The sequence below is a fragment of the Ptychodera flava genome, chromosome 12 (assembly GCF_041260155.1).
Source record: "Ptychodera flava strain L36383 chromosome 12, AS_Pfla_20210202, whole genome shotgun sequence".
Classification (NCBI taxonomy): Eukaryota; Metazoa; Hemichordata; class Enteropneusta; family Ptychoderidae; genus Ptychodera; species Ptychodera flava.
In genome coordinates this window covers 23,408,002-23,480,090 of record NC_091939.1, presented here as the reverse complement: position 1 = coordinate 23,480,090, position 72,089 = coordinate 23,408,002, and the positions used below count along the sequence as shown (strand labels likewise).

The 72,089-nt window shown below is 38.8% G+C and overlaps 5 protein-coding genes across 6 annotated transcripts in view; 4 read left to right on the top strand and 1 right to left on the bottom strand.

The window, feature by feature from the left end:
- Nucleotides 1–14,134, top strand: part of LOC139145438 (NXPE family member 3-like) — a 14,685-nt gene extending 551 nt beyond the window's left edge. The window contains exons 2-5 of the mRNA XM_070716623.1: nucleotides 1–205; nucleotides 537–1,082; nucleotides 9,231–9,283; nucleotides 13,082–14,134. The exon at nucleotides 1–205 is cut by the window's left edge and continues 100 nt beyond it. Coding sequence (XP_070572724.1) covers nucleotides 1–205; nucleotides 537–1,082; nucleotides 9,231–9,283; nucleotides 13,082–13,815 — 1,538 coding nt within the window. The 3' untranslated portion in view covers nucleotides 13,816–14,134. The remainder of the gene's footprint in view (nucleotides 206–536; nucleotides 1,083–9,230; nucleotides 9,284–13,081) is intronic.
- Nucleotides 14,135–15,122: 988 nt separating this feature from the next.
- LOC139145437 (arenicin-1-like) lies at nucleotides 15,123–20,274 on the bottom strand. 2 transcript variants are annotated; one of them, XM_070716621.1, is made up of 5 exons: nucleotides 19,964–20,274; nucleotides 19,577–19,714; nucleotides 17,249–17,365; nucleotides 16,570–16,723; nucleotides 15,123–15,428 (listed from the first exon to the last, which is right to left on the bottom strand). In XM_070716621.1, exons 1-5 carry the CDS (start codon nucleotides 20,048–20,050, stop codon nucleotides 15,325–15,327), a joined length of 600 nt encoding a protein of 199 aa, XP_070572722.1. In that variant the 5' UTR covers nucleotides 20,051–20,274; the 3' UTR covers nucleotides 15,123–15,324. The 2 variants fall into 2 exon arrangements, with proteins under 2 accessions (XP_070572722.1, XP_070572723.1); XM_070716622.1 differs by having other exon boundaries at nucleotides 19,577–19,708; nucleotides 19,964–20,164.
- A 9,382-nt stretch (nucleotides 20,275–29,656) lies between these two features.
- On the top strand, nucleotides 29,657–39,293 carry LOC139145436 (zinc finger protein 154-like). The gene is made up of 3 exons (XM_070716620.1): nucleotides 29,657–29,927; nucleotides 33,315–33,437; nucleotides 34,543–39,293. The coding sequence occupies exons 1-3, from the start codon at nucleotides 29,795–29,797 to the stop codon at nucleotides 35,769–35,771; spliced, it is 1,485 nt and encodes a 494-aa protein (XP_070572721.1). The 5' UTR covers nucleotides 29,657–29,794; the 3' UTR covers nucleotides 35,772–39,293.
- LOC139146196 (zinc finger protein 776-like) lies at nucleotides 36,504–37,405 on the top strand. The gene is made up of 2 exons (XM_070717604.1): nucleotides 36,504–36,690; nucleotides 37,170–37,405. Exons 1-2 carry the CDS (start codon nucleotides 36,504–36,506, stop codon nucleotides 37,403–37,405), a joined length of 423 nt encoding a protein of 140 aa, XP_070573705.1.
- Nucleotides 39,294–47,382: 8,089 nt separating the features above from the next.
- Nucleotides 47,383–71,176, top strand: LOC139145444 (zinc finger protein 665-like). The gene is made up of 3 exons (XM_070716634.1): nucleotides 47,383–47,672; nucleotides 49,721–49,843; nucleotides 64,576–71,176. The coding sequence occupies exons 1-3, from the start codon at nucleotides 47,540–47,542 to the stop codon at nucleotides 66,378–66,380; spliced, it is 2,061 nt and encodes a 686-aa protein (XP_070572735.1). The 5' UTR covers nucleotides 47,383–47,539; the 3' UTR covers nucleotides 66,381–71,176.
- Nucleotides 71,177–72,089: the final 913 nt, after the last annotated feature.

Below are 72,089 nucleotides of genomic sequence, written 5' to 3'. Positions count from 1 at the left end.
ACTGCAAAGCTGATATACACCCTCAAGAAGTAAGCCCTGTACGCTTTCCGTACAATGAGTATACAAGATTCGGGCTTGAATGGACAGGCATTGTAGACGAATTAGAATGGTCAAGTAAATCGCTACATCCAATCGGAAACGACGACGCCCAGCCGTTTAGAATACGTGCCGGAAGCGCTGATCTTACATCAACAGAAAAGACCAGGTATGATATCATTTGCTACTTTGACAATGAAGAATGCAACAAACTTGAATACAATACTACCCCTTTACCAATTTGAATGAATTTCACCAATCTTATTAAAAAGTGACAGTGAAATTAATGTCTAACATGTAAAGTCCAAGTACTGGCCATAGCTGGCCGAATCAAACGGAATCTACATCTGAACACAAGAGGTAAAACGGGTTAAGTATCGTGTCATAAAACATAAGACCATTTCGAAAACTATCTTTGTGGATAGATATCGTGCCATCATTTAGTTAATAAAAGTTCATCGTGACCTAATCCTTCCACCCTTTCCTCTAAATAATTTCAGAGTGTTTCTTTATGAAGACAAAGCGAAATACAAGATCGGAGACTTCGTACACGTGGTCATCGAGGCCCACGACAAATATGGAGGGAAACGGAGTAAAGGTGGTGACTTCTTCGAGCCTGTTATGTTCAATGAGAAACTGCAAAAAAGCACGGCGGGAAGAGTGGTTGATTACGGTAACGGCACGTACAGCGTCTACTTTTACGCTGCCTGGCAAGGCGCTGCCTTCATCAACATCACACTTGCATTCACACGCGAGGCTATACTCTTCCTGGATAACGAAATCAGATACAAAGAGCCGCCTGGCTGGAAAGGCACCTTCGTCCAGGGTAACACGTCAGAATCTACCGAGTGCTACGTCATCAGCGATGGATCATGGGAAGACATGTGTGAATTTATCAACCACAATGCTCTTGGAGGCACAGCATTTGTGTGTGAGAAACCGCAAACATTACCATGTAACACCCTTGATTCCATTTTGCATTCTATTGATAAGGTGGTCAGCGTCACCGAAGAAGGAATCGCAGATATAAGGCCCTTATTCTCAAAGTAAGCAATAATTTGACTCGATTACGTAAATTATAGATTGCATTTTGGAACGTCGTGTCAACAGGTCAACCCATCCCTTTACAACAATGGGTCTAATAAAGCCATGGTAAGGAACTGGTCAGTTTCTTCGGCCTGGGGGGGGGGGGGGCGCGGTGGATTATTTTTTGCCGACGTCAAAAAGTGGCTGACCCCCTTATTCCAAATTTTGAAAACAGGGTGACCCCCCTATTCCAAATTTCGAAAACAGGGTGACACCCCCCCCTATTCCAAATTTCGAAAACAGGGTGAAACCCCCCCCCCGGGGCGCGCGACATAGGTAAAACAAAAGGTGGACATAAATTTTATATATATATATATATATATATATATATATATATATATATATATATATATATATATGTATATTATATTTTACATTTTACATATATTTATATTTTAAATAGTCATTCTATGTTTTAATGAAATTGTTGACATGTCAGTTGTAAGATAGGAATTTCAAAGTGTCAATCTTAAAGTTTGAATACAGTATATTTTGAATGCGCTGTATTTTGAATGAGCTGTGAATGTATTTCACACTTTCTATGCTTAAACCAGATGTCCTGAACTGTTGTACAGAAATGGATGTCAATCATTAATATCAAAGAGGAAAAAGCAGTGAATCAAAAACTTTGATGGGTGTTAAGACTTGCCAACCATCCAATAAATCTCCTGAGGAGCCATAGAGAGCTTTTTTAGCCAAATCTGATGTGTACAGTGTCTGAGAGGACCTTTTCTTGTAACATTGAAACCATAAAAGCACAGCTAATAATGACAAAAACTGCCTTTTTTAACTGTTATTTTGTTCATAAAAAAGCATCTTTCTACAGAAAACCTGTGACATAAAGGAAAATAATTGCATCGATGAGAAGGAAAGATATTTTGCCATTCTTCTATCTCTAAAATAAGTCACTGTATCAAATATATATTGTGAAATATTTGTGCATGTTGCTTTCTCATACTGAATTCTCATAGAGAGAACAGAAAAGTATCAGGGATTTGTCATCCTTTTCATATGAAATGCAGATTTCATAACCCCTCTCTCTAACACAGAATTTGACTGATCCCCTCCGAGTCACCTTGGAAAAGTTAAATATCAATACATGGATTTGTATAATTAACGGGTACTGTTCGGGTACAGCAATCGTAAAGACCTTTCAAATCCTGGTTTACCCTGCTAAATTATCATCAGTTGCCTCATGACTAGATTCACCTTGCCAGGGAATGTCCCCTTCTCTTTACAGAGTATATAGAGAGGAGACCCGTTCCCCAGCAATTTAAGGTGAAGCTGTTCTGTTTCATAGAAGTCTCACTATTGATCCATCAAACGTTTGTTTGTTTGTTTGTTTACTTGGTTTTTGTTTACTTATTTTGGCTTGTTTTTATTTACTTGTTGTTGTTCGTTTTATTTTGTTTACTTGTTTGTTTTTGTTTATTTTGTTTCTTTTTTGACCTTTTTTCTATTTTTTATTTTTATTTTTCTATTATTTATTCACTTGTTTACTGTTATTAAATCAGAGTTCCCTGTAGTTAATCTTCAAATTTCAAACTTCATACGGCCTGAAACCAAGATAAGTCGGCCTCATTCTAAACACAAATTATAAACTCTCACATTATTTGGTATCATCAATATATACTATGGTAAACGGAGGATGACTGGACTATCTTTAACTCTGTTTGACTTCCACCTCATGATGTACACCAGGGGCAGAATCCATGGTGTCATACTCGCTAACAACAAAAGGAGACATGATCCTTTCGTTGGCAGTCCTGTCTGAACCCTCTATACTCAGTCATAACCCTTTAGGGACTGTTCAGTTTCTTCAGCCTGGGGGGGGGCGGTGGATTCATGGGGGGGTCACCCTGTTTTTGACTTTGGTGATAGGGAGGGTCACCATGTTTTTGAAATGCCCAATAGGGGGGGGGTCAGTGTGTTTTTGAATTTTGACACAGGCTCACCATTGCCTAAAATGCAAGTGTCAGCCACAAATTTCATCATTCAGTTGTATTTTTCGGCGCGCCCTTCGGGCGCGTAACTTTAATAATCAGTCATATTTTTCAGCACGCCCAACTTTAACATATGAAGCATACATACATCAGAGATACCTGTATGTTCAATATTTTTCAGCGTGCTCTTCAAGCTCATTACTTTAATATATCAGACATTTTTAGCATGCCCTTCAGGTGCATGACTTTAATATACAAGGCATATATATCAGAGATATCAGGATGTTTCATATTTTCCGGCGCGCCCTTCGGGCGCCATACTTCAATAAATCAGAGATATCTTGATGTTTGCTAAGTGAAAGTGTACCATTACTCAAAGTCATCATGGTTGGCTAGGGATTACTCGAAATTTCGGAGTTTCTAATGTAATTCCTCCGACCCGCAGGCCGTAAATAATGACGGCCCCCTTAATCTATTCGGAATACAAGGCGAGACACCGGTGAATCTATAGTGCTTTGACTTTGGTCGTGTGTCCTTGGTCCCCGTGAAACGGTTTTATGGTTGTGATTCGTCCTAACAGTGTTTCAGGACCAACGTGCAGTCGCTTCATCAGTCGCCCTTCTTGAACGTATCCCCCTCCTGTTTGTTTGCTGATAGCCATCTTCCCTCTGAAAGGAGAAGCCAGATTCGGTATTGAGAGAGTAAATCATTGTTGACTGACTATATTGTCCGGTGTGTGGCGTCACAGTTGACCCATTATTGACCAGAGGTCTGGACGCTTTGCGTTTTCGAATTGGGGCATATTAAATCCGTGACATTTCGTGGCCAAACAATATATGTATTTCGAATAAACACATCGACTTATGGATGTTTTGTTGAAATGCCATTTTCTTTTCGATCAAGTAATAGACCCTCCAAAAACGTTTTTTGGAGGGTCTATGGTTAAGTACGCCAAAACGACACGCTTTTACAAACTTACAACATGCTATTCTTTTTTCGTCGTACACAATGCGGCCATTCAATTATTTCATTAATTCGGTTTGTATTTGACGATTACGAATGTCGTTTGGTCATAGGCATGTAATTTAACTGAAGTGATACTGTCTATTCGGTATTTCCGGCTTTTAGCCTAATAGATTTATATATTGCCCGAATGTCGTAATGGATTTTGGCGGGGATTTGTCAGAGGGGTGTTGAGGGCTAAATTCGTTGCTACGTGATTAGGTGACACTGTGGCAAAATTTAAAATACAAAAATTGTCAAAAAATGTCAAAGTTTAAAGAATTTATACAATCTTATGTTACTACAGAGCCTTGTTGGTGGTGGCATTCTGCATTCTTTTGGTCGTCACAATTTGCAGTTTCTTTATGGATTGTTTTACTTGAAGCTAAGTGTCGACCATATAAAAGTTAGTGTGGAAAGGGAAATATAGCGACGACTGTGATTATCATGGTGTAAATTAGCTCTCTCGAAGGATTAAATTTGATTGGTCATAAGATGAGCTCAGGGCTACTAAATTTTTGCCCGAGTGATACCGTGAATGCTGTGCGTCGGTTGCCCTTCTCCCCTTCCCCAACTCTGAGCGTACACAAGTCGAACTGTGGGCAAAAATTCTTTATTTCACTTCACTTGACCATCAAATTTTGATCTTAGATAGTTTTCTCAGCACCGTGTTTCTGAATTAAGGATGACACTTTCAGTGCGGTATCTCTATCGGCCAACCCTATTTTAAATCAATAAATGCAAATAGAATGGCGTAAAATGCTACATTGTAGTTGGTTTTCCCGAGTACGAATAACGATGTTGCTGATGAAACCTCTAGTTGTGCAATGTTGACAGCAAATCGAAATTCGAAATTTACACCATGTGATTCCAACCTAGGGAACATTCGTTTTTGAAGGGAGGGGGGTCTATGGATAGCTGGGGGTTTAGTTTTACAATACTGTTTGGGAGTTAGATATTAAAAAGTTTGGGGAGTTACATTTTACAAAACCTGCTTAACAAAATTGAACGCTGAGTAATAGATGACCATGAATCGAATGATGTAGATTGAAATGATAAGATATGAGTATAATTTTAACAGTTTACAATCTCTGTATTAGTACAACTGCCATGAATGTCCACTGCATTTGATGGTAACTGCTGCAGTTGTCTATATCAATACAACTGTGCCGGCTTACGAACATTCAACGAATAGAACAGTTTAAAACGAACAAGAACATTAAACTGCTATATGCACCATAGTTATGACACTTTTTGTCTTCGATTCAATCTTTTGATTCAGACGAGTTACACTGAGTATCAAGTTCACTGATGTCAACTCACTTTACGGGAGGTATGAACTTGACACTAAATTTGACCCCCTCAGAATCAAATGATAAATTTGACGCGGATTATGCTCGTTTCTAGTTATGACATTTTCCCTAAAATTAATTATTGGCTTCTGAGGGGTCACTTTTAGCGTCAAGTTTACTATACTATAGATGGAGTTGGCATCCATGAACTTGACATTCAAAGAAACTCGTCAGGATCAAACTATTAATTGTAGGCTAAAATGTCATATCCATAAGTGTATATACCGTTTAACTTTCGTTTTCGTTTCAAAATTGTAGTTCTATCGACAGAAAGTTCGTAAACTGCCACAGTTTTGCAGACAACTGTTGCAATTATATCCATGTGCTCATATCATATATTTTTAAACTACATGGGTTTTTTGACGTTTCGTTCAATTTTGTTATCATTGCCATAGTTCCACAAAAAAAAACTTAGGTAAAATACGCCCCCCAGTCTTTTGTTTATGTCTGACCCCCCGAACAGTGTTGTAAAACTAACCCCTGCTATCCACCGACCCCCGATCCCATCCTCGCCCGCCCAATAAAAAGTGAAAGTTCCCTAAGATGGAATCTCGAGGTGCAAATTCCTCATATCGATTTGCTGTCAACATTGCACAGTTAGAGGTTTCGTCAGTAACGTCGATACTCGTACTCGGGAAAACCAACTACAATTCAGCATTTAAACGCATCCGGAATTTCTATTTGGATTTATTGATAAAAATAAGGTTTGCTGATAAAGATACCATGCTGAACGTGTTATTCTTACTTCAGAAATACAGCGCTAGGAAAACACATCTAAGATCGAAATTTGGTCCAATTTTAATGTAAATGATCATGTATAGACAGTAGAGAAACGTCGCGGATATATTTCAAGCTTAAGTGGTGCTACGGCTCCATCATCGGAGCGTTGAGGTACAACCAGACACGGGCCCAACGAGTAAAGCCACGTGGGAGCAAATTAGCCGTATTGGGGTGTGTAACAAGATTGCCAGGGGACGATGGGAGAGTGAGTGCGTGTGTGTTATTTACATCGAAACGACTGTTTGTTAGTAGTGGCAATACAATTTGCTGTCTGTTGGATCTATTTCTTTCTACTTTTCATTTTATCTTCATTTCGCTATTTCATCATTTCGCCGAATAACATTCAGCCATTTCTCTATTTTTCAGGGGTTCTTTATTTCTTCATTTTGCTATTTAGCAGAATTACATTAGCCTGCGCGACTTATAGTACGGGCACGAGCGCTCGTTGGCTTAGTAGTCTGCTAGATCGATCGATCGATCGCGTACTCGTTGCTCTGCCGTGGAGGGAAGAGCAACAAGTACGCGATAGATAGGTCGAGCAGATGATCGATCAATCAAGCAGACTGCTCAGCCCACGAGCGCCTGTGAGTACAAGCTGCGCTATGAGAGTGCAACTGTGACTTGAATTATAGCCAAATCGGAGCAGGTTCATTGCTATTATCAACATTTGTGTTTATGGAGTTAAGTTTGATTTATAGTTTTTACAGCAAGGAAAGAAGAGAAAGCAAAATGAAATATCGATAGCTGTGGTGTGTCTCTCGCGCTCTGGTCAGGTCATCGCCCCATGTGTAGACCAGCTGCGAGCCAAACCATGGCCGTTCAAGTTCTCAGCTCGTTTATTACCACACCAAACGGTGTCGCGGATTTAGCTCGAAAAGTTATGAGATATATTTAGTCTTTGAATAAATCACCCCATACCAGCTTTATCACAGGCTTTTTACGTGTATTTCAAGCATTTTTCCATGAGCCGTCGACGGTTTCTGCTCGAATTTGGACTTTTGCCCCTAGCGTATTGCATCCATGGCCAGTAGTCAAGAATGCTGAAAGTTTTACATTATTACATTTGTTAATGCACGAAATACATTTTTTTACATTTAATACATTTTTTTTCCATTAAATGTCCGCACGAGATACATTTAACTATAAGGATTTCGTCGGGAGGGCCGATCGGACTTCGACGCGAGTTTGGGAGGGCCTATAATGTAATAAATGCAATACATGTAAAAATGTATTATTATGATGTATCTCGTATGCAATCCCATCTATACCGAAGCCAGCCCATCTCAAAATTTAATTTATGCAGACCTTTAATTATAAATGTAATACATGTGAATGTCTTAAATGAAAAGATGTAATTCGTGCAAGCCGATCTGGACTAACCCAAATCTTACAAACGTATTTCATGTAGACTGTAAAAAAATGTTTAAGAGGGCGACTACATTGGCCATAGCTCGCGTATTTAATACCTCACTCTAGGAGTGGGGGATTAGTCGTAGCAACAGACTAAATGTTTAAGGATTTTGTTGGGAGTAAAACAAGGAATTGGAGTTAACTACACAGAGCAAAATTCAGAAAATAACAAAAAAGGCACAGATAGTGTCCATGTGCAAAGTGACGTGGTTGTGCCGTTAAATTCCAGCGCCAAACCTAGATGACACATCATGGCTACATTATAATCTTTTTTTAATCTAATCAGATCAATTATGTTGACCAGGGGATCACATTTACCATTGATGAATTGATTGGAGGGAGGGGGTTACATTTTGCAATGACAATTTTAGAAGGTCAACTTTTACATTTCTTATGTTTCTTAAATTCCACCACTAGTACTGTCGCTGCCTCCCCGTAAATAATGAAGGCTCGCTTGCTACGGTCGGTGTGTACTTTCGTACAATCAGACGCACTTGCATGACTGAATACGCTCTAAAGTTTGAGCCTAAGTAGCTGCCTATTTTTACAACACTTTGGGAATTCATTATAGTTTCGAACGGAATACGTGGCATGCTATTTTATGCACTGAAAGTTGCGTGACAGATTGTAACTACATTTTTAAAACATGAATATGTGTTCTTATAACAAGCCACATACTCATTCCGTGTTGCGATTGGCCAGAATACGTCACGTGACGGGGAAAATAGATACATTCAGTCACCACAGAATCGACAAAAGTGACGCCAGAGGGTATTTTTGAAAGATATTTCCCTAAGATATTAGTTTTTGACCAAGTCTGGAAAAGTGCATGGTCACGTGACCATAGTGTCGCCTGCAGCTTTGAATAAATGGCGGGAAAGCCTAATGAGCGCCCATGAGCGACGAACCTCGCCCTCTAAAACAGCAAGCTTTAATTTCCATTCCAACAGGAACTTGAGCAGCTCATTAACGAAAAAGATTCAAGTGCAACCAAGGATTTTGCTAGGTATGCGTAGAATATTTTGAAAGAAAGTGGTACTACTGTTGCCGCAGTGAAGAGTGGAGAAACCGCCAAGTAAACTAGTGAACTTGTCACAATGGATTACTGCGGTGCATAATATCAAAACACAGTACAAACCATAACATAGTACAAAATGAGCGTGTAGCATGTTATAAAACACCCATAACCTGCTTTTTATTCGAGCTATAGCGCCCGTTTATTACCTATCCTGGCCGTGTGTTACCAGAAGCACATCGCTAAACCCCTCGGTCTACGGCCTCGGGGAATAGCGATGTGTTTCTGGTAACGCATGGCCCCTCCGGCTAATAAACGGGCACTCCGTGAAAATAATATAAATTTGTATAGATACACTTACATTTTCACTACACCATAGCGTGTTCTGGTACTCAGCAATGATGGCGCTATTCAAATAGCATAGAATTCGCACGTTTTCTTCATCGACAGGTCAGTACTGGGTTGGGGTGGACACACCATCGTGAAGAGCATAGAGACTCCGCGAGAAAAACTTGATGATATTCTGCGAAAGGAAATGCCGAATAAAACGGCACCAATGGGACTTTAATGGTAGTGAATTTACCTAACATCAAACTTGTCTTGCAGGGGTCATTACAGAGGCTTATTGGAAGAAACTCCACTGAAGGTACAAATATCCGGTAAGCATAGAGCATGTGGGATCTTTGGTTAAAGCTCCATAAGCTGTATCTTTTTGAGTGTTTTTTTTTCAGAACTGTTGTTTTGTTGTTTCCCTACACTAATTGCATTGAATCCCTAAACTGTTATTTAATGCCAAGTATTTAGCATATCAACACAACCTATATAAGTATAATCTCTAATGTTATTGTTGAAAATTGTTTTCAAGTCCGGACTAGAATTCATTTGTAAAGGATAAACAATGATCACTAAACACATACAAGCTATGTTGACAAAAACAATAAGCTTACTCAAAATTCAGCATGACAAACAGATTAGGGTCAGACATGGTAGTTAGTATACAGAAGCAGAATACTGAAAAAACTTGCCATAAGTTACAGCTTATGTCCCTTTAAGAGGCACACACAAATATTTACTCGCTACTTGGTCTACTGTCCGTCGTGAGCTCCGTGTTTAAGCTGTTCCAATACAAGGTTTACACTTTCCAAGGCTAGGGTCTTTGAATATTGATATCACAAGGTCACGTTCGTTTTTTTAGGGGTCGGTGGCACTTAAGCTACAATTGAAATGCGAAAAGCGACCCCTACAATTTTTTATCTACAGTATGACCCCCCCATTCATCAATTGTAAAATGTACCCGCCCCGACCCCCAATTATTTATATGATTACCCTTTGTGCTCCAAGGCCATGGGGTACGTGAAGTTGACATTTGGAAGTACCACCTGGCATGACGTCAGACTTCTGAAATAATCAAAAACTGTCTCAACAACTGTATATTTTAAGAGCCACCATAACATTCTTGTCCCAAAATATACATGTTATGGTCATGTAACCTCATTATATATTCCAATGGCCGCCAACATATATCAATTTGTGTTTTTCCACATATTTATTTTTATGGAGATCCTCATTTATTTATCATTTCCAGTACCTAACCAATTGTTTCTGCCAAAACAGCAAAGGCTGACATAAAATTCTTAAAAAAAATTGTGAAGATACACTGATATTTTTTTGTTTCGACTTAAGAAGTGTAGTGTAAACAAATGGCCTTGTCGTGGCAATGTACATAAGTATAAAAGTTGGTGTTCTTGAACACAACACTGTCAATATTGATGATATCCCTGTCTTTTCCTATTGTTTGGTATCCATGCCTTCCTTTTTCTATCTACCAACAGTTGAAGGTAATGAGTCACCTGTAATCTAAATATGCCCATATATGGTCAAAGGGGCGTTCCTTGGTATTCAAAATGCCACGTGAGGGCGCTGTTTTTAAAAAGCGGCCACCTGCTTAAAATCTGTGATTGGTTAGATATTCTCTTTCCATGGTAACTGTGGCAAAATTGGAACAGGTGACAGTATACCTTTAATCTGAGGAAAATAAAACAGAAATGCCTGCAGTATATTGTGTTTTCAAAGTATTTTATATAAAACCTAATTAATCTTCTTATTTGTTTTCCCGATTAAAATCATACACAATAAAGCTAATTCTGCATGCCCTTTGCATTTGTTGCTATCAAAAAAGTTACACTGAAGAAAACAAAAGAACCAGGTATGCAGTATATTGTTTCAAAGTATTTTGTATAAAGCCCTTTTTAGCTCACGTGCTCACACACGTGAGCTAGTGTCGCAGCGGTCTGTCTGTCTGTCTGTCTGTCTGTCTGTCTGTCTGTTTGTGGGGCCCGATATTCCGAAAATGACTCTTCAGATTAGAATAAAATCAGGTACACAGATTCTGTTTGAGAATTGCAAGAAGTGATTAGATTTTGGTGGGTATGGTCTGCATATTTAATGCTCATTTGCATAATTAATGATTTTAGAAAAAGAGACATACAATGTGAACAACTGCACAGAATTGGATAAGATCTACTAAACATGTTGATTATGCAAGGATTTATCCGCCATGAAAGACACAAAGGTGTGACGTGAAAGTTAATTGCTAACTTGCATATTTGATGAACTTTCCTGGAAAGGAAGATATTATGATACCACTATTATACTACGATACAATATTATTGAGCGTCATTAAGCATTTTGACTTCAGCCCTTCCTAATTTGCATATTTCATGAACTCTCCTAATTGGGGTTATAGGGCTTGATTGACTTGACCAAAGTTAACTAAACTTGCTGTTTACATGGAAGATACTATAGTTTAACACTATTGAAAGTCATTAAGCATTTTTACTTCACCAAATTCCTTATTTGCATAATTAATAGACTTCCTTATTAGGGATACTGAATTTACTAGACCAAACTCGATGAAAAGCACAATGTACTTTGATAGTAATATGATGTAACATTATTGAAAGTTATCAATCAATTTTACTTCAGTCAATTCATCATGTGCATATTGAATGAACTTTCATTTTGGGGATTAAACTTGGATTTACTTGATTAAAATTGGCGAAACATGCTATGCACATTGATGGTGCTAGCTTAAAACAATATCGAAAGTCATTTCGCATTTTCATGTAAGCTTATTTATAATTTGCATATCAAATGAGCTTTCACAGTTAGGCATATATAGTTTGAACGACTTGACCAAGGCAATTACACTTGCTATATAAAGTGGTGAACGAATGACAGCAGTCAAATAATTTTTTTTTCAGCTAATGACATATTTGTATACTTAATGACTTTTAGAATTAATCTGCGATGAATATTGTTCATGATGTTGATCATACCACTTTCAATGAAGCTGCAAACATATGGCAGAAGTTTAAATTTACACACAACTGCAATACATAATGAAACACAAGAGCATTTTCAGTTCATATCTGGTTTAAATTTTGTAGTACACCCCTAACTTTATACTAGGAAACAAAAAATTGGAGCATCTACATGGTCCTAAGGCCTCATCTGATATTGATACACAGTCGATGACACGCCATTGTCCTCCGAATGCTGAAAGAATAGGTGACAGAAAATACAGTGGCTTACTATCCATCAGTCAAAGTTACTCGTCAGACCCAAGTACGAAAGATGCAGTTTACCTCAGTGAAATCGAACTTGACAGTCAAACTGACTCGTCAGAATATCTTATCATAAAAAGCACCTGTCCCATTAGTGTTCTTATTTATATTTGTTAATCCTGTTTGTTCAAATTATGTAATTACGATACCCTAAAATCTTTGTAAACACTCCATGTAACTTAAGATTTTCAGAAACTGGCTTTTTTTCGATTTTAAAAGTGTTATAAAATCATATCGCGAACATTGGTAAACTTGAAAACTTTATTTTCGTGAACAAAAGTGTTCTCTGATACTTGTTATCACCTGTTCAGACAGGATAAAGCATGTTCGTATTCTGTTTCATGTATTTTTCGGTCAATTCTGTTGTTTTTTGCCCTAATTCCATGCAAATCTTTCGTAAAAATTGAAGCCCCCCCAAAAAAAACAAAACAATGGTTGTTTAATTTAACCAACCAAAAAAAAACTGGTTTGTAAAAGTCAACCCCTGAGTTACACCGACCCCCCCCCCCTTGTAAAATACGCTAACTGTCTCATTTGAAGGAATAAACTAGGCGAGCCAGTAACTATGAGCCGAAGCAAATTTACAGACAAATGCCACATGACTTGTGGGTAAGTCTATCACGCAAACACAGGTTGGTAGATAGATGGACGGATGGATCGGATGAATGGATTGATATAGATGGATGGATTGATATAGATGGACGGATGAATGAATAAATGGACGAGAGAGACAGAACGACGCTAAAACCGATACAAATAATCAAATGTAGATAAACACAAATTTATTTTTTGTTGTTTAGTTATTTATTCATTTACTTATTATGATTGTAGGCTCCAAAGAGACGCCGAAATTGCCAAGATGTGGACCTGATCTCAAAGTTCCAATGACAGACGGCTACTGGAGTGACAATTTGACCTTTGTACCTATGGTGTGCAGAGGTCGGCAATGGACTCAAAATAAACGTGAGGCGTGTCTCAAGAGTAAATATATTCGACTGAGTGGCGGATCAACAATGAGGCACGTCAGCGAAGCTTTCTCGCGCCTTTTTGACAGGTCACGCCACCTTGACAAAACGCATAAGTTCGTAGCTCTCCGTATCGGTCCGTATCCACAACTGGTATCCAGCATGCAGTTTGAGAGTGATTATATGGATGGAATCACGACGGACGAATGCAAGACAGGAACGGTGGTTTTCATTGTCAATTTTAGTTTCCATTTTGTTACCTGGTCCAAGAGATCCTACCTCTACAGGATACACAGCGCAAAACTAGCTGCTGTGAGGCTGTTTCAAAGATGCCCCGATGCGATGGTTCTTATAAGGTTGTCTAACCCAAGAGAAAACGTCAATCCCCCTCAGTGTGTTCACAGCGGGGATTGGATTCTGTATGACATGAACCGCATGATTCGGCGTGTGTTCGGAGGTATTGGAGTCCGATTTATTGATGTGTGGGATATGGTACTCTCACATCCCGACCCTAACAATGTCCACATGGGACCCCATGTTATCGACCAACAGGTACAAATGATGTTGAACTATATTTGTCCTGGTATGGTAGATTTGTAATGGTCAGGCCCCTGTCCACATCATTTTGTATACTTCTCATTTTGTCCTCGGGTTTGGTTGATTTTGACGTTTTTGTACTCAATCTGTGACTACGTTTTTCTTCCAATCTATACACGATAATTTTGTTCTCTCTCACAATACCTGCAAGAATTCTCGCGATCAGTCGGCTGGGGTTTGGTAGTCTGTCAAGATGGCTGAGAGTATATCGTGCAGACATCCTGTAGGAAAAATAATTATTTTTGGCTTAGGAGGCAGTATCCAGTTTATGTAGCACTCACTTGAATTATTAATAAAGGTTTAACCGGGGAATAAACACGGCCAGCTGAGTATCATCTCGTTTTGATATTTAAAGCTAAAAGACATCCTGACCATCGGAAGGGTTTGAATTAGGGCTGTATTTTTCGGGGTCCTGTAAAACCGATCTTGGTAGTGGATAGCGGACACAGCGGCAAGTGTGGTCGAGTAGCAGAGATGTAGGCCTATACAATTACAAAGAACTATTTGTAATGTTTATACCCAACACTTGTCAGAAAATGAGCATCATACATCCATAATTTTGAGGGCGGTATATTTAGCTAATGAAGGCGTCCAGAGTGCGTTCGAATCGAAAACATGACAAGTAAAAACCGGTACAATAGATTCTGAATAATAAAAAACCGTATTTACATCTGCTTGTGTAACCAGAAATGTGGAAGTAAAAAGCTATGCATCTGAATCAAACCTATAGAGGGCGATTGACAAAGGCATGCCCTAGTAACACCTTTATGGGAAATTTTGCAAAATTAAGTAAAAAGTAAGTTCTGAAAGTGACAACAGTATGCTTTTGACTTGTGTCCAGATTTGAACGAAATTATTTGTATGAAGGTAGATAGATAGATAGATAGATAGATAGATAGATAGATAGATAGATAGATAGATAGATAGATAGACAGACAGATAGGTAGGTAAGTAGGTAGTTGCTAGGTAATGTCAGTAACGGTAATACCAGTTACTGAGGTTTACCCAACACTGTCATACTGATTACCAAAATCAATCTCTCTCTCTCTCTCTCTCTCTCTCTCTCTCTCTCTCTCTCTCGTTCCCCCGGAGACAATATATATTGAAAGTATTCTTTTATCTCAAATGATGTCATATCCGGGCAGGTGCGTATTCAAATTTTCAGCTGACGGGCAACGTGCGCGTACCGCTTGCACTGAACTGTGCAGACAACGACGTTGCTTTGCCCGTCCCTTGGTAACGACAATGTCGTGGGTCACAGGTGTAGATCACGTGATTGGCGAATAGTAATGGAAACGCTTCCCTGACACTTATTTTACAATCATAATTCAATTTTATTTTGTCAAAATATATCTCTAAACCGTCACAAAATCTCAAACTGAAAATGTTAAACAACCTCCGAGGGCATTACTTTCATGATTTGCGACTCTTGCACGAATCCTATGATGCACGCACATCCATTATGATGATGTGGTTGTTGAGTGTCCGGTCCTGCACGCAGTCGCACTCTCTCTAAAAGCACCGGACGATATACCAGCACCGACGATACCAATATCCACCACCGAGGTAGGTATATCTACAGTACCTTACCCAGTAGCAACCACGTTTATCACGGTCTGTTGAGAAAATTGTAGATGCAGCCGTTTGTTAATGACCTAGCGGTTTGAACTCCACGGGTCTACGTTTTACAGTGTTATATACTGTGGAAGGCATGACCAAAGTACAATAGAGCTAGAAATAGAGGTCTGTTGCCCCTGCTTTGTACAAGATACCTACTTACTAGCACTATAGGTGGAGCTCCCCTACATATATGTATTAGCCGGCTTGTTAAAATTATTCAACTACTAGATGCCGTGTCTAAATCGTATATACAGAGGTGTGTCTAAGGTCAAACTGTTTTTCCATTTTCATGATTTTGGGCCAGTTGATATTTCAGATCGCATTGAAATTGTTAAACTGGCTCAGTTTTGTCCAATATATCCCTACAAGTACAACTCAGATTATGAAGAACAGATTTCCGTTTTATTTGGACGATATTTCAAAAACTTAATTTTTCGAAGCTGACGTTAATACATCGGAAATGCAATTACACGAAGAGAAGAATGCCAGTGATTGTCGTGAACACCAGTTATATTAGTTAACAGTCATTTTGGTTTCAAATATGTTGCTTTGAAAACGACTGGCTAAAAATCTAATGACAAATGAAATTAAATTTGAACTTTGAAAAGGGAAGTTTTAGATTTGTTATTATATTTGAATTTTTAAACCATTCTCCTTTTATAATCAAGAATGAATTTGAGCCGGCAAGGTGCAAATTTTAGGATTACAAAATCGAATGACCTCAGATACAGAGACAATAACAATTCAAAATGACCCGCATTGGTTCTTATTAATTCTATGGAGAAACCAATTTTCGATTTCTACAAAAACAAGATGGAAAAAACTTGATTTCATCCTCACGTTTCAAAATAAGCCTACAAAAATATCTTATACACAATTGAGGCAGATGAATATTTCACAGTGATAAAGAATCATTAGCATAAAATTTAAATACCGAAACTGCTCATTAATATAATTGCATAAATTAATACTAATCTGCTACGTATCTTGCACTAATAGTACCAAAATGGTACACCAGCGAATATTTCTAAGAAGATCGAAGAGTTTAATAGCCCGAATGTCAGTACCCAAAGCGAATTAACTGTTATTTGTGGAAAGCTATGAAATCCCGCCGCGGGTTACCAAAACGTCACTTACCTTGATCACCATGTGGAATTGAGGCCAGCCAATAGATATCTCTTCCTTCACATTTGTTAGCAATGGTTTCACCCACGACGGATTTGTTTTTGATTGGCCGGCCAGAGAGCGTGTAATAGCTTTCTCCTTCGTTCTCAGATTCTGACACTTTATCCTGGAGAAGAAACAAATAATGATTTTATATCGGAAAGAGATAAAGAATACTCTGCCAGCCATGCACTATTGGATTATTTACTATGAAATATTTTATAACATGCTATAAAATTACTTGACTGTCCAGCACTAACAAATCAAGTTACATCATGCTCTCCGTGTCTTTTTATGAAAACAACCGGATATTGAAACTTTTGGAATTCACTGAGAAAGTGAACACATGTTATCATAATGAGACTTTCTCGACATCATCTTTATTCAGAAGGATGTGTGATATACAGCTTTTTTCAAAAACCCATGCAATTGACATAACTCTCTCTGAAATAAGGCAGACTTTGCCTGTTCGTCCTAACAGAAGAAAATTGAAACTTCGTGACCCCCCTTGAGCTCTCGCAGCCGAACAAACGCTAATGTCGTAAGCTCCCTTGTGTATCTTCGTCGTCATTTTGAAATAAACGTTTTTATTCCACGCTGCTGATATGGGGGGTTCCGAATAATTTTCTCTAGAAATGCTGACGTGTCTCACCTCTGACTTCAGGCTCTCAAGGTCGGACTTCAGCTCAGCCGGCGGCATGTTCTCAGCTTCATCCATCGGTTTGACGTAGCAGGAGTCTCCGTTCTTTGGAACCGTGGCTTCAAGACCCTTCAAGAAAAGTTATAAATAATAGTCTTGTAAACATCAGCCCCTCGACTCGAAGGTAGTGTGCACTTCTAAAGTGAGAGTTTTCAAATTGCAGAGACGCATGTTCGCTAATTACAATATCACTTTTTGCCGGTATACCTCCCACCCAAAGTCATCATGAGTGCTATCAAACAACGCTGGCTGTTTGCAAATTTGTTCGCTGTCAGTTTCAAACAACAATGGACGGGCATTTTTAGCTCACATTTGGTATATATCATAAATGGCAAAGAGACCTTATTATGGTGGGTCGGCGGCGTCGATATGTACGTAGGTATTTATGTTACTATGTATGGACGTATGTCCGTCCACATCAAAAACTCCATAACCGCAGCTCCTACCAGATTAGTATTTGGTGTATAGGTGCACCCAGGGTTGGAGATCTGAATTTGTTCAAATGAACATGTCAGTGTCAAAAATATGCAAATGAGGTAAAAAAGGGGTAAAGTCCAGCAAATTGCTAAAACTCTGTAACCACAGGCCAGACGTGGTTGAAACTTGGTATGCAGGTTTTTATGGTTACTTTAGTGGGATTCTCCAAATTATGGTGAAATTTTGATAGTTGTATTTTGGGGCAATTTTTCCCGTTTTAAGTCAAAAAATCTACTTGGAAAGCGCTTGTCTCATGAAACTTGGTATGCATAATCCTAGGGTTAGCCTCTGTCAGATTTGTTCCAATTGTGGTGAGATTTTCATATTTGTATTTTTGGGGCAATTTTCCCCATTTTGGGTTAAAAAAATTATTTTATCCCAAGCTTCTTATTGTATTGCTTTTAAACTTGATACTCTTGATCCTTTGGTTGTCTTCTGTCGGATTTTTAAAATTGTGGTAAAATTTCATATTTGTATTTTTGGGCAATTTTTCGCATTTTTGGTCAACAAAAATCATATCATTTTCTCTAAATGAACTATTCTCATTGCTTTGAAACTTAGTATGCATGTACCCAGAGGCAACCTTCCTTGAGTGTCTCTAAATTGTGGTGAAATTTTCATATTTGTATTTTGGGGCAATTTTTCCAATATTTTGATCAAAAAATAATTTTCTCTGAAATCGCTCGTCCGATTGCTTTGAAACTTCGTATGCACGTTCCCAGGGATAAACTTAATTAAGTTTACTCACTCTGGCCTGCCACATCGAACCAAACGGAAGCCAAATGTCATTGACGCTATGTTTCTCGTTAAAGCGAAAGAGAGAAGAACGGATGAACAGTTTTCATCATGTGTAGGCAGGGAGCTTCGTTCGTTCGCTCAGCAGACAACGTGGAAAAAAAATCCGGGTGAGCAAAGTACGGTTGCATCACGGAATTTGCTGGACTAGACTATCGTTGCTTAGAGAGGGCAGGGGAATTTCGTACGTAGTGCTGAGAGAGCAATGTGAGGAATCACGATAGAGAGAGGGTTGACCAGAAGTTTTGTCGATGGGAAGAGAAAACATGATGGCAGACAGGTACATTTTTAAAGTCGTAGCGAGAGGACATTTGAGGAGCTTTCACACTCCTTCTTGATGTTTTATTTCTCTTCAGAATACCAACAGTTTGAAAAATTATTATGTAAACACATCCCTCGCAACTATTACGCCAACTCGGCATACTGGTTGCCCCTGCATCAAATGTCGACCTCACGAGTGTACAGAACTCCAAATTACGACAAAGAAAATTTATACAATTTTCAGTTTGAGATGGCTGATTTTTAAGGTAGCATGTGTGTCTAAAGTGATAGACTTAACTTTAACTTTGCTAAAGTTTCCCTAATAAACTTTAAACCGTTTTTGTACCAAATAAAAATAAAAATCAGGGGTCACCGTGCAAATTGTGGTACTGCAGAAACAGATTACTGAACATTTAACAATATTTGAACTTCAAAATCATCCCTGTGTTGACTCAACAGGGAAAACTAAATTTTTTGGAAAAAATAAGACGGTTTATGTCGTACGCCACCAGTTTTATGATGAGCCCCCTCAAGCGGTAGACCAGAAAATTATATGGAAAAGTTTTAGAGTACGAATGTCTGTCTTGAGGCGCACTTTACCTTAAGGAGTCACGAGACAATTTGATTCGATGCGAGAAATTTGAACAAAAAGCGGAACCCGTCCAATTCCAAACAACCGTTTGCCCAGATATAATTCGTGAAAAAGTCACTTGAGTAAACAAATATTAAATACCAGTTTCATCTTACCGCATCAAAATCTTCAACTATTTCTGCGTCGTCTGAGCCAACAGTTTGGAATATTTCAACGTTCCTTTCTTCATCAATGACGATTTTCTCTTCCTGTTCGACGCCATGGTCCTTGACAACGACAGTGTATGTCTGTTGCTGAACAAATAAGCAAAATTAGTCCGAGTGAGAGAACACGTGACCATGGAAGGTCTCACAATTTTGTGTCGAAATGAACACTTTTTGAGAATTGCGTACGTAACAATATTTGATATTGTCGATGTCAAATTCCAAAGAGGACCTGGTTTGCCTGTTGTCAAAAGTTGTGCTAGTTCCATCGGGAGACGATTTCAGATACGAATCAAACAGCCATGCAGGTGTGAAAACAGTTTTAAACCCAGGACCTACCTTTGACTCTTCTTTGTCGGCGGGTCCGGGAGCCGACTTCACAGCTCCCACCAACAGACATGCGACGAATACCACCACAGTTTTCATTTTGTCGTCTTCTAAAGTAATGTGTAAAGTAGTTGCTTAACTCCTTGCTGCTCGAGTTATTGCGATGTGATTCCGCTGGCTCCAACCGAAGTAACTTTCGCTCCCGATTTTGCCTTTATATACATATTCGTTGAAAGGAAATTTGTTTTAAACAACAAGGTCGGTTTCCCTCGACAAGCATTCTACAAGCAAAATAGTGTTCTATTCATTGGCACGGAACCGTCGAGTGTTTGAATGGCAAAGATCTAAAGAGTTTTTTATCTTATGTTAATTTAGAGAATAAGGAAATTGAGGGGGCGAGTGAGGGGAGGTGAAAGGGGATGTCCCGGATAGCAACACAAGGGCGAATGAATCTGCACCGGCTTGTCTGTGACTCTCACGTGATGCACACGAGGAAGACCAGAGACAACGTCTTTCTTCTTTGTCTGTGAATTTAGGAGTGCAACGGGTGTCTGATTCTGCTCCATGCATGTCTGCGACTTTCATGTGATGCACAATGAGAATGCGAAAGACACATTAATCACGCAAGGATGGTGGTTGGAACGCGGAACCTGGGAGGGATGTTATTTTGAAGGGTTTAATTTCCAGGCATTTATAATCACCAACTTTGTCAATGCGCAGAGTTTGAATTATGAAGATAAAATACATGTATGCGTTTAGGTATGATTAGGGTGATGTTGGTTTTATATTGTAATTTTTGAACCTTTGTCTTGTGACAAAGGAAAATATGGGGCTGATAGTTCAGTCGGAAATGGTCACTTGGAATACGATTAAAGTTACCTATGATGTTATACTATTATATTTAGTTGCCGTTAAAGCCCGGTAAGCTGATCCCCATAATTACACTGTGAAGATACCTGTACACAGCAACCGCACTATGTCCAGAAGGCATTTGGTGATAGGAGTAAGGCGCGCACGAACATTTCTTCTTTGGTGACAGAAATCATGCGGGGTTGTGACCACAAACGACAGGGATGAAGGAGACAATTGAAGAAACAGTGGGATGAAAAAATATAATCCGCCTAATACATGACTTCTGAATCAATAGAAGCAAAAACAATAATGAATTTGCCAAACTGTGTTTGTGAAGCAGAAGAATCGCTATAGAGCGTAATGTCCTGCCTGCCGAAGTCATTCTGTTTACCATAACGCGCTGGTAAGCCAATTACCTACACACGATGAGAATCCTTACTAAAGTGAGGGTTGGGACCCTTGATACCACAAGGTGACATTATTAATTGTTATCAGGTCCACTTTCAACTAAGTGAACTTTTGTATTACTTCTGAGGAATGTTTTGCTAGTACTCAATGATCAAAGATATCAATATACATGAGATGCGCCTTACATTTGATAATAAGTTTTAGGCAGAAAACACGGACAAACACAATAACGGAACGATGGATGGATGGATGGATTAACGCCTCAGTCTTAACTTTTTATCAACTAATTAATGCAATCGTATTGTATCGTTCAAACTTACGGTAAATTGTTACGTGCAGAAAACGAACAAAAGGGTGAACTCAGCAGTTTCCGTTTAAAACAAAATTATTACGAAAATAAAACTAATTGCTAAGTCAGGGATAGAGTACAAGCTTTAAAAGTGTACAGACTACTTATCTCAGCTGGGACGGCAAAGCTCCAGTCTCAGAGTTGTAACAGTCAGTCGGATGAATGAACAGTCCTTTGGCTTGCAAGGCTTGAAGCTGCACAAAGTCCACAGTATAAATCCAGCGTTGACAGTGAAGGTCTTGAAAAGTCTTGAGAATGACTACTGCTGGAGTTTAGTAACACACAAGAGACACGATCCCAAAAGTCTGACTGCGAGCCTGCTGTCCCAGTATTTATACTTGTGTGCTTACATAAGCATATAAGAACAATCTAGAACTTTTATTGACATGCTAATTACTGTTCTAAAATTATCTCTCTTACACAACTAATTAAATTTCCAGAACATTCCAAACATGACTAATTGAATTCAAGGTTGTGAGGTCATTAAGGGCAGTGACCTTGAGAATGTTCTAGACTAATTGAATTCAGGTCATGATGAGTGTGGGGGAAATGACCTACATAACACACACCCCCTCTTCAAAAAAAAGAAAATTTTTCAAAGAAAAATCTTTCTTTTGCATATGTAATCTTGAAAAAGATTTAAGTACTCAATTTTTTTTTCTATTTTTTTTTATGAAATCACAAACATTAATACAAATGACAATTATTGTAAATTACATACTTTTAAGATTCTTTAGCGACCCTCCTCAAAACCAGCAAGGTATCACCCGTTATTTCTGTAAAAGTAGACCTCGTATCAGAGATGATGCAAAAATTGGTCAGATAAAGCATACGGGCCAGAAAGCCACTCTCTTTATAGTGCATTAAAATGACATCTTCGGGATTAAAGATGCCCCATTTTTGGTGTGCTGAGCACACTTGCTGATTAACTTTCATAAAATGTACAGCGGCTTCCAAATTTTGGAGTTCAAATTTAATAAGTCTCTCTGGTTGTGCCGTAAGGACGTTACCTTTAAGTATTGATGAGTTTTATTATGTTAACCACGGTTTCTGAAATATCAACCACGGATTGTCAATTCAGCTTCCCATTTATCGTTGTTGAGGTGACGTGTCATAAAGGATGCAGAGGGCGAATTTCAGGTGTTTCTAACAAACACGGTACATGATATGGTTACACATACAGACAGTGTCTACGGGCCAAATGGACTGGGCAATTTGACAGGGTTTTGATAAGTGAGAAGAATAAACTATCTGAGGACCAGTGCAACATTTAAAAAGTTTTCAGTAAATTCACTGTCGGGAAACTATGAGCATGTCTAGGTGTAAATTAGAAACATGACATGGCATTCACAATTGTCTCCAATGAGTTTGCCCGGGCAGCGATGGAAACGTTACATAGTGCTGCAATGACGCACAGAAAATACAAACAGGGGTATGCCAGAAGGCACATTCCAGTAGTTTTCCCCTTTGAATTCTTGCTAGCTTGTCATTTCACGTTTTGTCAAGCCATTTGTGGCTACTTTTTATCTATTGAAGCCTGCTAGGAATCCATTTTTCATATTTCAGCCCGTCGATCCTCCGAATTTTAAATGATTCATCCCTAACAGCCAAGAGTTTTATTGCTGATGCTTCGCCACAGCGATCCTCGAAGGGTTGTGACTTTACATTGCCATCGTTATGTAACATCAGTCAGTGCGCTCAGTATATCCGGGTTCCACATCCGTGTTGTTTCCTTCTCAATAGCACAGCGAGACAATTAAACAACAAGACTTAGAGTTTCGAACAAACAAGTGACTTTCAAGTCGATGACTATACGTATTCATCATCCTGGTCCGTGTTAGAATATGCAGGGAAGGTGGGGTGAACAACCTGAAGTTAAAAGATGTTGCTTTGCATTACTTTATGATTCGGCATTTTCTCAGTACAAATAGTTATAATTTTATTGCCAGCGACCAAGAGAGATTTCTGTTCCAAAACCCGCCGATGGACTTCATCGATAGCAAGTCAATGCTTCATGCCAGTGATATATATTTGAATTTTTGCTGTGGCCCATATCCAACTTTTCCTTTCACGATCATTCCTACAGTTTCCGACAGAAAATTGCCACTTCTGTTCAAAATTGTTAAGGTTGCTTGTGACAACCAAAATGCAGGATTTTAAAACACATATTATTGAGTTACAGTGTAATTTGGGTCTGCACGTCTTATTACGAAGATGACGCATGCGCACCGTCCGCTTTTCCTGAACTGGTACACTTCTTCCAATGATAAGCACAAAGTGTTGAAAAATATCTCAAGAGAGTTTACAGAGCAGAGAGATTCAGTTGCCAAATACCGAAATGGATAGAATTTCAACATTTCCTGAGCTTTTCACAGGTAATTTGGCAATCTAGAATGTCAAATCAAAATAGTTCAAGCCCCACTACTGCTAGACTGAAAGATCCGTCGCTCGATTGGGGGGGGGGGGGGGGGCTAGAGAGCGCTCTTGAGCGACGGACCTTTCAGTCTTCACTATACCGCATGTCCCATATACAAACATTGATTTCTCTTTTACATCCATGATACAAGGTCCTAGTCGACCGATATTATCACATGTGCACGTGGTACAGATTGTTATCAGCTTAAGACAGCAGTGATATTCCTTTCATTCAGATTGAGTTAGGAAAAATTGAAACGCTCTAGGGAAACGATGTATCAATTTCTTTTCCTTTCATTTATTCACCCTGTCCCCCCTCTTTTGACTGTGGTTTAATTTACTTTATTCCTTGACTGACAAATGACAGGGATACAGTATGCATGTACTTGGCAATAACAGAAAGAAGAAATTCACACTTTAAGTCTCAAATTGTAAACAGCTTCTGTAATCGGAATGTCCGTCGTCATCAATAAAATAGACAGGTCATTTATTTGATGAAAAAAGTGGAACAGACAGCTGTATGATCCCACCAAGGTTTGAGGTATGGGTACCTCATGCATTCTCATGTCCTTTATTAGTATTCAAAAACTTTGCCAACACGGTAGAATTCCAGCAAGTTATTTAGGCAATCTGATGTGTTTGGTGGAGGCGATGCAAGTAGTCATTGTGCGTGTGGTTTTGGGGTGTGTGTGTGTATTGGGGGGGATGTACAGTGAGAGTGTGTGTGTTCATTCATTCAGTGGTGTCTTATTGGAAGATTGATACAAAGCTGCAAATTGACTTTTGAATGTATTTTAATGTATAATTGGCCACACAAGCTCACAGACACAGACAGACATACAGACATACACGCACATATATATACACACACACACACACACACACACACACACACACACACACACACACACACATATATATATATATATATATATATATATATATATATATGTGTGTGTGTGTGTGTGTGTCTGTGTGTGTGTCTGTGTGTCTGTGTGTGTGTGTATGCGTTTGTGTGTGTGTGTGTGTGTGTGTGTGTGTGTGTGTGTGTGTGTGTGTGGTGTGTGTGTGTGTGTGTCTGTGCCTGTGTCTGTGTGTGTGCTCCTCCAGGGAACGAGGATGCTGTTTTGACATATTTTCTCTTTATGGAAAACTTCGTCTTGTACGACAGATAAACAGGGATAACATTAAAAAAGGTTTGGGAAACCGGATGACTTGCCTCATCTGTCAGAAAAACTGTACATAATTCACATAATTGTATAAAAAGAATATTACCTGTAGAGTACCCTTTGACCAATTTTTCAGTTCGTCTTGTTTTTGTTTCTTGTGCTACTCCTCAAAGCATTCTAGAATAAAAAATATTCTGTTCGGAAAAATACTCTGTATATGTGTAAAGACCGTAATTATTGTTGTTGATGACAAATTAATTCTAGTCATGATTTGAATTCTATTTTGAACAACATATACCTGTTCTAGACTTTTCACCACGCTTCAGGGAGTACAATAAGAAACTGCAGTAGATACACCACACAAAACCACAACAAAATTAACCCAAAGTTACAGCTCCTTTTGGAGTCACACTCTGGTCATGTAAATTGCCAATCCTCACCCATAAATCTGAGTTATTACTGAAAGGCCAGAGTGTGTATGCTGTTCCATTTGTGTTCTATTAAAAGTGGCCCGTTGTGTCTTCCACTGTTGCAGTGCCAATGTATGGAAAGGGGTCTCAATTGCTTTAAGTACGGTTGCAACAGCTGCCTATATTAGTTTTGCAACTTTCAGCTTTAACGTATTGGTTTCATGTCCCTGCTATGAAATGCTGCAAAGGTTGTAGATGAGATGTTTCATAAATTCTAAGTATTGTAAATCAGTACAAGCGGCTCACTGTAATCTTTGTACCGCTCTATAAAAACAAAAGTACCGTTTCTGTTGACACAGAGACCAAAGAGGCTTGAGTGGTGTGAGAAAGTACCATGTATGTTTGTGTATGCATTCTCAACAATAAATACACAATACCGAATGTGTTTTCCGCTACAGTTTGTTTTTTGAGACTTTTACTGTTTCTCTACCGTCTATGAGACAAACAAACAAATATTTCATATCAATCTGAGACAGTTTCGTTTTGAAATCCCTTATTGAACATGGTAGCTAGATACCGTAAGGACAAATTCAGATTTTTATTTTTTCTCGATTATAGAAGTCCCAAACCCCAATAAAAATATATTTTTTCTGAAAGCCCCGATAATGGGAAATCCGACTGTGCACATCAGTACACAGTCATTATGTGCATAATAGTCACGTGACAAACGTTTTGCCGAACTTTCCAAGAATCGGTTTTTCCTCCCTTTAGGAACACGCTGCACTATTTCCGGTTGAAATTTATGCATTGACAAGCCTTAGTAATACCTTTCAAATCCGTGTCTGCGATTTTTCTGCGAGTCTTCATTCAAATTATATGGCGCGACAATAACAATTCCTTGAGAAACACAATTTTTCAACCGGAAATCGTGCAGCGTGTTCGCTGAAGGGAGGAAAAACAGACTTTTGGAAGGTTCAGCAAAAACGCTTGTCACGTGACTATTATGCACATAATGACTGTGTACTGTGCACGGTCGGACTTCCCAATATCAGGGCTTTTAGAAAATGTATACTTTATTGGGGTTTGGGATTTCTATATGAAAAAAAATAAAAATCTGAAAGTGTCTATAAGGTATCTAGCTACCTGAATATTTTCAAGTTCGACGGCATCATTTATTGTCAAAAGGAACCCATTTTACACTGTGGTTACAAAATCAGTAATCATAGAGACACCGGCTTTTGGATGGCTAGTAGAGCGAGATTTGGCAAACGATTGTAAGTATGAAACTTTCTAATCCCAGTGTCACTTCTCCCGGCCCCTTTCCAGAGATGCTTACGAATACAGTCTGTATTATAAGTTTTGATGATTATTTCTCACAAATGTTGTTTTAATGTCGACTACGGTTACTTTTTCTACGCTCTAGAGCGTTATGAGATCCGTAGTATTAAACTTGTCATCTCAGTCTGTACATGTGAAAACTGCATTGTTACTGTTGACGAGAGAATTCTGGTCCGGACAAGAAATTAAGCGATAACAATAACAATGCATTCTACATGTATAGAGTTACTTTACTTCATAAAGAAGCTCTATATGTTTTCAACATGTTATTGGGAATAGATCAAGAGATTACGGTTGACATAATATATAATTAGTGATTCTCAGTAGTAAACGATATCGTCAAACTCTTCTCCAACGTTGGAGTAGTTCAACGTGGGGCACAGAGGCACTAGAAACTTGGTTAGAGAGCTTTCATCTACTATAGGAAACTCGGACAGGATCACATTCAGAAAACCTGCCGGGGAGTTAAATTCGCAAATATATATTTTTAAAGCGAACACAAATGCTCAATATCCAAGTTCACCTGTTAAAGAGGGACAGGGACACGCATTATAAAATAAGAGCTGCCAATAAGATATAAACATTTAATACGACTTGGAACTTTATTTTCAAAAATGTTACTTGAAGTTGTTAGTATTCCTTTTCTTAAAAACTGCATGCATTAAAGGAATACTTCTATATAATAAAGGTAAGTGGAAATTGCATTAAAGTTTTAAAGTGTTCTGATAAAGGTCATACAAGTGAGATATTATTGATATGGACTCTGACCCGCCAGTGAAAGGTCACTGTTTTTTGTGCATGATAATTTGGGAGGTTGCTAATTTTATTGCAAACACTTTTGAATGGTCGCTATTTTTCGTGCAACGTTATTTTGAAAAAAAACCCACCATCCTCGTAATTTCTTTCCAGTCCCTATATAAAGTCTGTCACAATCTACATAGTATAATTTAAATGTTGCAGCTATGTTGATGAGGTGCGTCTAGATATCGTGCACGCAATACATTGTTTGTTAATAAGAAACTCGCACAGGCGCAGTTCCGACGACTGTTTCCCTTTATGATTGGCAATAACTTTCAAAGTAAATTAGGGTCTAACCTGATGTTCACAATGCAGCGAATATCAGCTTTTACTTTTTCCCCGCGCACCTAAATTATCTCCCAACATAGTAAATAATAATTAAATATCTCATAGTAGAGAGCTAGGCAACATGTCGCATTTTTTGTGTTTGTTTAAAGGCGGGGATTCCTGCAATCGCGCACTCTGGATATAATACTGCTATACAGAAAGTAGCTTTACATATTTTGCAATCGAATATTAGAAATATCCTCCATACCAGGGATTTTTGTTCTAATCCCTAAAGGGAATATTATTGACTTCCAATACCAACATAAACTGTATATGAATATATAAACAACTGAATTGCACTACAGACTCGTGTTGACTTTATAGAATATCAGCTTTTGACAAGAAGGATTATTTAACGCACCAAAGATATAGAAAATTATTATCCAAATTGCAGCTCCTGTCCCTTTCTTTTATTAGCAACGAAAATAAATATAATTGTTCAGGTTGTGTTGGGTAAGGTGAATACATGGACAGTTCAGTGATTTTTGATATAATGCGTTTAAAGAACATGCTTTTTTCACACACTGGCAGAAGAACAAATGATTTATACAAAACAAAAAAAAATCTGATAAAAATTTGATAGACAGGTTTCAGTGAGCTGATATTAGTAGAATTGGACACTGTTAGATACTTTTGAAAAGTGCGCAACCAATAAATTTGCACACAACCCGAGTATTGCCTGGTAATTGCCTAATATAATGCAAATATGAAAATCTTATACCGAGGCATGAGGCATAACGAAGTTGCCTTTGTGCAAAGCGCCCCCAACGGAAATTACCAGCGTAAAGTTGGCGTCATCCTCATCCTCATCCTCAGCCTCAGGTGACCTTTCTAGCTGACGCTGAAAACGACGCTGCTCAGCGTCAGCTTCAGCGTCGTATCCGAAGATTGCCGAAGTGACGCTACCCGATGACGGATAATGATAAAATTCGCCCATAACTTAAGAAAATAACAACTCTATTCTTTCTCAACTTTCTTTTGAATCGTAAAACTGGTTCGCAGGTAATTTTTAATCGTTAAAATATCTCATACAGGCTAGTTTTTTGGAAATGTACGTAATTTTCAGTCCATGGCTCCGTGGATGTGTTTGTTGGTATCCTCTCAACTCTTGCGTTAAGATTTTCCAAAAATTGGTGCAAAAAGGTACACATGGTCCGAAATTTGTAAAAATCGCCACTATGAGAGGCGATATGAAAGCCCTAATTATTCAGAGGATATATAAAATAATTAACTTGCAGAACTATGACTTGAGGCCTGAAAAGTCAACGCCACCTTTGAACTTTAAATTGAAATTAAGGCTAAGAATGTTGCATTGTAACTACATCGTGAGAAGCAGAGAGTTTACTAAATATTATGAAATACAAACCCAACTGTGTTCTGATTAACATTTACAGTGATATGAAACTTGGAGCACATTTTTAAAGTCGTTTTTACACTTACTATTCCATCAGACGCATTCGGGAATAATCGGATCTGACGCCGGTGAAGCTGACGCTGTAGCGTCATCCTCATCCTCATTTTCGCGTGACCCCTGAGGCTGAGGATGAGGATGAGTATGACGCCAACTTTACGCTCGTACGGAAATTTCAAAGTTCAGTTGGTTGAGGGGCATAGTTGAGAGGTCAAAAGTTCATATAATGTAACCAAAGTTTTGTGAATTCGTACTCGACACAGCTGTAGCCGCGGTTTTTGTGGAGTGACTGTGGTTTGACGCAATCTCAGATTTGAATTTTACGTCCGTCTGAAATGTTTGTGTAGCAACAATTGTACTTCAAAGATGAAATCGGCAGAAATAATCAACAAGGACTGTCTTTCGGATTCGGATCCCTGTGAGAGAACAAACTGCAATGGCGGCTGTGGCTCTGGAAGTGCATTCAACAACAACTGTGGCGTTCCACGAGCCTGTCAAGGTATGATACATACCCGTATATAGTGCACAGTCGCTTGTGGTCAGGTACACCGTGGACGGCCCCTGTGACCCAGGAAAATGTATTTTTTTCAGGGTCAAAAGAGTTTGTTCGCTGTGTACCTCAGCCACACACAGGCACTAGTACTACTAGACACTAGACACGTCGCTTCGCGATCGGTACTGACACTGATTCATAGGAAACAGAAAGAGCTCGAGCCTTTCTCTCTGTGTTTACTGTAAATCAGTACCGATCGCGAAGCGACGTGTCTAGTGCTTGTGCCTCAGAACACTACAAGTACCAGATGTGAACTGAATGTGCTCACGTGGTTTACAACAGGTTCATTGCATCATGGAGGTAGTAGAGAAGGAGTCACAACTAGGCGGAGATCAAAGGGACCATGTTTTTGCCGCTGTTTGCCTTACTAACTACTCCATTAGCACCAACGGGACTTGCGAACGCGTTTTCTCGGATTTAGGAAACAAGATTAAGTTCGTTCGGGGTCGTTCGGGTGTTTCGGCCGTCCCTCGGCAGTTGACAGATCTTCAAACATGGCGTCACGTGTCCAAGCGTCGCGTCGGGAAGTTCGAGTCGTTCCACTGATTTTGATGTACACGATGTTAAAGAGGTCGAGGAACAGATAATTGAAGAAAGGAGCTTTTGCATCTGCAAAGGCACGGAGACTGAGTTGATGATAGCTTGCGATCACAAAAAAAAAATGCCATACATCGTAGAGCAGCATTGTTAACACGCCAACTTTTTCCAAATCCAGTTCTTGGTTCTTGCCGTGTTTTATCATGTTGTACTTGCATTATGATAGGGTTAAATAGGAAAGCATAGCTTTGAACTGCTACGTCCATGACTTTAATATGAATGGTCGCGATATAAAAACAACACGTACGATGCATTGAAACAAAGCGTCGCAACGTCGCCTATGGCGTCGCGTCATAAACACCCGGGAAACGCTACAAGTTTAACCCACGCTCACGGCAGTGCTGCAGTCCGCTGCACCATACTCAGTACATGATTGAAAAGTTCGTGATCAGAACTTCATTCTAACAAGGAAAGGTTCCTGCGATCGAATGTAAAGTATATAAAAAACGACGTTAAAATTACCAAGATTTTGAGAATGAAAAACTTAAATTCCTTGTAACTTCACTTTTCGTGGACGGAGCGTGTCGGTTCTTACACTATCATGACGCACTTGACCCAAGCTACGCAAATACAGTCTTTGCGCATGTGTTATGACACTGTGGAGAAACTGAGTCGCATTAGCAAACCCAGGTTAATTTCACTCGGTTCGGTTGCGAAGGTACCGTCGGCAACGCAGATGGCGGGAAAGGGGTGTTAAACAATGGACATAAAGGATTAAACCAATGGTGCACAATAGTAATAAACGTAATTATCTCAGTTGTGACTCCTTCTCTACTACCTCCATGGTTGCATGTAGTAGTATGCTTCACAGATCAGATCATTGTATGTAGCAGGTTTCATTTACTTTCGCATAGCTCTGCGTGGCAGGGCTGTATGTTACCGACGTTATGCGGAGGCCGTATACGCCGGTAAGACACAGCCCTGCCATGCAGAGCTATTTCGCACAGTACTGTGGGAATCACTCATTACAAAACTTCATTCAATATGCAAATGAACTGTTTATCAGCTAAAAGCTTTATGGGACAATTAGATATCTATCAGATAAACATCTGCAGCTCGTTTTATCAAATTTAATGCTGTACTTTCGGAGTAATATCACTAAATACAAAGTTCATTAAATATATAAATAAACCCTTAATTAACTTGACACTGCTCAGTCTTCACTTGACAATAGGGCCGTTCACAGTTTACGTCACTGTTCTCTCATTAATATGCAAAAATAAATATCTGTCCGCATTTTTAGATTACGTTTTGAAAATTACGCATGCAAGAATGACGAAAATACATCCTTTTTGGCGACTGCTAGTGTAACATTGAATACTAAAACACATATTAACGACTAAGAGTACAAGCTGCAAAAATAGCCACACATGCAACATTGATAAAATTTGTCGGCATTTCAAGCTGCGTGTCCGATGTCGCGCGCGTTCAGCTATATTTAGTAACAAACCTGTAACCGTGAACAGCGCTATTAGACATAATTTATAAGATCAATAACTGTAGCAGGAAACACCAAATTAGGTGTCATAATTTCAGAGTTATCACTAATTACAAATTTCATTAAATATCAAATGAATCATTAGTTAACTTAACACTACCAAATGCTTCTCAACACAGTCAGATATCTGTCGGATCAGTATCTGCAGCAGATTTCATCAAATTTCGTGCAGTTATTTCGGAGTTACATGACTAATTACAAAACTTGACGCTGCCCAATACTTCTCAGTACAATTAGATATCTATCAGATCAGTATTTGTAGCAGGTATCAAGGAGGTGGTGTAATTACCTTATATTGATGCCCCTAGTCAATGTCATGGACAAGTGCAGAATTTATGAATGTCCCACCCATTGGGGCGGGGAAATGTGGGGGATTTACTTGTTTTAGTTGAGGGTTTTCCAGATTGTCTTGCCCCAGGGAGTGAGGCATTTGACAATTTTCGTGACAAATTTTCAAATCGCCCACTATGCACCAAGGTGGGGGGTATCTTGGTTGACATTGCCTGCAGCATAACCCTGCCACTCCCTGACTGTTTGTATCGATTCCCCAACCAAAAGACAATGGAGAGACCTAGACTAGGCTGTGTGTGTCCGACTTTAGGACTCAATCTAACCACATGAGGCCATACTGTAGCTTGAGGTTTTGCCAGGGTATTTTGGGTGGACGGTACTAACTACATTACTGCAGCTACATGTAGTGAGGCCACAGCCCTGGCACACAGAGGCTACAGAGCTACATTGACACAGACATGATGCATGAGTAAAGAATAGTGGACATACCACTTGTTTGCAACCTTAAAGGGATTTTCTCAGGGACGCTAAAGTGATCGGTTTAGTGGACTTCATAAGTTACCAACAATTTTTCAAACAAAATTATTTTGTATCCACTAATTTCCAGTCTTGCCCTTACATGATACAGTGAAAGCAATAAGATGTCACTTTTATCAATTGAATCATCCAATAATTCACAGAACTATGTTAAAAAAGTTTTAATGTCTACAGGATGTGATGAAAGAGGTTTGCCCAAAGTATGTTGATATTGTGAACATGACTTCACTGAAGATTCCAGCAGTCTTTTTGAAACTGTTGTGCTGGAGCACATTGTTATGGTGCTTATATTTTCAGTGAATGTGACTTTATCTGACTATTTTCCTCGTTTCAGTTTGGGAATATCATAGATTGGCTGTTAATGTATGGCTTCTTAACCGTAACATTAAAACATTCTGTATTTCTTTCAGAGTGTTGTGCAACTTTCCAATCTCTCAAACATTTCAACAAAATGCATGAGCTAGTGAAACCATTAGAGACACTGACTGAAAACATGTGTCAACGATATCAAGACAATACATTATCAATGAAAGGTAAGGTTATGTTATATGCAGGGCAGATGTCAACTTTTTTTTGGTATAGTATGTATATGTGTTTGTTTGTTTTGTGTGTGTGGGTGTCAGTGTGCGTGTGTGTGCGGATCTGACACTAATGTGCCACATAGCAAACATGTCTTCATCATTTTGTTGTTCAACGCAATTTTATAATATGGCTGCTGTTTTCTCATGCTCTGATCTGCTGCATGTAAATAACTCACTAGCTTTTATTCAAACTTGACTGTGAGTGTCACAATGTTTTGCGGTAAGTGTCAATAAGTCTGGTGTCAAATGAATTGCTTAAGAAAGGATTCACTAAATCCTAAGAAAGTACAGCTGAACTGGTCTCATACCTAAATTTCACGCGTATATGGAAATACAGGTATTTCTGTGTGCATTGGCATACATACTAGCTTCATGAACTGTCTCAAGGTTTAATTTTTTTGCTTTGGATAAGGCTGATATTGACCAGCTCCTTCCAGGAATAGGCTGACTTTGCACTCTTTTAAGTTGATGTTGTGTACTTAGAACTGTTGAAGGCAAAATGTGCCTAGAAGTGCATGTGTTTGCCAGAATTGATTCATGTATATTTCATAAATGTTTAGAAATAGCTTTGGGTGGTCAGTCAACCAGGTGTGCAATGTCAAACTGATTGTCAGACATGTTCATGTCTTTTGCACAGTTTTACTTTATATCGATCTCTGTGACCACCGATGGTTTTAATAGCCATGCTTTCATGTATGTTTGTATTGGACTGTAGAGTTGCATATTGCTTTCACGACTTTGACTTTGTTACATGTTTACCTGTACTTTGTTCATAGTCTGTGCCTTGCTGTGCTGTACTGCCTTTGGTGTGTTCAGTAACTATATGTGACCTTTCACCTATAATTTTGGATTAAAGATGGCATAATGGCTAAGCAGCTGTGCTCTTAAATCCAATAGAAAATCCATGAAAATGTCCCAGTTTGACCAATATTACATGAAGTCATTAGTAGTAACATCAAAAGCCCACATCTCTCTCTGTCCGTAGAGCACATTATGGAGCCTTTTTGTTACTACCTTACTCTACTGAACTGTTTTATATTAATCTTTCTACCAACAGATGCATCAATAATTGTACAGAGCATTATGCAACATTGCTTTATAACATTGGAATATGGCGTGTCCAACCGAGACAACAGCAACGAAGACCTGAATCCATTGTATGAGGGCAATCATGTTGAACACCGAACTACATTACACAAAGATTCCTTCCATTTGATGGAGTGCCATTCTCATAATGGGGACAGCTATGAAGGTGAAATCAGCACTGAGTGTTGTGGAAATCATGTGAAGAAGAGCAATGATGGAGCACATAGCTTGAATCACTCAGGGGCACAAGTAATGGAATACGGAGAAAGTGTGGAGACCTACAGACACAACATGTATCTCAAGGGCCTTACAGTGATTAATTCTGATCTCACGCCATTCCAACACAGTGAGTGCGGTGAAGCATTTATTCAGAATGGCAATCTTGAGGCCCATGTGATGACCAACTCAAATATCAGCCCACATGAGAGCAAAGAGTGTGGTAAAACATTTAAAAGAAAGCAGGGACTTATTGGGCATATGTTGATCCATTCTAGTATCAGACAACATGAATGTAAAGAGCGTGGTCAAACATTCACAAGGAAGGGCAAACTTGAAAGTCACATGCTGATCCATTCAGATATCAGACCCCATAAATGCAGGGAGTGCGGTAAAACATTTAAAAGGAAGGCCCATGTACTCAACCATATGTTGATCCATTCTGGTGTCAGACCACATGAATGTAAAGAGTGTGGTAAAACATTCACAGAGAAGGGCAGTCTTAAAAGGCATATGTTGATCCATTCTAATGTCAGACCACATGAATGTAAAGAGTGTGGTAAAACATTCACAGAGAAGGGCAATCTCGTAAGTCACATGCTGATCCATTCAGAGATCAGACCCCATAAATGCAGGGAGTGTGGTAAAACATTTAAAAGGAAGGCCCATGTACTCAACCATATGTTGATCCATTCTGGTGTCAGACCACATGAATGTAAAGAGTGTGGTAAAACATTCACAGAGAAGGGCAATCTTAGAAAGCACATGCTGACTCATTCAGAGATCAGACCCCATGAATATAGAGAGTATGGTCAAACATTCACAGAGAAGGAAAGTCTTAAAAGGCATATGTTGATCCATTCTGGTGTCAAACCACATGGATGTAAAGAGTGTGGTAAAACATTCACAAGGAAGGGCAATCTTGAAAGTCACATGATGGTCCATTCAGATATCAGACCCCATAAATGGCAGAGAGTGCGGTAAAACATTTAAAAGGAAGTCCAATGTACTCAACCATATGTTGATCCATTCTGGTGTCAGACCACATGAATGTAAGAGTGTGGTAAAACATTCACAGAGAAGGGCAGTCTTAAAAGGCATATGTTGATCCATTCTAATGTCAGACCACATGAATGTAAAGAGTGTGGTAGAACATTCACAGAGAGGGCAATCTTAGAAAGCACATGCTGACTCATTCAGAGATCAGACCCCATGAATATAGAGAGTATGGTCAAACATTCACAGAGAAGGAAAGTCTTAAAAGGCATATGTTGATCCATTCTGGTGTCAAACCACATGAATGTAAAGAGTGTTGTCAAACATTCACAGAGAAGGGCAATCTTGAAAGTCACATGATGATCCATTCAGATATCAGACCCCATAAATGCAGGGAGTGCGGTAAAACATTTAAAAGGAAGTCCCATGTACTCAACCATATGTTGATCCATTCTGGTGTCAGACAACATGAATGTAAAGAGTGTGGTAAGAAATTCACAGAGAAGGGCAGTCTTAAAAGGCATATGTTGATCCATTCTAATGTCAGACCACATGAATTTAAAGAGTGTGGTAAAACATTCACAGAGAAGGGCAATCTTAAAAAGCACATGCTGACTCATTCAGAGATCAGACCCCATGAATATAGAGAGTATGGTCAAACATTCACAGAGAAGGAAAGTCTTAAAAGGCATATGTTGATGCATTCTGGTGTCAAACCACATGGATGTAAAGAGTGTGGTCAAACATTCACAGAGAAAGGGCAATCTTGAAAGTCACATGCTGATCCATTCAGATATCAGACCCCATAAATGCAATGAGTGTGGTAAAACATTTAAAAGGAAGTCCCATGTACTCAACCATATGTTGATCCATTCTGGTGTCAGACCACATGAATGTAAAGAGTATGGTAAGAAATTCACAGAGAAGGGCAGTCTTAGCAGGCATATGTTGATCCATTCTAATGTTATACCACATGAATGTAAAGAGTGTGGTAAAACATTCAAACGGAAGCACAATCTTAGAGGGCATATGTTGATCCATTTTAGTGTCAGACAGCATGAATGTACAGTGTGTGGTAAACATTCACAGAGAAGGGCAGTCTTGAAAGGCCAATGTTAATCCGTTCTGGTGTCAGACAGCATGAATGTAACGAGTGTGGTAAAACATTCACAGAGAGGGCAATCTTAAAAAGCATATGTTGATCCATTCTGGTGTCAAACCACATGAATGTAAAGAGTGTGGTCAAACATTCACAGAGAAGGGCAATCTCGTAAGTCACATGCTGATCCATTCAGAGTTCAGATCCCATAAATGCAGAGAGTGTGGTAAAACATTTAAAAGGAAGGCCCATGTATTCAACCATATGTTGATCCATTCTGGTGTCAGAACCACATGAATGTAAAGAGTATGGTAAGAAATTCAAAGAGAAGGGCAGTCTTAGCAGGCATATGTTGATCCATTCTAATGTTAGACCACATGAATGTAAAGAGTGTGGTAAAACATTCAAACGGAAGCACAATCTTAGAGGGCATATGTTGATCCATTTCAGTGTCAGACAGCATGATTGTACAGTGTGTGGTAAAACATTCACAGAGAAGGGCAGTCTTGAAAGGCCAATGTAATCCGTTCTGGTGTCAGACAGCATGAATTTAACGAGTGTAGTCAAACATTCAGAAAGGAGGGCAATCTTAAAAGGCACATGCTGACTGACATTCAAAGATCAGAACTAGTGAGGTAAAACATTCATAAGGAAGGACATAGGTACATTGTTGATCCATTCTGGTGTAAGACCTCATGAATGTACAGAGTCTGGTAAAACATTCACACGGAAGCGCACTGTCTTAGATGGCACATGGTAATCCATTCTGGTGTCAGACAGCATTCATGTATAGAGTGTAGTCAAACATTCACAGAGAAGGGCAATCTTGAAATTAACATGCTGATCCATTCAGAGATCAGATCCCATAAATGCAGAGAGTGCGGTAAAATATTTAAAAGGAAGTCCCATGTACTCAACCATATGTTGATCCATTCTGGTGTCAGACCACATGAATGTAAAGAGTGTGGTCAAACGTACACATTCAGGTTTGTTTTTGAAAGGCATTTGTTAACCCTCACAAAGATCACATGAACGCAAAGGCTCGCTTATTTTACTGGATAACACAAAGAGCATGGTGAAACTTTATCTAAAAATTGATTCTATCAGACATATATTGATCAAATCTCATGTCAGATCATACCATTGCAAGAAGTGTCATACACCATTCAAACAAGATGGTGATCTTAGGAGACATACGTGACCATTCAAGTATAAGACCTCATGAATGCAAATAATGATGTAGGACATGCATGCAAAAGTTTCACTCGTAAAATATCAATGTATGAAAGCAGGTTAAAAAATCCAGTAGAGAACAATCTAAGGGCTCGAGGGTGCTTTCTGTGTTCCCCCTAATTAGAGGAGGGGAGTGGAGGGAGCGTCCTTGAGTGACAGATCTTTCAGTCTAATATCATGTCTGACCTTACGAATGCAGAGGGTGGGACTGAGGAGAGATATTAAGATACACATTTTCATCTTGTTAAATATAAGGCTCTGCTTAAAGAGTATAGGGAAATAATCCTGATAATACAACCATCTTGATATACCTAGATGTATGCAATTGAATATGTGACCTTGTGAAACGAAATAGAACATATGAATTAAGTATTCAATGTCTAGATTCCCAATATGTTCTTGACTGTATCTTCAGAATATTGTTATCTTATAAGGGATGTGTCATCATGGTGTTACACTCATAAAAGTAATGTTCGAGTTTATTTTTATTTACAAATACTGTCACAAGTTTTTTTTAGAGAATATGGCTAACAATAGCTAGCTTCATCTCTGTGAAATAACACCAAAGCTTTAAAATGAATTGGCTCCGCTGTATTCTTAAACAACACTGCCATGAAGAATATTTTTCGTATACTGGTGTCATTATTACTGATACATGAAGTCATCGCTTGATGACAGTCCCCACTGGATTATGGTGTTTGAATAACTGTGTTTGAATTACATATTGCTTGGTAGCTTTATTACAGGGGAGCTGTTAAATGTTGGGAAATATACGATCCAATATGGCCGCCCGGTGGCCATATTAGATATTATTATGAAATAAATCAATGTGCACATATATGCAATAGTACTTTATCTTTGTACCAACATTGAACGAAATGGGTTAAGGGATAGTATTTGGTTCAAAAACATGAAAAATTTGCAAATAATGGCCACGCCCGGCGGCCATATTGGATTTTCTTATCACGAAATAAATTGACTTTCATATGTATGTCACAGAACTTTATCCTAGCACACATTTAAAAAATTCGGCGCAGGGGTGACAGAGAAATGGCTACTGACGGAGGATGCACAGATGGACGGACAGACGGTTAGTCCCCGCCGGACACCGTCCGTGGGGACTAAAAGTCACAGTAGCCCTTACGAGGGCGCTGTTAGAATAAATTGTTTGAAAAATATTTTGCCAAGTGTTTCTATGTGACAAGTCAGTCATTGTATGGTTGATGTGTTAACACTGAGAGGGGTAATTTTGCTGACTGTAACCAGGCCATGAACATGATATATTCAAATCATTAACTTATACTTTCAGATTATTTTTCGAGCGTTATGTGAAATGGAGGTCAAAGATCATCTTTGTCTCATGACATTTTAATGAGAAGCTTTGCTCCCATACTGATCCCTATCCAACAAAAATCAGACTTCTGTTTGTGTGGCTTATACGTATTCTGAAGTTGTATTTGGATTTCTCGGCATTAATACCAAAGCTGCAAAGCTTTCCAACTACCTGAGGCAAATGCCGTAGATGTCGACAGCTGGATGTCAACTTGGTGATGCTGCACATTTCTTTCCCAGTTCGCATTTGTTATGTCATTTACAGAAAAAAATCTCAACAAAAAGAACACGAATATTGGCAGTGAACGGTGCACATGCACACTTGGGGGGGGGGGGGGGGGGGGGGGGGGGGGGGGGGGGGCGTAGAGAGCAGTGAGCGACGGATCTTTCAGTCTACACTATATCGCATGTCCCATATACAAGCATACCGTATTATCACATGTGCATGTGGAGATTGCTATCAGCTTAAGACAGCAGTAATATTCCTTTCATTCAGATTAATTTAGGAAAAATTGAAACGCTCCAGGGATAACGATGTATCAATTTCTTTTCCTTTCATTTATTCACCCTGTCCCCCCTCTTTTGACTGTTGTTTAATTTACTTTATTCCTTGACTGACAAATGACAGGGATACAGTGTGTATGTACTTGGCAATAACAGAAAGAAGAAATTCATACTTTTTTCTCAAATTGTAAACAGCTTCTGTAATCAGAACGTTCGTCGTCATCAATAAAATAGACAGGTCATTTATTTGATGAAAAAAGTTGAACAGACAGCTGTATGATCCCACCAAGGTTTGAGGTATGGGTACCTCATGCATGCTCATGTCGTTTATTAGTATTCAAAAACTGCCAACAGGGTAGAATTCCAGCAAGTTATTTAGGCAATCAGATGTGTTTGATGGAGGCGATGCAAGTAGTCATTGTGTGTGTGGTTGTGGGGGGTGTGTGTGTGAGGGGGGGTTACAGTGAGTGTGTGTGTGTGTTTGTTCATTCATTCAGTCACGTGGTGTCTTATTGGAAGATTGATACAAAGCTGCAAACTGACTTTTGAATGTATTTTAATGTATAATTGGCCACACAAGCTCACAGACACAGACAGGCATACAGACAGACACGCACATACACGCATATATACAATATATATATATATATATATATATATATATATATATATATATATATATATATATCTGTGTGTCTGTGTGTGTATCCATGTCTGTGCTTGTGTCTGTGTGTGTTCCAGGGAACGAGGATGCTGTCTGACATACAATTTTCTCTTCATAGAAAACTTCGACTTGTACAACAGATAAACAGGGATAACATAAAAAAGGTTTGGGAAACCGGATGACTTGCCTCATCTGTCAGGAAAATGCACATAATTAACATAATTGTGTAAAAGGAATATTACCTGTAGAGTACCTTTTGACAAATTTTTCAGTTCGTCTTGTTCTTTCTTTCTTGGTCTGCTCCCAAAAGCATGCTAGAATAAAAAAATATTCTGTTTGGCAAAATACTCTGTATATGTGTAAAGACCGTAATTATTGTTGTTGATGAAAAATTCGTTCTAGTCATGATTTGAATTCAATTTTGAACAATAATAATGCTAACTGTACACATATGGCTGTTATAGACTTGAAATTTTATGAAAGTTTATAATCCCCATATGTCACTTCTCCCGCCCCTTTCCAGAGGTGCTCATGAATACAGCCTGTAAGTTTTGATGATTATTTTTCACAAATGTTGTTTTGATGCTACAGTTACTTTTTTCTACCCTCTAGAGCGTGATGAGATCCGTAGTATTAAACTTGTCATTTCAGCCTGTACATGTGAAGATGTATTAGTAATGTTGACGAGTGAATTCTGGTCCGGAGCAGAATTCAAATGTAAACAATAACCGTGCATTCTACATGTATAGAGTTACTTTGCAAAGAAGCTATATATGCTTGCGACATGTTTTGGGGAATAGATCAAATGACCATACGGTTGACATGTAGTAAATAATTCTGGGTAGAAAACGATGTTGTCAAACTCTTCTCCCACATAGCAGTGGTTCAACGTGGGGCACACAAGCACTAGAAACTTAGTTAGAGAGTTTTCATCTACTGTAGGGCGGGCCGGAATTCGGACAGGGTCACATTCAGAAAACCTGCCGGGGAGTTAAATTCGCAAATATATTTTTAAAGCGAACACAAATGCTCGATATCCAAGTTCACCTGTTAAAGAGAGACAGGGGCACGTATTATGAAATAAGAGCTGCCAATAAAATATAAACATTTAATACGGCTTAGAATTTTATTTTCAAAAATGTTACTTGAAGTTGTAGGTACTCTTTTTCTTCAAGACTACTTCTATATGATAAGATATAAGACTACTTCTATATGATAAAGTTAAGTGGAAATTGCATTAAAGTTTTAAAGTATTCTGATAAAGGTCACACAAGTGAGATATTATTGATATGGACTGTAACCCGCCTGTGAAAGGTCACTGTTTTTTGTGCATGACAATTTGGGAGGTTGCTAATTTTATTGAAAACACTTTCTGGTCGCTATTTTTCGTACAACGTTATTTTGAAAAAAACACCATGCCCCGTAATTTCTATCAAGTCCCTAAATAAAGTCTGTCATAATCTACAACGTATAATTTAAATGTTGCAGCTATGATGATGAGGTGCATCTAGATATTGTGCACGAAATACATTGTTTGTTAACAAGAAACTTTCACAGACGCAGTTCCGACGATTGTTTCCCTTTAAGATTGGCAATAACTTTTCAAGTCAATTAGGGTCTAACCTGGTGTTCACAAGGCAGCGAATATCAGCCTTTACTTTTTCCCCGCACCTAAATTATCTTCCAACATAGTAAATAATAATTTAATATCTCATAGTAGAGAGCTAGGCAACATGTCGCATTTTTTTGTGTTTGTTTAAGGCGGGATTCCTGCAATCGTGCACTCTGGATATAATACTGCTATACAGAAAGTAGCTTTACATATTTATTGACAATTGAATAATAAGAAATATCCTCCATACCAGGGATTTTTTGTTCTAATCCCTAAAGGGAATCATTGACTTCCAATACCAACATAAACTGTATATGAATACATAAACAACTGAATTGCAGTACAGACTCGTGTTGACTTTAGGCCTATAGAATATCAGCTTTTGACAAGAAGGTATATTTAACGCACCAAAGATATAGAAAATTATTATCAAAATTGCAGCTACTGTGCCTTTCTTTTGTTACTACACCATAGTAAAAAGAATTCAGGTTGACCTATTTACGCCCGGATCTTTTTTTCACCCCGTTCTCCAAGCACAGATCATAAAGAGACCCTGTTTTGTGGCCACACGTTTTCTTCTCATTCAGGAACATGGCGGTACAGAAATATGTTGATAAAAATTCATAATTTTGATAAAAAATGCGATTTTTCAAAATCTCTCGCAAAATCCCGTGTACTCTCGCTTACCCTAACAATTGACGGTGCCCCCGCGCGAGAAATTATAATAAAGGCAAATATAAACAAACACAATCGCATTTAATGAGGTACATTTTGCTAAGTTTCTTGCGGATTATTCTGACATTCACCTGGTTTAATTTGTTTGCTTAAATTATCTCCGTATTTGCGATTAATAATTATAATATCCCGTCTTCGGTGGGGGGCTCGCGACCGACTTTTTGTTTGTAAGTGCGCCCGACCGCTATACGTGACCCCCGTCGCTTACCCTATGTTCTAACGGAACAAATTCAGAACAAACGAAAACCGCTAATTTCAAGTATCTTTACGCGTATAATGTCCTGAAACATGTTAATTTACTCCAGCCATACCTTTGTTTACTCGTCCCGTCTTTAAAATTGTGAATGGGTGTGATTTAATGTGAATTAGCGACATCAAACGAACACTCAGGACAAGCCGGAGTCGCACCCCCGACCATGTTTTGCCTGTGCTGACAAACATGAACCTGTGACCGAAACGGGATACACTCGTAAAAGAGGCATAGATTAGATCAATAGATAGGAATATGATAGGAGCCATGAGCTATTAAAGATTATAACCTTCAAACAACATGAACTATTCAAAACTTCCAATTTTTAAAAGATATTTCGATTTCGCGCGCGTCGCCCAGTCGCTCGCCCAGCAGACGTACAATGAGGTCAACGAACTCCTATGTATATGTTACAAGCCTATGGCGCGCCGTATCTCCTGGCCTGGGAAAACGTAATATGTGCATATCGCGCAAAGTCAGGAGTTTGTGAAAGGATGTTTGGAAATTAATGTCAGAAAGATAAAGTTTTACAATGAGTAGGGATGTAGTGTATTTCTTTTCAAGTATTGCTGTCAAATTGCCGTGATTAAACACATCCAGTCCGGCCGGGGCTGACACCGGGATGGAGTGGCGGCGGAGGTCGATCGATCATCACACGAAAGGACGTGAAAATGTTCTGATGTGACGTAGTCCGTCCCTTGGTTTATTCTCAGTGCATGGAGCCTAAGCTTATTATTTACGCGATTGGAAATGTGTGATTTACAAAATGTCCGCAAAAAAAGTAATGCGAGATATTTAATGGTAAGGAAATTTTACATGGTATGATCTATGAACGCCAACGCCGCGGTCTCTGGGTAAATATTGTCGAGGCCGGGTGATCGTACTCAAACATCCCCGGGTCCACGTCCGGGCTCTCGCTTTGTTCAAAGTTGCGACTTGGCATCAATGAATGACTTTCCTTCAGGATGTCTATAAAATAAATCCAAACTATCATTGGATGATATTTTAAAAATAAAGCCCTCCCATATCCCTCGGGTTGATTGTCTTCTCTAAAACTTGGGCAATGATTGGTCCTTTCCGAATATTGTTTCAATTTTATACCACGTGGGGGGGGGGGGTTTCATCAAGAACAAGGTCTGTGTGTGGTTCACAAATTGTAACTTTCGTCTCACAAGATTGTCAATCAACAGTGTGGCGTCCCATAACGTTTCGTCGCCGCACTCCAGGGTGAAAAAGAATCACTTTGCGAGCAGTAACACCGCACATCGAGTCAGAAAATCCTATCGAAAGTACTGAATCTTTTTTTTTTACTCAACAATCCGAATTTATTCTATTTCTGTAAATTAGAGACAAAATACACAGCAATCATGGGCCTTAATGGCGTACATCATGTAGCCTAATCATGTCATGGTCTCCAAGCAAATTCTGTAAAACGGTTTTAATATCGTTTTATATCATATGCAAATTTGTTGTCAACTTACTTTATATTTCAGGCGGGATAACCATTTAGTGAGATATGTTGCTGATAAAAATGACTCGCGAACTGACTTTACAATTTAAAAACTGAAAACTGTGAAAGTATGTGCATTTTTTTGATATCTATGTTGTCGACGAATTTCATCATGTCAAGTCACTTCAGCAATTTTGGTTCTGACGCTTTGCTAGACCAATCATTTTGGTAGCGCACAAAGCTTACACAACATATTGAATTGGGAACTATTTCATTCAGGAGCATTCTGCGAAGCATCTTGTTACCAACGAAAATAAATATAATTGTTCAGGTTGTGTTGGATAAGGTGAATACATGGACAGTTCAGTGATTTTTGAGTGAAATGCGTTTAAAGAACATGCTTTTTTCACACACTAGCAGAAGAACCTGCAATCTGTCTTAATCGTAATCAGCAAAACAACAGAGAAACAAAACAATACCATGGTGGAGACAACAGAAAAACAATACCATGGTGAAGACAACAGAGAAAACAATAACATGGTGGAGACAACAGAGTATCTTGAAAAGAGGAATGATAATCATGCTTTCTAAACTATCGGTGTCTGATGAAAAATGTAAATAATGATGGATTGTAAGTGATTTACACAAAACAAAAAACAAATTGATGAAAATATGATAGGCAGGTTTCAGTGAGCTGTTATAAGTAGAATTGGACACTGTTAGATACTTTTGAAAATTGCGCAACCAATAAATTTGCACACAACCCGAGTATTGCCTGGTAATTGCCTAATATAATGCAAACATGAAAATCTTATGCCGAGGCATAAGGGATGGACCATTAGATCTTGGGAGGGGGGTGGTCACAATGAAATTGTGAAAATTTTTTTTTACAATTGTAAATTTCTAAAAAATTTTTTTTGCAATTGAGATTAGCTGTGAAATTTTTTTTTTCAGAGTAAATTTTCAGATTTATAAATTTTTTTTAGTTCGTCGCTGTCTGAGGATAAAGAGGGCAAACGTGCACCACAAGCGGCCACGCAAGCGGTCACTGGGAAGAGGTCAGGAGAGGGGTGTCCCCCTGCTGCTGTTGGAGCTTTTGAAAAATAGAGATTAAAATGGTGTTATTTGGTGGCACTTGGGGAGTATTTTTGCGGGGGGGGGGGGGGGGGGTGGTCAGGAGGGGATGTCCCCCTCCTGCTGTTGGAGCTTTTGAAAAATAGAGATTAAAATGGTGTTATTTGGTGGCACTTGGGGAGTATTTTTGCCGGGGGAGGTCAGGAGGGGGTGTCCCCCTCCTGCCGTTGGAGCTTTTGAAAAATAGAGATTAAAATGGTGTTATTTGGTGGCACTTGGGGAGTATTTTTGCGGGGGGAGGTCAGGAGGGGGGTGTCCCCCCTCCTGCTGTTGGAGCTTTTGAAAAATAGAGATAAAAATGGCGTTATTTGGTGGCACTTTGGGAGCATTTTTTTCGGATTACACATCTTCCTCTGAAACATGGTCTTCTTGCTCCTCAGTAGCTTCGTATAGTTTTGAAAATTGACTATTTTGGTTTCCTGGCTTCCCTTTCTACTGCGTGGTGAAATGCCTACATTCACCCCACCAAACATCATGCATATCTCATGATTTACAATTGATTTTGACAAGCTGATAAGCTAAAATAAGCTAAATAATAGAGTGAAATTTGCATATTTGTGTTTTTAGAGCAATTGTTGCCCTTTTTTGATCAAAACATCGATTTCTCTGTAGCAGCATGTCCAAATTGATTGGATGTGTATAGATGTGTTGAAATTTCAATATTTGTCTTTTCAGGGCAATTTATGCCATTCATGGTCAAAAAATCTGTATTCTCTGAAAGGGCTTGTCCAATTTCTTTGAGAAACTTTCAAAGTTCAACCCTTTTATGTGTTTTTGTGTTGGGATTTGTTGGATAGATGGCATTCTACGTAGTGTATTGTTGAATGTTAAAACGTGTTGCTGTTGTTATTTGAGGCTGTTTTTTGAGAAAAAAGAATTGAAAATGCCTTTTTAAAAGCAAAATAATACATAATGACTGATATGTTGTTTTTATCATATTGACGTGTTTCTACTTGTTCACCCATTCTTGCATTCATCATTGTAATAAAATGCTGTGAAAAAATGAAACTGATGTGGCCTGCATCTGTTTACACTTGATCTTAAAAGGCAAATACAACTTTCTGTCTTGACAACCATACCATAGTTTCAATGTTTTACCTTGTGTACCTGCTTGGTTTGTACGCAGGAAACAAGTAGAAAACAGGCTCTATAATTTCATAATTTTCAAGTGATCAGAATACAAAAGTCCTGAAAAGATAAGATAATCACAACTTCCAGTATAAGGGATACAGTCACTCTAAGTCTAAATGTATAAATTAAAATTAAAAATGTGCCGGGAGGATGTATTAAAAATACAGAAAGTTGCTTACTGTCGGTAAAATCTAAAAAAAATTCAAGATTTTAAAGACTTTTGCAGATTTTTTTTTTACGCATTTGTCTTCTTATTTATTTTTTTTTTTATTTTGCAAACTAGTTTGAAGATTTTTTTTCCTAACTTTCTGCTCTGAATTTTTTTTTTTCTGTTTTTGACCATCCCCCTCCCAAGATCTAATGGTCCATCCCTAACACAGTTGCCTATGTGCAAAGCGCCCCCAACGGAAGTTTCAAAGTTTAGTTGAGAGGCATAGTTGAGAGGTCAAAAGTTCACATTATGTAACCAAAGTTTTGTAAATTCGCACTCGACATCGCTACACAGTCAGCTGTAGCCGCGGTTTTTGTGGAGTGACTGTGGTTTGACGCAATCTCAGATTTGAATTTTACGTCCGCCTGAAATATTTGTGTAGCAACATTTGTACTTCAAAGATGAAATCGGCAGAAATAATGAACAAGGACTGTCTTTCGGATTCGGAGCCTTGTGAGAGAACAAACTGCAATGGCGGCTGTGGCTCTGGAAGTGCATTCAACAACAACTTTGGCGTTCCACGAGCCTGTCAAGGTATGATATATATAATGCACAGTCGCTTGTGGTCAGGTACACCGTGGACGGCCCCTGTGACCCAGGGAAAATGTATTTTTTCAGGGTCAAAAGAGGTTGTACGCTGTGTACCTCAGAACACAGGCACTAGACACGTCGCTTCGCGATCGGTGTACTGATTCATGAATAGGAAACAGAAAGAGCTCGAGCCTTTGATCGCGAAGCGACGTGTCTAGTGCTTGTGCCTCAGAACACTACAAGTACCAGATGTGAACTGAATGTGCTCACGTGGTTTACAACAGGTTCATTACATATAGTAGTATGCTTCACAGATCAGATCATTATATGTAGCAGCTAGGTTTCATTTACTTTCGCACATAGCTCTGCGTGGCAGGGCTGTAGTTACCGACGTTATGCGGAGGCCGTATACGCCGGTGACACACAGCCCTGCCATGCAGCTAGAGCTATTTCGCACAGTACTGTCGGAATCACTCATTACAAAACTTCATTCAATATGCAAATGAGCTGTTTATCAGCTAAAAGCTACATGGGACAATTAGATATCTATCAGATAAACATCTGCAGCTCGTTTTATCAAATTTAATGCTGTAATTTCGGAGTAATATCACTAAATACAAAGTTCATTAAATATAATATGTAAATAAACCCTTAATTAACTTGACACTGCTCAGTGCTTCACTTGACAATTAGACATTTATAAGATCAATAACTAGCGGAAAAACCAAATCAGGTGCCATAATTTCAGAATTACATCACTAATTACAAAGTTCATTAAATATGCAAATGTTCCCTTAATTAACTCCACACTACCAAATGCTTCTCAACGCAGTCAGATATCTGTCGGATCAGTATCTGCAGCAGATTTCATCAAATTTGGCGCAGTTATTTCGGAGTTACATGACTAACTACAAAACTTCATTAAATATGCAATTGAGCTATTTATTAACTTGACACTACCCAATACTTCTCAGTACAATTAACTATCTATCATATCAATATTTGAAGCAGGTATCAAGGAGGTGGTGTAATTACCTTTAATATATTGATGCCCCTAGTCAATGTCATGGACAAGTGCAGAATTTATGAATGCCCCACCCATTGGGGCGGGGAAATGTGGGGATTTACTTGTTTTAGTTGAGGGTTTTCCAGATTGTCTTGCCCCAGGGAGTGAGGCATTTGACAAATTTCATGACAAATTTCCAAATCGCCCACTATGCCCCAAGGTGGAGGGATGGGCGTTGACATTGCCTGCCGCATAACCCTGCCACTCCCTGACTGACTGTATCGATTCCCCAACCAAAAGACGACGGAGAGACCTGGACTAGGCTGTGTGTGTCCGACTTTAGGACTCAATCTAGTAACCGCATGAGGCCATAGTGGAGCTTGAGGTTTTGCCAGGGTATTTTGGGTGGACGGTACTAACTACATTACTGCAGCTACATGTAGTGAGGCCACACCCCTGGCACGCAGAGCTACATTGACACAGACATGATGCATGAGTAAAGAATAGTGGACATACCACTGGTTTGCGAACTAAAAGGGATTTTCTTAGGGGCTCTAAAGTGAACGGGTTAGTGGATTTCATAAGTTACAAACAATTTTTCAAACAAAATTATTTTGTATCCACTAATTTCCAGTCTTGCCCTTACATGATACAGTGAAAGCAATAAGATGTCACTTTTATCAATTGAGAACAGGACAGTGTCATTGTGACTTCCAGAGTTTTATCAAATGTATAGTGTAGTATTTTCATAATGGTTAGTCATCCAATAATTCACAGAACTATGTTAAAAAAGTTTTAATGTTTACATGATGTGATGAAAGAGGTTTGCCTAAAGTATGTTGATATTGTGAACATTGACTTCACTGAAGATTCCAGCAGTCTTTTTGAAACTGTTGTGCTGGAGCACATTGTTATGGTGCTTATATTTTCAGTGAATGTGACTTTATCTGACTATTTTCCTTGTTTCAGTTTGGGAATATCATAGATTGGCTGTTAATGTATGGCTTCTTAACCGTAACATTAAAACATTCTTTATTTCTTTCAGAGTGTTGTGCAACTTTCCAATCTCTCAAACATTTCAACAAAATGCATGAGCTAGTGAAACCATTAGAGACACTGACTGAAAACATGTGTCAACGATATCAAGACAATACATTATCAATGAAAGGTAAGGTTATGCTATATGCAGGGCAGATGTCAACTTTTTTTTTGGTATAGTATGTATATGTGTGTGTTTGTTTTGTGTGTGTGGGTGTCAGTGTGCGTGTGTGCGGATCTGACACTAATGTGCCACATAGCAAACATGTCTTCATCATTTTGTTGTTCAACACAATTTTATAATATGGCTGCTCAGGGCTCGAAATTAACTTTTTACCTTGGTAGTCCACTTGGGCTACCATTTTCTGAAGTTGGTAGCCCAGTGACAATGGCTGATAGTCCAGGAAGATTTTGGTTTAGGGATACTATGCTCGTTCCAGTATAAGCCCCCCGGTTCAACAACACAAAACAGCAGTAAAACTAGGGTTTTTACTCGAAAACCCATGTTATGTGTCACGAACGCTTAATTTATGCTTATTTTTGTACATTTGTAACACTTTCTATCACTTTCTAAATCGGCTAATATACATCCAAAGAAATTGTAACTTTAGTAAAGAAAAACAGAAAAAATATTCTCATGATATTTATGAACTGGCATGCCATGTTACACCCGAGTCTCTCTGTACAGAACGTAATAAATTGATACTGATCGACAACCATAGATAAAAGACAGCGAAACTCAGCCACGGTTGCCAAGCACAGTGTATTATTAGCGACGAAGTTACGTAACTGAGGAAGCTTATAGAGTTGGGAGAGGCAAGGTGACGTCATTTCCGTCAACAACTTCCGTAAAACTATTTTGTCACACACCACGTGATCACAACTCTGGTAAAACTATTTTGTCACACCACGTGATCACAACTCTGTAAAACTATTTTGTCACACCACGTGATCAGTGTTATTTAACGACTGTAGCATACCTCCATGGCATACCATTCACGTTGCACACTCACTATCAGCGAAAATACGAGATCGTGTTGAATTGACATTATAATTGAACTTAGAGCGTACGTGTGAGTGTATTGGCTTACATGAAAATGCGATAGACAATAATGCATTTACGTTAGAACGTCCATGCTCGTTCATGTTGTTTTTGTTCTGTCAGTGTAAATTACGAGATTGGTGGATGTTGACGGACATCTTGCGTGCGTTTGGTCCTGACATGCATGTCGTTTCGATCTCCTTTTTACTGTGCAGGGGAGAATGAATTACGTTCCTCATGGGTTTCAAATATGTCAAAAAAAATACGAAGTTTTGAGTGGATTTACGATTTAGTTTGTAAAATTACGAGCAACAATTTCAGCTTCCCATTTCATCGGCGCGACCGTGCAAGAAACCTCAGTCTCTTACTACCTCCATGATCACATGTTGTACCACACGAACATGAAAGGCCGGCCTCTGAAACACTCAGTGTGTAAGCGTGTGGAAATTTGCGTAGTGTTTTTTCTCATTTAATTTGGCAAATTATCAGCAAAAACCTCAATAAGTAAAGGTAACCCTTTCTTCTCAATCGCTTCCTGGAGTTTCGAAGTCATACCAACGAAAATGAGTGAAAACATTCGATGCAAAATTGTGCATCGGCGAGAGTAACATGCGTAAGCTTAAAGAGACTGAGAGTATTCATAGAGAAATAGCCCATGGTTTTCCTGTTTTTCGTTTGAATTTTGGCCAAATAGTCGCTTTTTAGCGGGCTTTGAAATTTTTAAAGCATCTAAAAATATTAAAATGACTTTTCATTAACAAACGAAATAAAAAAGTAAGAAATTCAATTATTTATCTACAAAATAAAATATTTTGGCAGGCTGAATCATGCAGCTAAAAAGTGAACAATCAATGTTTTGGACGAGTACATACGTGTGAGTGGTTTTTCGCGGGGATTCCCCGACCGTTCATTGCTGTGGCGCTCGAATACGCAGTCAGTTTCTGTGAAACGGGATGAAATTTTCTTTTAGGCGAGGCGTTTCAAGTTACTCTTGAGAAAAGTTACTTATTTATCAGTTGTTGTTTTACTGTTTCATGACACATGTTTCTGATTCAATCACTTGTTGACCTGAAAAACAACGATATTTAGTACTCTTTTTCAACAGACTTTTAGTAAGTAGCCGCGGTACAGCTGTCAAAAATACTATCGTTTTCAAAGTACATTTTGAGTGAACTTTGTAAATTAACATTCTGAACCATCGTGTAATGTTATGCTTGGAATTTTGTTGCTTTTGAGGTTTATTCGTGGTTTTTTTGTTTCTTTCCATCATCAAACATTGACAAGTAAGCTTGTAAAACTAGCCTTAAATCACTTAAATTAGAATTATGTGTTACTTTCTGGTTTTGTAACATGTAAAGAAATAAATAAGTTGATTTCTTTTGATCCTTTCCACTTATTGGTATTTTTTCCTGGTTTAAAGTTACTAATATCCTTAACCTTTAGTCTCTACAATCTTAGAAAAAATGAAACGATTGATTTAATAAAAGAAACTTATTGTGACACAGTTCAGTCATTTTCATAACTCTGGTTCAAAATTCAGTGTGCATTGGCATACAAAAGGAATTTGTTGATAACTGACAATTTAATTAATACAATCAATTTTGAAATTTACTCAAAACTTTTGAGACTGAATTTGAAACTTTACTAAGAATTTTCAGTAGCTAGAGGGGAAACAGACATACCAGTGTGATGGGCGGACCAGAAAGTCCATGGAAATCAAGCAGGTTGTTCTTACATGAACATTGCTGTTTGGTGTGTTGATTTGTAACACACTATGCTAACATGTTTCAACACCCAAGGAAACATTTGTAACTTTATAGTCAATGCGACATATTAATAAAATTATTTTAATTTTGTATCGGAATATCACAAAACAATGTTGTGATCATCGCAGTCCAGCTAGCTGTTATGAGTAAGCATGTGTACTTGGCTGGACCGATCAAGTTTCTCTGCAAAAAATCATTTCACCATCAATGACAAGCTAAAGTGACATCTTTAATAAATGTGTCCATTCAATATCCAAAGAAAATCAAGGCTATCAATGACACGAAGAAAGTTTGTTTAGAATTATATTTTCGTTTTAAACTACAAACACAATTGGAACTATTTTGTGATTATAAGATGAACAGTGAAAGTCACAAAATATGCTCTCTAAGAGAGGGTTTACTCAAAGCATTTAGTAATTATCAATTTTTCTAGTGAAAATATCAAAACTGTAATTATCGAACTAAATGTTAAAGTAGTATAAAAAATTGTAGTATTTAATGCCATCTGCTATTCAAAAATTGTAAATGTATCCTTTTTGACAATTTTTTAAGGATATTTCATCTCATTGATACACATTCTTGAAAATGTCAAGATTAAAGGTCAAAACTTCATGATTGCTGTATTGTTTAGAGGACCTGGATGCATTTGAAGGTTTCGGGATCATATCTGATTGGTTCTTTACTATTTCAAACAATGTTTAGGGGTCATATCTAAGTGGTCCCTTAAAAAATATTGAGGGACACATCAGAGTGGTCCCCGAAAGTTTCAAGGACTCATGTGGGTGGTCCCTCAATGTTTCAAGGTCACATTAGGATAGTCCTTGAAAGATTCAGGGACACCTCAGGTTGGTCCCTGAAAGTTTCAAGCACTCATCCGGGTGGTCCTTGAAAGTTTAAAGGTCACATCAGAGTGGTCTCTAAAAGATCCAGGGACATATCAGGGTGGTCCCTGAATGCTTCAAGGACTCGTCTTGGCGGTCTGTGAAAGTTGCTCGGTCACATTAGGATAGTCCTCGAAAGATTCGGGGACACCTCAATTGGTCCCTGAAAGATTCAAGGACTCATAGACTTAGTCATGTTCATGCTACGATCACAGTTGCATGCTGACATCATTGTCGAGATCGGGAACAGCACTGTCACTCCACAAAGGACCTTGGTAACATACATCAAATTCATCGGCGATATCCAGTATTCCGTTGCTTTCCATGTAGTCCTGTCATTAAATAACTGAGGTAATGGACGTCCTACATTCAGAATCGGTAACCTTTCCCGACAAAGGAATTAGTGCAGTGGACAAAATTCATTCGAACGTCGCGTCGTTTACACAATCGACTTGAAACAATGCAGAGTCTCACAACAATGTGACCCGTGACCTTTATTATGTTAATTAGCAAGGACCATATTATTTGGTGTACGATTTGGTGTCTCGCTTAACGAGAAAAGCATCATTGACAACATCTCCAAATTAATCATGAAGACTGTAACATACAACCACAGTATTTTAAACGGTGGGAAAACTTTACAGCATGAAAGAGCAACATGTACCTTACCCGGGACCTTACACAATCGCGCGATGTGCCCTAGGTGTCCCTGTAGATTAATATGGAATATGCCATCATGCAAATTGTTTACCAGCGTCGCGTCGGCTCGGACAGCATATTCAACCATGGATGTACAACAAACGAGTACATTGCCATTAATCGTCAAGAGGCTCGTTTAAATCGACTGAAGGTTCAGCCACTGCCCAGTTCATCACATTTATGCCAGGGAGAACATGCCTTGTAGATCTCGTCGCGTGATTAATACGCAAAGACGTGTTTCGGCGCCGCCGACCAGTCACACATCGGAGCCATGAGGACGCCGGGTTAAGCCATTACATAATCTTAACTTCGAGGTGTTGAATATTGACGCTTATGTGCAGGAAGTTGGACCAAATCTTTCCAGTGATTCCTCTGCCTGTGATCAGCTTTACCAAGTAATGCTTGTGAATGCACAAGCTGATGAGCGAAGGTCACATTAGGATAGTCCTTGAAAGATTCAGGGTCTCATCTGGGTGGTCCCTGAAAGTTTCAAGGACTGATCCGGGTGGTCCTGAAAGTTTCAAGGTCCAGGGCTGTCAATGTTTTTTAGAATAGAAGGGTAAGCGCGGGTACAGCCTGTGGAGCGAAGCGGAGAAGTGTGCGCGCAAGCGCACGCGGGGGGAGGCCAGGAGGGGGGTGTCCCCCTCCTGAAGCTGAAGCTTTTCTAAGTATTCATCTTCAATTGGTGGCCTGTGGTGGCACTTTTGAGGGCAATTTACTGTCAAGTTTATTATAACTGAAGTATAAAAAGTAACATGAAATTGAATCTTGTGAAATAAATTATGGAAGACAAACAGAAGTATTACATAGTTTTATATGTTTATTGATACACCAGGTTATTATTATTATTTGCCTACAAATTGTGTTGAATTACAACCTGCTTAATAAAGATCATAATCTGAACCATAATCAGAATCACTGGGGTACTCATCTAAGCCCAAGGCTTGTATCGGTATAGCAGTACCAGCTGACAATACCTCAATATTGTGTGATTCTCAGGCTGATGAAACAGTAGCTTCAGCAGAAACCACATCTGCAAAAACTATTTCTTCAGATCACGGTCCCTCCACAAAAGACCGTGTTCAGATGTAGCTTTAGAAACTACACCTGCAGAAACTATTTCTTAAGAAACAACATCTGCAGAAAGTATTTCAATAATTGTAATACGTTCCCATTCAAAAACAGCTAATCGTATTAGAATCTAAAAAAATCTTGTCCCCACTGTAAAACTGATGTCATAACGTCACGACAAAAAATTCCGATCTGCGTCTGGTTGATACTGCTGTAATTTTATTTTGTCTGTTTCAAGACCTCTCCTCAGAGTTACCGGCTATGAATTTCCAGTGTGAAAATTTACAAATGTAATGGGGTAAATACGAGACCATTACCAGAGACAATTTGAGTAGACGCTACGTCATACAAACAATTACAATACTCAAGTTTACATCCACTAATGAAATTGCGTGCCTTCGTTGTCCGTCGGCCTCTCAGTTGACAAGATTGAGAGTATGTTGATTTATTTACGTAGTAAATCCTTGCGCGTGAAAGTTAACGATCAAATATTTTTCCTGATGACTATCATAGTATCTATTCTGATATCCCTCACAATAGTCAGAGTTTTGTCGAAACCCACGCCTGCCAAGTGGGTAGGCTCACTACATGCATGTTATATCCATATCCAAAACATGGTTTACCGCCGCGCCGCACGTACGTGCAAGATACCGCGAAAGTATATAGTCAAGCCTAGCTAAATTTTGTGATTGCCCTAAACATTAAAAAATGTTGGTCTTGTAAATGATTTTGAAGGATCGGAATACCGATATTTGCTTTTGAGGAAAGATTTCGGATGTCGGAAAATATTTATCAAACTTCAATACTCGGGCCTTCGAAACAATCACAGTACACAGCATGTACTACCGTATGAATACATTTCATAGAACGGCGGCTTGGTGCAAACAAATTCAGTGGTAGTCAAAACTCACTAAAAATTATGTCAATCCCCACAAAGTTTGTTTTGCGTTGAGTAAACGATTCTTACTCATTGTAAAGAGCGTTCACGATCTGCAAACGGGAAAACAAATCAAAAATTCCAGTCGCTAAATACACGTAATGCTATGGCATTTTGCTCAGACACGGCGTGAAATCTGCATTGCATGCTATACCATGATGGATTGAAACCCCGATCACTGAAATTCCTCAGGAAAATAAAATGATTTACAAATATTGACATTACTTTTATATCCAGAGCTAGTGTGAGCCTCTCGGGGGTCTTTTTTGGACCCATACATCCAACGAGGCTGTCGACTTTCGTAGCCATATATCGATCGTGTACGTCCGAAAACCAATCAGAACACGTAAAGCTTTTTGACAGTACCGATTAAAACCAATCAGAAATCGGCTACCAACGAGCCTTAGGGGCTGCGCCTCTGTAGCACAGCGCAGCCAACGGTAGAATTTGGACAGGAAAGAATTCATAACGTGTGTAAAGATCATTATTGCAGGCCTTGAATAGGGAAAACAGGCGGCGGCAAGACCTGTGTCAGACGGCGATTTGCCGCCGGTGACCGGCTATAATTGACTGCCCTGAAGGTCACACCAGGATAGTCCTTGAAAGATTCAGGGTCACATCTGGGTGGTCCCTGAAGTTTCAAGGACTCATCCGGGTGGTCCCTGAAAGTTTCAAGGTCACACCAGGATAGTCCTTGAAAGATTCAGGGTCACATCTGGGTGGTCCCTGAAAGTTTCAAGGACTCATCTGGGTGGTCCCTGAAAGTTTCAAGGACTCATCTGAGTGGTCCCTGAAATTTTCAAGGTCACACCAGGATAGTCCTTGAAAGATTTAGGGTCACATCTGGGTGGTCCCTAAAAGTTTCAAGGACTCATCAACGTGGTCCCTGAAAGTTTCAAGGTCACACCAGGATAGTCCTTGAAAGATTCAGGGTCACATCTGGGTGGTCCCTGGAAGCTGCAAAGACATTTCTGCACAGTCCCTAAAAATTCCAGACAAAAACTGTTGGTTTCCGCCGTTGATATTTTTAAAGGTTTCAACAGATATTGATTACATTTCTTTGCATCTACCAAAAATAGTTCATTTTTAATAGAAGAGCTGGAATAATTCAGTGATTTTGTAAAATTTTCCAGCATTAATTAGCACACTTACAAGAAAAGGGTAGTTTAATCAAATTTACCAGGTCTCATTTCCTTGTATGTGAAATAAATAAATGTACAAGACATTTTCTTAACATCTACCAAATCATTTGAAAGAGAGATCACCAAAAAAAGTACACTACAGCATAACTGATTTGGGTAGAGGTAGAAGGCCATTTTCCCATCGAAAATTTAAAATTTTATCATGCATCGTTTGGTGAGAACAGTAAATGCCTACAAATCAACCTTGGAAAGGGCATTTGTATTTTCACTTAAACCACAGGCGACCCAAGTATTACTGAGTTTTTCACACTGTTTTCTCTATCATTTTCTCTTCTTTCTTCATGCTCTGAATGATCGGAATAAATAAAATAAATGGTTTATATAACCTAACCTAGCCTCTGTGACTCTTTATTTATTTTACACTCCATTACAAGGACGATATCTCTCATACACACATGCTGTAATTAATTAGTCAACACAACTAATTATGTTAATCCGTGGACTTATCAGGGATTTTACGGGTTGGTCAACATCGCGAAAGATAGGAATGGTTACTAAAACGGCAAGGTAAGAAGCTCTCCTGAAATGTGTCCAGAAATTACCAAATTGCGGCCAGTCATGACCATTTATCCAAAATCTACTGCAGCCAATGTATTTCGATGGCCGAGGAGAACCAGCTACTCTTATTCAAACGTTTAAATGGTCGCGAACAGTGCAAACCCTGCCAGTGCCTTGCCTGCAGTTCATGGCATGAGGACGTCCGTAAAGCAGGAAGTCGGAAGTTGAAACCTTTGACCTTTACGTTGTTTATATGTGGGCAAACTTGTAAACATATTTCCCAGGGACAAGTCTGATTTTGACTAGGGTCAAAGTTCGTGTGGTTAAGCGTGGTTCTCTCAATCGGGTGGTGTTGCTAAGGTTTTATCTGCCCGCCGTCTGTGGGTGTACGGACGGTGGTCTGCCTTCAGTTTAGCTGTGCGTTCTCGATAATTTTGCTGTATTTTTTCTCACAAACATTGGAAATTCGTTTAAGTTTTAAGAAACATTAATTTTTATATGAGGAATATTCTAGCTCGTATCCTCGAATTAAACCAGCCGATTTTCTTTGATACAGTTTTTATATGGTTTGGAGAACTCTTTGGGGCGGCGTCAGATAACAAGTGGAATGAGACAACAACATTTCGTTCATGTAAGGAAATCATATAGCAAGTACTTCTTGCGCTGGTGCAAACTCTACGAAATATTATGATATCAAAGATGTTTTCCATGATAATTTACAAGGTTTCTTGTCTAAATTCGCGGAAATCATCAAGGATAATCTAAAAAATACTACACGTAATTATGACTACATTTTGTATGTGTAGAGGTGTTGTTTGCCGTTCCGAACGTGTATGTTCTACACGTACGCGACGTATGGGTATCACTGATCAGCTGATGATGGAACGTTATTACGTGTAACTGAACTTCTCCATAACGATATGTTACCGGCAGACATGGAGATAATAGCGAGTGAATAGAAATGACGGTGACTGGTTTAAAAAATTCACAGTGCTGGTACAAATTCTCACAGGCTTCTTAACGTAGTGGCCGACATCATCGGTGATGTCAGTTTTTGTTTCGAGGTCACCGCTCAGGTGACTTTAGTGACGGGCTGCAGGCTGCTGAGCCTCGTCAATCGCTTGTACGCCAGAAAAAGAACGGTCTGCGAGTAGTCATGTCGAAAAACGCTGGAAAAACTGCGATAGTTTGGTGATTTTTGAGCGGATTTCTGGTAGTGGTAGGCCCCTAATAACCATGTTGTCGATGAGTGTTGGCAATTTGATTGGAAAATTTTCGAAATATCGACAAACAAAGTTGCGACAAGCGTGCTGTCGGGCAGAACATGGACGTTCCCATGGCTGTGGTGGTGACGTTGAAGTGAAAACCAGCCGTAAAAGAAATCCCGTCCGAAAACACCACAGCTATAGACCCAAAGCTAGCCTAACAGTACAAACGAAGTTTTATAGCCCGTGCGCCGCTTCTTTCGGGAATTTTGCTAACAGCATAAGGCACGATTGAAAATCGATGAATTCCTTAGACTAGTAGCGACCATGGAGCTAGAAACTAGCTCCATGTAGCGACCAACTCTCTTTTATTATGCGAAAAAAGAAACCGGCGACTCTTTGACGCCGTACAGTCATTCTAGTCATGAGCTTGGTTGCTACCGTACTACCAGAAAACAACCGACTTTAACGTCAAAGGCCTATTGCTGCTACGTACTTTGAGACAGAAAATAACGATATGTTAGCCGTAGACATGGAGTTAATAGCGAGTGCAGAGAAATGAAGGTGACTGGTTTAAAAAATTCACAGTGCTGGCCAAAATTCTCCAGTGTGTGCTCCTGCTAATGTGTCACCATTGTGCCTTGAATCACAACACGGTTTGTAAATTATACTCGGTATATACACTCGCAGAAAACGACGACGTGAAGCATACATTTATATAATTTTGTTGAAAAACTCATGAAACGGCAACTCCGGCGATCTTTTTCTGCTTGGTCGGTCGATACTTTCTGGGTGGCATTTGTTACACGGAGCAGGACCATGTCTGCTTAGTTATGTTAGAATTTGGCGCTTGGCAACGAAAAGCATGCGCGTTTCCAGCGTTCCTTTCGATCTAACTTCCCGTTTATTTTTGAATAATGAGCAGTGTTTGTTTGCGCATATCATGAATATATAAGCGTCCACTAGGTTTACGGACGTCCTCGGGACATGTTTCCCAAGATCTTCATACCTTCCCCTTTTTCATTAACATCACTATCTTTCCGATGTTGACCAACCCCTGATAAGTCCACGGATTAGCATAATTAGTTGTGTTGACTAATTAATTACAGCATGTGTGTATGAGAGATATACGTCCTTGTAATGGAGTGTAAAATAAATAAAGAGTCACAGAGGCTAGGTTAGGTTATATAAACCATTTATTTTATTTATTCTGATCATTCAGAGCATGAAGAAAGAAGAGAAAATGATAGAGAAAACAGTGTGAAAAACTCAGAACCTATTGGGTCGCCTGTGCTTAAACTAAACAAATTGACAAATCAGTTACGTTTAATTGGTTCTCATTTCCTAAGTTAGCAAAAAGCTAGACAAAATGTAAAATTTGTTCGAGGTGTATTTGATGATTGTGCAATTATCAATAATTTATAAAATTTGCCCCCGCCTTCACACAAAAACACTGTTAGATTGATGATTTTTAAATAGATCATAACAAAATGCTCAAGATCTTATAATCACAAAATAGTTCCAATTGTGTTTACAGTTCTTTGATGCAGTGTGGTCGTCTGGCAATCCATCATCACGACAGATGTAGTGCATGCAATACACAGTCCACACTGTCCAATCATGCGTGCTTGTTTTCCTGTTATAATTCAATAGGGTCAGAATTTTGTAGCAAGGAACATACAAAATCTTGCAGATAAATCAATTTGGAAGATCTATGTTGATCTATGCAAATTCCAAGTTTGGTGGACATGTGAAAATTATTTTTTTTGCCTTCATGTACAAGATGGCATGTTTACCAAGCTGGACGCTCACTGCTGAAAAACAATAGGTTTATTTACAGTTTCACATTTCAACCCTTTCTTTGCATCTTTCTCAGCAACATTCCCCAAACCTCTCTCCTTGCATCCCTACCGCTAAATGCACTGAGGAGCACAGTGTCATATCATTGACGCTATTATTTTATTACTATTTCAAATCAAACTGATTACACAATCTCTGGATACCGAAGTGACAGTTTTGTGAAATTTCAGCATCAAAACCCCAAAACTTGACACAAGTACGTCTTGTATGCTGCCGATCAACAGCATAGTGTGAACTGGCATGCAAAGACTGCACGCGGAAAAGCAACTCAACATTCTAGTATCAAACGCTCTGCATCTTGTGAAAACAACAACATAGCAGTGAAAATTGTAATAGTCACCAGAAAAAAACTCTTCTCAGATGAAAGGATAATTGCTTCAAACAAATGAAACTACATGTTGACTGCATTTAGATCGTCCAAAAGTGACGGATATCGCACGCCAAGTATTTCATGTCCCAGGCTTTGGTAGTCCATGTGGGCTACCATTTCATGGACTTTGGTAGCCCCAGGGAAAAGTTGGTAGTCTGTGGACGCGGGACTACCGCTAATTTCGAGCCCTGCTGCTGTTTTCTCATGCTCTGATTTGCTGCATGTAAATAACTCAATAGCTTTTATTCAAACTTGACTGTGAGTGTCACAATGTTTTGCGGTAAGTGTCAATAAGTCTGGTGTCAAATGAATTGCTTAAGAAAGGATTCACTTAATCCTAAGAAAGTACAGCTGAACTGGTCTCATACCTAAATTTCACGCCTATTTGGAAATACAGGTATTTCTGTGTGCATTGGCATACATACTAGCTTTATGAACTGTCATCAAGGTTTAATTTTTTTGCTTTGGATAAGGCTGATATTGACCAGCTCCTTCCATTAATAGGCTGACTTTGCACTCTTTTAAGTTGATGTTGTGTACTTAGAACTGTTGAAGGCAAAATGTGCCTAGAAGTGCATGTGTTTGCCACCATTGTATGAAGTATGAATGCCAGAATTGATTCATGTATTTCATAAATGTTTAGAAACAGCTTTGGGTGGTCAGTCAGCCAGGTGTGCAATGTCAAACTGATTGTCAGACATGTTCACGTCTTTTGCACAGTTTTACTTTAGGGGAGAACCATTTGATTTCGGGGGGGGGGGTATGGAGGATTTTGAGAAAAAAAAATTTGTCGCCAGGTGAGATAGAAGAAAAAAAAATTGATCCTGCCATGGCCTGAGAAAAAAAAATTGTCATAACAGACAGAAGTGAAAAAAAAAATTGTCAATATGCACCAGAAATTAGCAAAATTTGGAAACCCTATTCTCATGTATTCTTTGCCGGCGTGCCGCCATAGGCGGCGCAAATGTTTTTACCACAAGCAATTCTTATGTTTTTTTCCCAGCACTTATGATATAAGCATGCACTACATAGGTCTACTTACACCTCAGTGCACTCAATGTTTTCCTTCCCTTTCCTGACCCAAGAAATCATGTTTCAGGATTTCTGTTGCAATATCTCAATGGCATAGGCACTATCTAAAGGGGACTTTTTGACTTCTGTAAATTGTGAAAATTTTAAAACACAAGACAGGAGTCAATAAACTAGTGTTAAAATCAATATAGTATTCTCTCAATATAAATATATTAGGAAGATGTACAAGTTGACAATGAAAAATTGAGGAACAACAAATGTAATGAAATACAAGGGAGAGGGTCACTTAAAAAATTGAAAACTTCAGGGGGCGTTACTCAAAATGTGGAGAGGAAGAAGGGGGACGGGTTACTCAATTTATTTTGGCGAAATAAATTGAAACACATCTCAGATTGCACCATTGCACACATCCATTTCTCAAAATTTTCAATGCGAGAGGGGGGCACCCCCTCTCGTGCTCTCCCCCCCTTGGCTTTTCTAACAGTGTTACTCGTAAAAGACAAATTTAAAATACCTATCGGATTGCACTAAACTGCACCGTGGCGCACATCAATTTCTCAAAATTTTCCCAGGATCTAGAAATTGATGTGCGCCACGGTGCAGTTTAGTGCAATCAAGTACAGGGGGAGAACACGCGAGAGGCTTAGGGGGAAAGTGTTACTGGGGCTTTCCCCTATCTTGCATGTGAATTCATCGTTTATTATCACAGAGACATGTTTCCATTTACCTCACTTCAATGACCATTTTGACAGTTAAACATACCATATTCAAGCTTTTCATTAGAAGCTGGCAGCTGGAGAAATGACACAAGAAGGTCACAAATTTTCCGTTCCTGTATATTTATTTATCTTCAGTCTCTGGCAAACAGAACTGTTTTTCACAAATTGTATTGTCATCGTTTGGTTGTTGAATATTGTGACACAAACACTGATCATGCATAAAATGTAAAAATATTGCAGTGTTCAATGTCATTTTCAAACAGTTTTACCAAATGCAAAATAACCTGAAACTCCTCTCAGATTGCACCATTAAACACATCAATTTCCCAAAATTTCCAATACGAGAGGGGGAAACCCCCTCTCGTGCTCTCCCCCTTGAGGTGTTCTAACAGTTTCACTTAGTAAAAAAAAAATTAAAAAAACACCTCTCAGATAGCACCAGACTGCACCATTGCACACATCAATATCTTAAACTTTCCATGCAAGATACGGGAAAGCCCCTGTGACACTTTCCCCCTAAGCCTCTCGCGTGTTCTCCCCCTGTACTTTAAAATTCTGCCCGGTCAGATATCCTAGTGAAAACCTTGTCATAATACCCATCCAAATTAAACAATACCGTACGGTATACTATATGGTTAGATACTGCGTGAGCTTTTATATCTTTATTTTGTTGTGACTTGCAATTTCATTTTGATAGGTTCACCTTTTTTGAACCATCATGAGATAACTGATGATAGTCTAGCAGAGTACATCAGGATTTCAAAGGTCTTTACTGTTAAATTGCTGTATTTTGTAAATTTTACAAATACATGTATTTGTATTTAACTTTTCTAAGTGGGGGGGATCAGTCAAAATTTCAGTGTTAGAGAGGGGAGTTACTCAAATTCATCATGGTTGACGGGGGGGGGGGGGGGGGGGTGTGTCACTTGCAATTTCTGAGTTTCAGGCCGTAAATAAATACGGCTCCCTTATATACAACGCATCACAAACTTGATGACAATATTAAGAAAAAAAAATTTGCATTGCTACTCCATTTGAAAAAAAAAAATTGATGCAGCTCTGACAGTAGAAAAAAAAATTGCTGTCACTGTGACAGGAAAAAAAATCTGCTCCCATACCCATTTCCTCCATACCCCCCCCCCAAAATCAAATGGTTCTCCCCTTATATCGATCTCTGTGACCACCGATGGTTTTAATAGCCATGCTTTCATGTATGTTTGTATTGGACTGTAGAGTTGTATATTGCTTTCACGACTTTGACTTTGTTACATGTGTACCTGTACTTTGTTCATAGTCTGTGCCTTGCTGTGCTGTACTGCCTTTGGTGTGTTCAGTAACTATGTATGTGACCTTTCACCTATATTTTTTGGATTAAAGATGGTATAATGGCTAAGCAGCTGTGCTCTTAAATCCAATAGAAAATCCATGAAAAATGTCTCCATTTTGTCCAATATTACGTGAAGTCATTAGTAGTAACATCAAAAGCCTACATCTCTCTCTGTTCGCAGAGCGCGTTATGGAGCCTTTTTGTTACTACCTTACTCTACTGAACTGTTTTATATTAATCTTTCTACTAACAGATGCATCAATAATTGTACAGAGCATTATGCAACATTGCTTTATAACATTGGAATATGGCGTGTCCAACCGAGACAACAGCAACGAAGACCTGAATCCATTGTATGAGGGCAATCATGTTGAACACCGAAATACATTACACAAAGATTCCTTCCATTTTATGGAGTGCCATTCTCATAATGGGGACAGCTATGAAGGTGAAATCAGCACTGAGTGTTGTGAAAATCATGTGAAGAAGAGCAATGATGGAGCACCTAACTTGAATCACTCAGAGGCACAAGTAATGGAATATGGAGAAAGTGTGGAGACTTACAGACACAACACGTTTCTCAAGGGGCTTACAGTGATTAATTCTGATCTCACGCCATTCCAACACAGTGAGTGCGGTAAAGCATTAATTGAGAATGGCAATCTTGAGGCCCATGTGATGACCAACTCAAATATCAGCCCACATGAGAGCAAAGAGTGTGGTAAAACATTTAAAACAAAACAGGGACTTATTGGGCATATGTTGATCCATTCTAGTATCAGACAACATGAATGTAAAGAGTGTGGTCAAACATTTACAGAGAAGGGCAATCTTGTAAGTCACATGCTGATCCATTCAGAGATCAGACCCCATAAATGCACAGAGTGCGGTAAAACATTTAAAAGAAAGGCCCATATACTCAACCATATGTTGATCCATTCTGGTGTCAGACCACATGAATGTAAAGAGTGTGGTAAGAAATTCACAGAGAAGAGCGGTCTTAAAAGGCATATGTTGATTCATTCTAATGTCAGACCACATGAATGCACAGAGTGTGGTAAAACATTCAAACGGAAGTACGATCTTAGAGGGCATGTGTTGCTCCATTTCAGCGCCAGACAGCATGAATGTACAGAGTGTGGTCAAACATTCACAGTGAAGAGCCGTCTTAGCAGGCATATGTTGATCCATTCTGGTGTCAGACAGCATGAATGTACAGAGTGTGGTAAAACATTCACAGTGAAGGGCAATCTTAAAAGACATATGTTAATCCATTCTGGTGTCAGACCACATGAATGTAAAGAGTGTGGTAAAACATTCACACAGAAGGGCAATCTTAAAGAGCACATGCTGACTCATTCAGAGATCAGATCCCTTGAATATAAACAGTGTGGTCAAACATTCACAGAGAAGGGCAGTCTTAAAAGGCACATGCTGATCCATCCAGAGATCAGACCCCATAAATGCAGAGAGTGTGGTAAAACATTTAAAAGGAAGTTGCATGTACTCAATCATATGTTGATCCATTCTGGTGTCAGACCACATGAATGTAAAGAGTGTGGTAAGAAATTCACAGAAAAGGGCAGTCTTAAAAGCCACATGCTGATCCATTCAGAGATCAGACCCCATAAATGTAGAGAGTGTGGTAAAACATTTAAAAGGAAGGCCCATGTACTCAATCATATGTTAGTCCATTCTGGTGTCAGACCACATGAATGTAAAGAGTGTGGTAAGAAATTCACAGAGAAGGGCGGTCTTAAAAGGCATATGTTGATTCATTCTAATGTCAGACCACATGAATGTAAAGAGTGTGGTAAAACATTCAAATGGAAGCACAATCTTAGAGGGCATATGTTGCTCCATATCAGTGTCAGACAGCATGAATGTACAGTGTGTGGTAAAACATTCACAGAGAAGGGCAGTCTTGAAAGGCCAATGTTAATCCGTTCTGGTGTCAGACAGCATGAATGTAACGAGTGTAGACAAACATTCAGAAAGGAGGGCAATCTTAAAAGGCACATGCTGACTGACATTCAAAGATCAGGACCAGTGAGGTAAAACATTCATAAGGAAGGACATAGGTACATTGTTGATCCATTCTGGTGTCAGACCTCATGAATGTACAGAGTCTGGTAAAACATTCACACGGAAGCGCACTGTCTTAGATGGCACAAGATAATCTATTCTGGTGTCAGACAGCATTCATGTATAGAGTGTAGTCAAACATTCACAGAGAAGGGCAGTCTTGAAATTAACATGCTGATCCATTCAGAGATCAGACCCCATAAATGCAGAGAGTGCGGTAAAACATTTAAAAGGAAGGCCCATGTACTCAACCATATGTTGATCCATTCTGGTGTCAGACCACATGAATGTAAAGAGTGTGGTCAAACGTGCACATTCAGGTTTGTTTTTGAAAGGCATTTGTTAGCCCTCACAAAGATCACATGAACGCAAAGGCTCGCTTATTTTACTGGATAAACACAAAGAGCATGGTGAAACTTTATCTAAAAAATGATTCTATCAGACATATATTGATCAAATCTCATGTCAGATCATACCATTGCAAGAAGTATCATACACCATTCAAACAAGATGGTGATCTTAGGAGACATACGTTGACCATTCAAGTATAAGACCTCATGAATGCAAATAATGATGTAGGACATGCATGCAAAAGTTTCACTCGTAAAATATCAATGTATGAAAGCAGGTTAAAAAATCCATTAGAGAACAATCTTAGGGCACAGTAATCAGTCCAGTAACATATTAGACTGGAAGATCATCGCTCGAGGGTGCTTTCTGTGTTCCCCCTTATTAGAGGAGGGGAGTGGAGGGAGCGTCCTTGAGTGACGGATCTTTTAGTCCAATATCATGTCAGACCTTACGAATGCAGAGGGTGGGACTGAGGAGAGATATTAAGATACACATTTTCATCTTGTTAAATATAAGGCTCTGCTTAAAGAGTATAGGGGAAATAATCCTGATAATACAACCATCTTGATATACCTAGATGTATGCAATTGAATATGTGACCTTGTGAAACGAAATAGAACATATGAATTAAGTATTCAATGTCTAGATTCCCAACATGTTCTTGACTGTATCTTCAGAATATTGTTATCTTATGAGGGATGTGTCATCATGGTGTTACACTCATAAAAGTAATGTAAGAGTTTATTTTTATTTACAAATACTGTCACAAGTTTTTTTAGCTCCCATAGCCATATGTATATATGGCAATGGAAGGTATTCTTATAGGCTAGGGAAATGTCTGTATGTCTGTATGTCTGTATGTCTGTCCGTCAACATCAAAAACTCCAAAACCGCTGTACATTTCATCTTGATATTTGGTGTGTACATGGATGATGGGCTGTAGATGAGATTTTGTTCAAATGAAGTTGTCATTGCCAAAAATATGCAAATTAAGTGAAAAAATGTAAAAACAGTCAAAATTGAAAAAACTCAATAACCAATGAGCAGATTACATGAAAAATTAGCATGTAAGTACTTTGGGCTGACATGAAATGATTGTGCACATCTTGGGTCAGTATCTTGGACTTGCTATTTTTCATGAATTTTTTTGTAATTTTCTCCCATTTTTGGTCAAAAAATCTCCTGCTCTGAAACCACAAGTCCGATTGATTTGAAACTCGGTATGGAAGTGCATAGGAGTAACCTTTCCCAAATTTGGGCAAATCGTGGTGACATTTGCATATTTTTAGTTTACACGTCCATAGACTCCCATGTATATGGCAGATCTCCATAGACTCCCATGTATAAGGCCACGAAAAATAAAAATTTAGTTTCTCATCGTATTCATATTGCAAAAAGGATGCAGTGACACAATTTTTAGTCCCCATGGATGAAGTCCAGTGAGCTTATAGATTGGGTCATGTCCGTCTGTTCGTCCATCCGTGAGTCCATCCGTTCACGCAGATATCTCGGATATTTTGACAAAATGTCATGTGACCTTGATGACCTTTGATCTCAAATATACATATTTGTCCATAACTCAGTAACCACAAGTGCTACCACCCTTCATATATGGTATGATGGGACAGCTTATGACGCAACATATTGTACCTCATTAATTATGCACATATCTAATTTTGAGCGAGCCAATAGAGCTAGAGGTCTGATTTTTGGTATATAGGGATAACTTAGCAATACAATTTTTTTGACAAAATGTCACGTGACTTCGGTGACCTTTGACCTCAAATATACATATTTGTCCTTAACTCAGTAACCACAAGTGCTACAGCCTTCATGTATGGTATGATGGGACACCTTATGACGCCACATATTGTACCTCATTAATTATGCGCATATCTAATTTTGAGCGAGCCAATAGAGCTAGAAGTCTGATTTTTGGTATATAGGGATAACTTAGCAAAACAATTTTTTTGACAAAATGTCATGTGACCTCGGTGACCTTTGACCTCAAATATACATATTTTTCCATAACTCAGTAACCACAAGTGCTACAGCCTTCATGTATGGTATGATGGGACACCTTATGACGCCATATATTGTTCCTCATTAATTATGCGCATATCTAATTTTGAGCGAGCCAATAGAGCTAGAGGTCTGTTTTTTGGTATATAGGGATAACTTAGCAAAACAATTTTTTTGACAAAATGTCATATGACCTCGGTGACCTTTGACCTCAAATATACATATTTGTCCATAACTCAGTAACCACAAGTGCTACAGCCTTCATGTATGGTATGATGGGACACCTTATGACGCCACATATTGTACCTCATTAATTATGCGCATATCTAATTTTGAGCGAGCCAATAGAGCTAGAGGTCTGATTGTTGGTATATAGGGATAACTTAGCAATACAATTTTTTTGACAAAATGTCACGTGACCTCGATGACCTTTGACCTCAAATATACATATTTGTCCATAACTCAGTAACCACAAGTGCTACAGCCTTCATGTATGGTATGATGGGACACCTTATGACGCCACATATTGTACCTCATTAATTATGCATATATCTAATTTTGAGCGAGCCAATAGAGCTAGAGGTCTGATTTTTGGTATATAGGGACAACTTAGCAATATAATATTTTTGACAAAATGTCACGTGACCTCAGTGACCTTTGACCTCAAATATACATATTTGTCCATAACTCAGTAACCACAAGTGCTACAGCCTTCATGTATGGTATGATGGGACACCTTATGATGCCACATATTGTACCGCATTAATTATGCACATATCTAATTTTGAGCGAGCCAATAGAGCTAGAGGTCTGATTTTTGGTATATAGGGATAACTTAGCAAAACAATTTTTTTTGACAAAATGTCACGTGACCTCGGTGACCTTTGACCTCAAATATACATATTTTTCCATAACTCGGTAACCACAAGTGCTACACCCTTCATGTTTGATATGATTGGACACCTTATGACGCCACATACTGTACCTCAATAATTATGCGCATATCTCATTCTGAGCGAGCCAATAGAGCTGGATGTCTGATTTTTGGTATATAGGGATAACTATAGGAGAGAAATTTTTTGACCAAATGTCATGTGACCTCGATGACTTTTTACCTAAAATATATGTTTATGTCAATAAATCAGTAACCACAAGTGCTATGTCCTTTGTATTTAGTAGGATGGGAGACCTTATGACAACACACGCTTTACCTCATTAATTATGTAACCATCTAATTCTGGCAAGCGAACAGAGCTAGAGATCTGATTTTTTGGCATATAGGGATTAATTAGCAATATAATTTTTTTTTCAAAATGTCATGTGACCTCGATGACCTTTGACCTTGATTATACATATATATGCATATCTCAGTAACCACAAGTTCTATACCCTCCAATTTTGATAGGATATTAGACCTTAAGATGTCACATCTTGTACCTCATTTATAATGCGCATATGTATTTCTTGGCTGGCCAATACTGCTAGAGGTTTGATCTTTTTTCCCGATTTAGAACCATAACTTAGACATGCCTCATGTGTTTCAAATTGGGAACAACGACATAGACCTATGTGCCCATAGATCTCAACATATACACTCCAGTGATACTTCTTAATGACCACATTTTCCTGCCCCATCAAGACTAATACTCCTATTACAAGTGGGGACTATGTCATTGTAAATGACTTGTTGAGTTAATGGTTGTATCACAGTATTCGATATATCTAATTCTGTATTTTTTCCATTTTATATTCTGAATAATTACATTAAACATATTTCACTGTCTCCAGTACATTTCATTTAAGTATTTTCACTTCATGCACTTTATCCCTTTCACACATGTTCAAATATCTGACCAGAGAACAAACACTAAATAGTCCAGGATGGGAGCTACAGTGTCATTGACGCTATTTTTTAGAGAATATGGCTTACAATAGCTAGCTTCATCTCTGTGAAATAACACCAAAGCTTTATAATGAATTGGCTCCGCTGTATTCTTAAACAACACTGCCATAAAGAATATTTTCGTATACTGGTGTCAGTATTACTGATACATTAAGTAATCGCTGATGACAGTCCCCACTTGATTATGGTGTTTGAATAACTGTGTTTGAATTACATATTGCTTGGTAGCTTTATTACAGGGGAGCTGTTAAATGTTGGGAAATATACAATCCAATATGGCCGCCTGACGGCCATGTTAGATATTATCATGAAATAAATCAATGTGCACATTTCTACAATAGTAATTTATCTTTGTACCAACATTGAACTAAATGGGTTAAGGGATAGTATTTGGTTCAAAAACATGAAAAATTTGCAACTAAATGGCCTCGCCCGGCGGCCATATTGGATTTTCATATCACGAAATAAATTGACTTTCATATGTATGTCACAGAACTTTATCCTAGCACACATTTAAAAAAACCGACGCAGGGGTGACAGAGAAATGGCTGCTGACGGATGGATGCACAGACGGAAGGACAGACGGTTAAGGTTAGTCCCCGCCGGACTCCGTCTGTGGGGACTAAAAGTCACAGTAGCCCTTACAAGGGCGCTGTTAGAACAAATTGTTTGAAAAATATTTTGCCAAGTGTTTCTATGTGACAAGTCAGTCATTGTATGGTTGATGTGTTAACACTGAGAGGGGTAATTTTGCTGACTGTAACCAGGCCATGAACATGATATATTCAAATCATTAACTTATACTTTCAGATTATTTTTCGAGCGTTATGTGAAATGGAGGTCAAAGATCATCTTTGTCTCATGACATTTTAATGAGAAGCTTTGCTCCCATACTGATCCCTATCCAACAAAAATCAGACTTCTGTTTGTGTGGCGTATACGTATTCTGAAGTTGTATTTGGATTTTTCGGCATTTAAACTGCAAGGCTTTCCAACTACCTGAGGCAAATGCCGTAGATGTCGACAGCTGGATGTCAACTTTGTGATGCTGCACATTTCTTTGCCAGTTCGCGTTTGTTATGTCATTTACAGAAAAAAATCTCAACAAAAAGAACACGAATATTGGCAGTGAACGGTGCACATGCGCACTCGGGGGGGGGGGGGGGCGTAGAGAGCAGTGACCGACGGATCTTTCAGTCTACACTATATCGCATGTCCCATATACAAGCATTGATCTCTCTTTTACATCCTATTCGACCGATATTATCACATGTGCATGTGGAGATTGGTATCAGCTTAAGACAGCAGTAATATTCCTTTCATTCAGATTAATTTAGGAAAAATTGAAACGCTCCAGGGATAACGATGTATCAATTTCTTTTCCTTTCATTTATTCACCCTGTCCC

Bases quoted from the DNA above. Each gene is read 5' to 3' on its own strand.
- LOC139145444 (XM_070716634.1), top strand. From the start codon at position 47,540: ATGAAATCGGCAGAAATAATGAACAAGGACTGTCTTTCGGATTCGGAG. The intron at 47,673-49,720 runs GTATGATATATA...TATTTCTTTCAG, and splicing joins CGTTCCACGAGCCTGTCAAG to AGTGTTGTGCAACTTTCCAA. The intron at 49,844-64,575 runs GTAAGGTTATGC...TTCTACTAACAG, and splicing joins CAATACATTATCAATGAAAG to ATGCATCAATAATTGTACAG.
- LOC139145437 (XM_070716621.1), bottom strand. From the start codon at position 20,050: ATGAAAACTGTGGTGGTATTCGTCGCATGTCTGTTGGTGGGAGCTGTG. The intron at 17,366-19,576 runs GTAAGATGAAAC...CTTTTCTTGAAG, and splicing joins TAGTTGAAGATTTTGATGCG to GGTCTTGAAGCCACGGTTCC. The intron at 15,429-16,569 runs GTAAGTGACGTT...TTTTCTCAACAG, and splicing joins AATTCCACATGGTGATCAAG to ACCGTGATAAACGTGGTTGC.
- LOC139146196 (XM_070717604.1), top strand. From the start codon at position 36,504: ATGGATGTAAAGAGTGTGGTCAAACATTCACAGAGAAAGGGCAATCTT. The intron at 36,691-37,169 runs GTAAGAAATTCA...TTCTGGTGTCAG, and splicing joins ACATGAATGTAAAGAGTATG to AACCACATGAATGTAAAGAG.
- LOC139145436 (XM_070716620.1), top strand. From the start codon at position 29,795: ATGAAATCGGCAGAAATAATCAACAAGGACTGTCTTTCGGATTCGGAT. The intron at 29,928-33,314 runs GTATGATACATA...TATTTCTTTCAG, and splicing joins CGTTCCACGAGCCTGTCAAG to AGTGTTGTGCAACTTTCCAA. The intron at 33,438-34,542 runs GTAAGGTTATGT...TTCTACCAACAG, and splicing joins CAATACATTATCAATGAAAG to ATGCATCAATAATTGTACAG.